We start from the raw sequence: 68,679 nt of genomic DNA, 5'->3' as shown, positions 1-68,679 counted from the left end.
GGAGTGATGAGCAAAGGGGTCAAGACTAGTTTGAAACCCACAGAAACAGCTGACCTGAACAAGGTAAAACTCTTGGTCGCCAGACTGATAGCTGGGATACCATAATGGGACTGATCCAGACCCCCTGAATGTGGGTGTCAGTAAGGAGACCTTGGAAATCTATGGGGCCTCTTGTAGTGGATCAGTACTTATAGCTATCATAGGAATGGACTTTAGGAGCCCATCCCACATGGAGGGATACTCCCTGAGCCTAGACACAAGGGGGTTGCCCTAGGCCCTATCCCAAAGACTATGACACATTTTAAGACCCCCTATGGAGGGCCTCACCCTCCCTGGGGAGCAGAAAGGATATGGGATATGTAGGGCGTTAGTTGGGGGGGGGACAGGGGAGAAGGGGAGGGAGAGGGATATGGGATTGACATGTAAAATAATTTTCTTTCTAGTAAAAAAGGAAAAAAAGAAAAAAAGAATAATTCTCAACTTTATATGGAAAAACAAAAGACCCAGGATAGCCAAAACAACCTTGTACAATAAAGGAACTTCTAGAGGCATCACCATCCCTGACTTCAAGCTCTATTATAGAGCTATAGTCCTGAAAACAGCTTGGTATTGGCACAAAAATAGACAGTTAGACCAATGGAATAGAGTTGAAAACCCTGATATTAACCCACACACCTACGAACACCTGATTTTTGACAAAGAAGCTAAAGTTATACAATGGAATAAAGAAAGCATCTTCAACAAATGGTGCTGGCATAACTGGATGCAAACATGTAGAAGACTACAGATAAGCCCAAGCCTTTCACCCTGCACAAAACTTAAGTCAAAATGGATCAAAGACCTCAACATAAACCCAGCAGCCACACTGAACCTATTAAAAGATAAAGTGGGAAATACCCTTGAATTAATTGGTGCAGGAGACCGCTTCCTGAACATAACACCAGTACCACAGACACTGAGATCAACAATTAATAAATGGGACCTCCTGAAACTGAGCTTCTGTAAGGCAAAGGACACAGTCAGCAAGACAAAACGGCAGCCCACAGACTGGGAAAAGATATTCACCAACCCTACATCTGACAGAGAGCTGATCTCCAAAATATACAAAGAACTCAAGAAGCTAGTCTCCAAAACACCAAACAATCCAATTAAAAAGTGGGGTACAGAACTAAATAGACAATTCTCAATAGAGGAATCTAAAATGGCTGAAAGGCACATAAGAAAGTGTTCAACATCCTTAACCGTCAGGGATATGCAAATCAAAACAACTCTGAGATACCATCTTACTCCTATCAGAATGGCTGAAATCAAAAACACCAATGACAGTTTATGCTGGAGAGGATGTGGAGAAAGAGAAACACTCCTCCACTGCTGGTGGGAGTGCCAACTCATGCAGCCACTTTGGAAATCAGTATGGTGATTCCTCAGGAAAATGGAAATGAGTCTACCACAAGATCCAGCAATTCCACTCTTAGGCATATACCCAAAAGAAGCTCGTTCATACAACAAGGACATCTGTTCAACTATGTAAATAGCATTATTTGTAATAGCCAGAACCTGGAAGAACCTAGATGCCCCTCAACTGAAGAATGGGTAGAGAAAATGTGGTACATTTACACAATGGAGTACTACTCAGCGGGAAAAAAAATAACAAGGGTATCTTGAAATTCGCAGGCAAATGGATGGAACTAGAAGAAACCATTCTGAGTGAGGTAACCCAGTCACAAAAAAGACAAACAGGGTATGCACTCACTCATATATGGATTTTAGACATAGAGCAAAGGAATACCAGCCCACAGTCCACACCACCAGAGAAGGTAGGATACAAGGAGGACTCTAAAAGAGACATACATGGTCCCCCAGAGAAGGGGAAAGGGACAAGATCTCCTGAGCAAATTGGGAGCATGAGGGGAGGGGAGAAGGAGCTAGGAGAATGAAGACAGGAGAAAAAGCGGGGTGAGAAGGACATCAGGGAGCAGGAAGTTTGAGTTGGGGGAAGAATAGAGGCGAGCAAGATAAGAGATACCATAATACAGGGAGCCAATATAGGTTTAAAAAGAAATCAGGCACTAGGGAAATGTCTGTAGATCTACAATGACGACACCAACTAACAATCTAAGCAACAGAGGAGAGACTACCTTAAATGCCCTCTCCTGATAATGAGATTGATGACTGACTTATATGCCATCCTATAGCCTTCTTCCAGTAGCTAAACACTGAACTGAACTGGAACCCAGTTGCAGAGGAGGAGGAGTGATGAGCAAAGGGATCAAGACCAGGCTGGTGAAACACACAGAAACAGCTGACTTGAACAAGGGGGAACTCTTGGGTCCCAGACTGATAGCTGGCAAACCAGCATGGGACTGATCCAGACACCCTGAATGTGAGTGTCAGTGAGGAGACCTCGGAAATCTATGGGGCCCCTTGTAGTAGATCAGTACTTATCCCTAGCATAGGAATAGATTTTGGCAGCCCATCCCCACATGGAGGGATACTCCCTGAGCCTAGACACAAGGGGGTGGGCCTAGGCCCTACCCCAAAGGATATGACAGACTCTAAAGACCCCCTATGGAAGGCCTCACCCTCCTTGGGGAGCAGAAAGTGTATGGGATAGGTAGGGTTTTAGTTGGGGAGGGCAGGGGAGGAGGGGAGGCAGAGGGAATTGGATTGACATGTAAAATAATCTTGTTTCTAATTTAAATAAAAAATGGGGAGAAAAATAGATAAGAAAGAAAAGAACATGACTGCTCCAAGGTGATGGAGAAAGTTTATTGTAGATTTGTGGGAGAGCATAGTCTGAGGCAGGGCATCTAAAGGAGTCCAGAATGGACAAGACCAGACTGAGCCAGGCCATGTTAGGGGTGTGGGATAGGAGAGAGGGTAACAGGGTATAGCACCCTGAGGCCCTCCCAAAAAAGGAGGGTAACCAAAATGGTTGGATTATGGAGGAGGGAAGCCCAGCCTGTGGGCTGGAGAAGTTTAGGGTAGGGAGTGGGGTATCCCAGCCAAGAAGGCCCTATAACAGGTACAGACTGAGGGATGCAGGGGGAACCTGGCAGCCAGCATCCACTTTGGTATGTTAAACAGGCATCTCAGTCATTCATCCCGGGATTGAGACATTAACATCAACCCTTAGGGGAATCAAAAGAGAAAGCACAGTGAGTGATCTCTTCACGCCTGCTAGGGTAGCATAGTCAGGGTGGGGAGTGCCGTGCAGAAGGTGGAGCCATCATACACCGCTGGTGGGAATGTAAAATGCTTTAGCCACTTGGGAAAACAGTTCCTACAAGAATAAAATGGAAACTACCACATAACCCTGCAATTCCACTCCTAGGCAGAAACGGGAGGGAATGAAGTATGTGTTCACACCAAGAAATCGGTACAGAAATATTTATAGCAGCAGCGTTCAAAATGATGAGTAAGTGGGAAAATATGACCATCAACCAATGCACAGACAAACAAATGTAGTATGCCCATATGATCATATGTTATCCAGCCATGGAAAGGTTGACACATGCTGCAACATTCATGAAGCTTGAAACTATTGAGCCAAATAAGCCAGACAGAAACAGTCATGTTGCATGATTCCATTTATGTAAAACTCAATGTCCTAGTTAGGTTTCTATTGCTGTGATTAAAGACCATGACCAAAAGTGGCTTAGGGAGGAAGGGGTATGTTTGACTTACATATCCAGAGTCACGGTTCTTTGAGAGAAACCAAGGCAAGAACTCAAAGCAGGAACCTGGGGACAGGAGCTGAAGCCATGGAGGAGGGCTGTTTACTGCCTTGCTCCTCATGACTTGCTCAGCCTGCTTTTTAAACACAATTCAGGTGTTTAAAAATTCAGGTGACAGCCCAAGGGTGTCACCACTCACAAGTGGGTGGGGGTGGGGCCCTCCCACATTGATCATTAATTGAGAAAAAGCCCTACAGACTTGTCTACAGGCATACAGGCAATATGATGGAGATATTTTTCTCAACTGAGGGTTCCCTTCCCAGATGACACTAGTCTGTATCAAACTGACAAAGAAAGAAAAGCCAGAACAGTAAGAAAATCGGAAAATCCAGAGATGTAAATTAGGTTGAATGTTAAGGGAGAACAAGAAGCTCTCGCTGTCAAGGGAGCACAGGGTTTCTTTTGGAGAGTGGTGAAACTAGTCTAAAGTCAGCTGTGGTGGTAGATGGACAGCCAGCCCTTGGAGCATAGCAAAAACCGTGGGATCAAATACTTTCAATGGGTGTGTGTAGGGCAGGAGAATTACATCTCAACACAGTTGAAACTCGTATTTCTGAGGAAAAGCTATGCTGGTGCACATTTCAACTGACAAGACAACTCTCATTGAGTACACAAGCCCAGAGCTGTCAGAAACATTGGTGCCATCATGGCTCTAAAGGGCAGCCCCAGTGGGAACGTTTGACATACACATCTTGTCATTTGCTAGAAGGATTCCTCTCTCTCTCTCTCTGTGTGTGTGTGTGTGTGTGTGTGTGTACGTGCATGCGCAGGTATTTTGCCTGCATGTATGTCTGTGTGAGGGTGTCAGAACCCCTGGAACTGGAGTTACAGATGTGAGCTGCCCTGTGGGTGCTGGAAACTGAATCTAGGTCCTCTGGAAGAGCAGCCAGTGCTCTTTGCCACAGAGACATCTCTCCAGCCCTGGCTAAAAGGATTCTTAAGAAGGCAAAGGTTTCCTGATGATTATGGTGGTGGTCATGATGATGGTGGTAATCGTAACATACTGTGATGAAGATGGTGGTGGTGGTGATGTAATAATGATGATGATTATGGTAAAATGATAGTGTGATCGTGATAATAATAAGGATAATGACCATAGCACTGAAGGTGAGACACGGGGCCTTCCACATGCTAGGCAAGTGCTCTACCACTGAGCTATATCCCCAGTACCCCCCTACTTTGGTTTCATAGATGAGCAAATTTGGGACTACAAAGGAGCTAAAAACTGCTGCCGAGGGTGGGTTTTTGGTGTAACTGAACCAGAGCCTGTTTAGATTCTCCACCCCTTCCCTGCAGGCATTTTGCAGGTATCTACACCTTTCAAGCTGTCCTTCTAGCATGGTTAGGGACTAAATACCTCTTAGCTTTGGCATCCTGGTCAGGCCACTTGGGCAGAGTACCAGCATGGGACAGGGGCAGCTGCAGTTTCTGGGAGAACAACAGAAGATGAGGTCAGGTTCTGAGAAGATGGCATAAGCCAGGGTGAGATGTGACCCTGTGGCCTGGGGTCTGCGGCTACTTGTTCCCATCACGTACGCACTTGGAGGTGTTGAGAACTAGCCCCCCCCTGCCTACTTTTACCCACCTCATAACCAGTACGATTTTGGTTTTGCCCCTAGAAGCTGCCTGTGAGTCACTCCACCCATGGAAACCTCCCCACTCTAACCTCAGGCAAGGCAGAGAGGACAACAGTCTCTCATTCCTACCCAACTCTCAACAGTACGAGCTTACTCAAACCTGGGGCAGGGCTGGGATGTAGGTATGGACAGGAAGTGGGCACCAGTTGTGAACATCTCTCCCCACTACCCAAGGGGGAGGGAACGGTCACGTGTACTTTGAATGAGTGAAGATCAAGCCTGATTTTAAACACACCTCATCTTCATGTCCCCTCTCCCGGGAACATTGTGATTATCCACAGTTTTCGATGAGGAGCTGAGACAGGAAGAGGCCAAAGCCACTCAAGCCCAGGCCGCTTTCAGCAACTGACAGTTCCTCATGTCTCATACACTCGGAGCAGAAGCGGAGAATGGTCAGCTGGCCTGCTGGTCCACACCACAGTCCCACACCCCAACACCTCTGCTTGGCAGATGAGGCCCTGGCCTTCATAGCTGACTTCCTGGAGGCTGTCACAGGCCGGATGAGGAGGTGACAACAGGGTGGGTGCTGGTGGGGACCTGTGACCACAGTCTGGGGGCAGGGCAGGAAGCAGTAGCTATGGGACGGTGACTAGGGTGGGCCTGCCTGGGGAGCGCAGCCCCATTTCAAAAGCGTCCATCGGGAGCCCAGGTGGCCCTGTACTGCAGCATCTCTGTGGGACTTCAGGTAGGGAAGAGGAAGGGTGGGAGGCAGGGAGGCTGGGATACCCTGGGAAAGAGAACTGGGAGACAGAGCCCAAAGTTTCCAGAAGTGCTGATATGGTAAACAAGAGCCCTAGGTTTCTGACAGCCTTCAGGCCCGTCACTAACTCCTTCATCAGTCTTGTGCCCACTCTGGGGCTCATTTGTAAATGAAGACTGTCCACAGTTTCAAAGGCTATTTCAAGTTCTGGCAGTTAGAGTCTTTAAAAGATGGAGATAGGCTTAGTGTGGGGTACTCCTATGGTTCCATCATTGGAAAGGCAGTGAGACCCTGTTGCAAAAGATGCAAGGAAGGGGAAGGAGAGAGAAGAGGAAAGGGAAGGAGAGAGAAGAGGAAGGGGAAAGGGAAAGAGAAGGGGAGGGAAGAAGAGGGGAGGGAAGGGGAAGGGAAGGGAAGGGAAGGGAAGGGAAGGGCGGAAGGGAAGGGAAGGGAAGGGAAGGGAAGGGAAGGGAAGGGAAGGGAAGGGAAGGGAAGGGAAGGGAAAACATGTAAATAGACTACTTGACAATACGAAGAGTTCTGAGAGACTGATGTCCATGGGTCAGTGTCAGGAGCATTCTGGTCACTTAACAGGATGACCAGAAAGCTTGACAGGATTCTCCCTTTGCCTGTTTATCTCCCAGCCCTACATGTCACCTGAATTCTGCCTCCAAGTCACTTCTTTGGGTAGAGCATGAAAGCCTACAGCTAGGTGTGAGGGACACCTCTGTACCTGGCTCACTCGCCTAAGACCCTGCTGCAAATGGCAGGCAGTGGAGGAAAATGCTCTCTGAGGACCCTGGAAGGAGATTAAGCATCGAGTCTCAACCTGTGGGTGGCAATCATTGGAAAACGTTATTTCTGATGGTCTTAGGAACTGAGATACCACTCAGTAGCAAAATTACAGTTAGGAAATAGCAACGAAAATTAATTTATGATTAGGGGTTCCTAAGAACATCGGAAATATGTTTTCTGATGGTCATGACACACAGGTTGAGAACCACTGAGGTGGAAAGGAGATGGCAGGGGATTCAAAAATAGGACTTTAAGTTGTCTCAAAGCAAGGAGAACCTTCTAGTTGACTATTGCCCGGTAGCAGACAAGTAGGCACCTGTCCCTGCCATAAGTCCAAGTCTGAAAAATTTGGTGGGGAACATCACAACAGGAAACCTGAGCAGTGGAAGGGGCTTGCAAGAGCACACTTAAAAGTCCCTCACAAGGGCATAGACACAGGACAGCCATCATTCATTGTAGAGTTAGGGCTGGTGGCTGGTGCCCTTCCAGGAGGCTCAGAGCAGCCACACGGAAGTACAGAGAGAGGAACGGAGCTCACTGCCTCTCCATATCTGTAAGGGAGATACAGAGTGAGCTCTGGAGTCAGAGACAGGGAGAGAAAGAATTAGCTAGGAGACGTGCCTGGGGCCACAGGCTTGGGATCCTAGTGCCTCTGGAAGATCATACTTGTCAAGACTAGCCTGGGCTACATAGCCGCCCTGAGCAACTTAATGATACCTTGTGTCAAAATAAATAAATAAAGAGATAGAGTGTGGCCCAATGGCAGAGCACTGGCCTGTCGTGCATAAGTCTCTGGGGTCCATCCCTGGGATAGAAGAGTGGAATCAAGTAGGGAAATGTACCCTGTTCTGGGTAGAAAGTGACACTTCTCCAAAGCTTAACCTATTATAAATGTGTTGTCCCTTCTTCATGTTCAGAGCCATCTCCCCACACCCTATCAAGTGTTGCTCAGGGTCAGAGCCATCAATCTTAGTTCCCACTAGGTCTGAGATAGTAAAATCTCAGCACAGGGCTCCTCCTGGCTGTATGACTCTGGGCTATATGCTTAAACTTTCTGGGTCTCTCTGCACAGGGGACCAAGCCTGTGAGAGCCAGGCCAGCTCTGGCATGCAATAACTAAAGAGAGTTTCGGTCTCTCTCCTTGACGATCCCCAGGGGTGAGTAAGGTCAGCATCCTTCACCCTTGTTTCCACAGCTTTCCAGAGCTCACGGCAGTTATACCCGCAGCTCCAATGGCCATACACTTGTTCCTCCTGGGCCTTTTCCTGCTGCTGCCACCACCCGTCCCTGCTCCTTGCTACACTGCCACTCGGTCAGAATGCAAGCAGAAGCACAAGTTCCTGCCAGGTACATGGCTGGCTGGGGAAGGTGTGGACGTGACCACCCTCCGCCACTCCCGAGCCTTCCCAGTGAACACACTGAATTTCCTGAGGCCTGACCGCACCTGCACCCTCTGTAAAAACTCCCTGAAGGGAGACGCTATACAACGCCTGCCCCTGGCAATTGCCCACTGGCGACCTCACGGCTCAGGCTGCCAGCGTAAAGTGGCCACAGTCAAGGTCAGCTCCACTGAGGGCGTGGCCCGGGATGCCGCTACTAACATCAATAATGACTGGCGTGTGGGGCTGGATGTGAACCCCAAGCCTGGAGCAAACGTGCATGTGTCCATGGCTGGCTCCCACTCCAAGGTAGCCAACTTTGCAGCCGAGAAGACCTCTCAGGACCAGTACAACTTTAACACTGACACCGTGGAGTGTCGCCTGTACAGGTAAGAACCAGAGCAGCAGCAGAGAGAGGAGCCCAAAGAGTAGTGGGACACCCCAAGGGTCTAGGAGCTCTGGAATAGTGGCGTGACATCTACAGACCGCTTCACAGGAGGACACCAACTCCTGATTGCTCTAGACCAGTGGTTCTCAACCTTCCTAATGCTGCCACCCTTTAATACAGTTCCTTCGTATTGTGGTGACCCCCTACCATAAAATAACTTCATTGCTACTTCTATAATTTTGCTACTGTGACAAGTCGTACTGTAAGTCTCTGATATGTGATCCACCCCCCATGGGAGTGTGACCCACAGGTTGAGAACCACTGCTCTAGATTAATTTCTGTTGCTGTGATAAAATGTCCTGACCAAAAAGCAGCTAAGGAGAGAGGGCTTGTCTTAGCCACACTTCCAGGTTGCAATCAGTTATCGAATGATGTCAAGGCAGCAGGAACTTGGAGCAGCTGATCACATCATAGCCTTAGTCATGAGACAGAAATAATTGCATTCATGCTTAGTACTCTATAGCTTTCTCTATTTGTATATGGTCCGGGACCCAAAACAGGAAATGGTGCTTTCCACTTGCAAGCTGAGTCTTCCCACATCAATTGAGGCAATCAAGACAATCCCCACAGGCATGACCACAAGTCAACCTGAACTTATAGATAGTCCCCCACTTGGGCTTAGGTGATTTTAGGTGGTGTCAAGCTGCCAAAACTAACCGTGACACCAGTCCTTAGATTACAGATCCTACAGCCCTGTCTGTCTGTCTGTCTGTCTGTCTGTCTGTCTGTCTGTCTATCTGTCTGTCCATTCATCCACCCATGATAGGCCTCCTCTATTTATGAGCACCCACATCTGGAGATAAAGGAGGTGGAAGGAAGATTGTTCCTGAGCCCTGGGCTTGGTGACAGTTAGGTACTGGCAGAGAGCACTTAAGCCCTCTCTCCCAGGCATTGCTGATCTCCCATGGGGTTCTTTGTAGGTAGGGACAGAGACGAAGACCTGGTTATGTCCTCCCTCCTCAATGCATGGGTACAAGTGACTCCATATCCTCTGCACTGGGTTCTCAGGCTTTTAAAAAGTGTGTGTGTGTGACAGTGTACAGAATGTGCAGAGATCAGGGAACAACCTGTGACAGACTTTTCTCTGCTTCTACTATGTGGGCTCTGGGGATCAAACTCAGGTGGGCAGACTTAGCAGCAAGCTTTTTTATTTTGCTTTTTTTTTTTAATTTGAGTTACAAACACGATTGAATTACATGACAATCCCAGTTCCCTTCTCCCTCCCCTCCTCCCCTACCACCACCCCCCAACTAAAGCCCTACCTATCACATACCCTTTCTTCTAATCTACACCTGACTCAGGCTTTCTGCTCCCTCATGACCTCTGCATCCCACCTCTTCCTCCCTTCTCATTCTCGTAGCTCCCTCCCCCCTCTTCCCATGCTCTCAATTTGCTCAGGGGATCGTGTCCCTTTCCCCTTCTCCAGGGGACAAAGTTTGTCTCTTTTAGGGTCCTCGTTGTTTACTAGTTTCTCTGGCATTAGCAGCAAGCTTTACCCACTGAGATACATTATCCCTTCACACCTCATGCACACACTTTGCGTTTTTAGATAGCATATATTAATTTTAAATAACAATGGACGTCACTATATGTATATGTATATGTTTTGACCACCCCTTCTTTTTCCCAACTAGCCCCATCTACTTCCATTCTACTTTCATGTCTGTGTGTATGTATGGCATAGGGGGTCTTGAATGTTGAATTGTATCAGGGAAATGCCACCCACTAGTCTCACTAATGCTCTGCTCTCCCGGCAGTTTTCGCCTGGTACAGAGACCCCCACTGCACCCCGATTTCAGAAGGGCACTCAGGAACCTTCCTCCCAACTTCAACACCTCCACAAAGGATGCTTACGACAGGCTCATCTCCTCCTATGGCACCCACTTTATTACGGCTATGGACCTAGGTGGCCGTATCTCAGCCCTAACAGCCCTGCGTACATGTCAGCTGGCTCTGGATGGGCTCACGGCTGATGAGGTAGGAGATTGCCTGAATGTGGAGGCCCAAGTCAGCATCGGTGCGCATGCCAGTGCCACAAGCGAATACAAAGCCTGTGAGGAGAAGAAGAAACAGCACAAGATGACCACCTCTTTCCACCAGACCTACCGAGAGCGTCACGTCGAAGTGGTTGGAGGCCAACTTGATTCCACGATGCATGACCTGCTCTTTGGGAACCAGGCCACACCTGAGCAGTTCTCATCTTGGATAACCTCACTGACCAGCAGTCCTGGTGTGGTGGACTACAGCCTGGAGTCCCTGCACATGCTGGTGGAAGACCAGAACCCGAGGCGGGAAGCGCTGAGACAGGCTATCAGCCATTATGTGGTAAACAAGGCTCGTTGGCGGGACTGTAGCCAGCCCTGTCGGCCAGGCCAGCATAAGAGTTCAAGAGACTCGTGCCAATGCATGTGCCACGATTCAAAGGTCACCAACCAGGACTGCTGTCCACGCCAGAGGGGCTTGGCCCAGCTGGTGGTGACAGATTTCCGGGCAGAGCATCTTTGGGGAGACATCTTTACAGCTTCTGATGCCTATGTGAAGGTCTTCTTTGGTGGCCAGGAGTTGAGGACCACTACAGTGTGGAATAATAACAACCCCAAGTGGACTGACAGGCTGGACTTTGGGAATGTGCTCCTAGCCACGAGCGGACCCCTGAGGGTACAGGTCTGGGATGCTGACTATGGCTGGGACGATGACCTTCTTGGTTCTTGTGACAAGTCTCCCAAGTCTGGTGACCATCGGACAACCTGTAACCTGAACCATGGCAGTGTGACATTCGTCTACCATGTCAAGTGTTTGCTCCACCTGACTGGAGAGACCTGCCTGGAGTATGCCCCAGTGAAGCTTCCAGGAGATCCTCCAGGAAACCGCAGTGGGGCTGTGTGGTAAGAAACAGCACACCTTTAATCCCAGCACTGGGGAGACATAGACAGGTGGATCTCTGAGTTGGACGCCAGCCTGGTCTACATAGGGAGACTTTGTCTCGAAAAAACAAACAATAAAACAGCACACCCTGAAAGCACTTTAGTGCTCGACTGAGTTCTCCCAGGGAATCCACAATGGCTTAATATGCAGTAGAGACTGAGACTTCTCACTGAAGTTTATATATCAGAGCTTCCCTGACCTTCCCTGTCCGCACTGCCTCAGCCCTCCAATGTCACCAAGCCTGACGACGTCTACTGCTACACAGCGCAAACATTGGCCAGGAGTCCAACTGAAGGCCAGGAAGCTGGGTCCCCCAAGCTTTAAGGCCCTCCTTGACATAGCAAGGTCATCTGTTAGAGAGAACCCTTGTGCCCTGATTCCTGTGTGCCTTCTGTCCCTCATTCTGCTCCTGACAAATCAAGGCCTGTGACACCAAGCACATAGCTTGATAGAAGGCCAATGGTAAGCCTGCTGGTGGCATGGTGGCAGAGAAGAGGGGACAAATAATGTCCCAGAGATAGACTTCTATGTCCAACAACCCAGTTTTGCAAAATAGACAGTCAAGTAGTGTAAGCAGACTGTTTTTTTTTTTTTTCCTACATTTGCTGGTAATGTGGAACTCCAAAGTACCTTACTTCAGTCAAGAAATGGCAGCATAAACTCAGTAATAAATGATGATGGGCATTAAATTTCAGGCTGAAGGACAATGTGGAATGGTGGGGACTGTGGTGAACTGGCAGGGGTAGCCTTAAGTGGCTGCAGCTCTATTCTGAGAATGCAAGCCCGGGACCAGAGGGTCTTCTTACTTCTTTTGTACGTGTGTGCGTGTGTGCGTGTGTGTGTGTGTGTGTGTGTGTGTGTGTGTGTGTGTGTACGTTGTGCCTATGTGTGTGTGCTTCTATGTGTGCACATCTGTGTGTGTCTGTGTGTGCACATCTGTGTGTGTGCACATCTGTGTGTGTCTGTGTGTGCACATCTCTGTGTGTGCACATCTGTGTGTGTGCACATCTGTGTGTGTCTGTGCATGTCTGTGTGTGCAGGCCATCACCAGCTCAGGGCTGCCCATCGAAAACCTCAGCTTCCAAGAGAATTCATCTGCATAAGTCTATAAGTTCTCTCCTGCTTCACAACTTGGGGGGAGCAGTGGTTCTAGCAGGGTAGTCCAAGAGTCTTCCAAGTTCAGCCTGCTCAGCCAGCACATCAGGATCTGATATCAAGCGATGCCCTCTTTGTTTCACGTGCCTGGGACACAGGTCATGGAGCTGTGGCAGGACTTGGCAATGCATGGCTGTTTGTAGTTCAAGGGGCTTGGAGGAACCACACAGACCCTGAGTGGTTTTGAAATCCCCAACAAAATAAACTGTGAGGTGCATATCAGACCCAAAGACTCAAACCCCAATCTCTGACATTGCAGTGACCCTAAATCCTCAGCAAGCAGGAGGGTCAGAAGGGTCTAGAAGCCTGTAGAAACCACTGTTCTTACATGTTCCCAGTCTCAGCCACACACAAACAAGACCACAGGAAACCTTGCCTGACAGCTTGCCACATGACACTACCTGTGGCCCTGGGTGAAAATAAAGGTGGTTGTAGCCAAACCCCATAAAGAAAACAGATCTGCAGGATTGGGGTGGAGCAGGACTCATTCAGCAGGCCCTTGACCCTGCCTCAGTTTCTCTCAAAGGATAATCTGTGTATTTTTTCCCTTCCTCAGAACTTCTTGAGTGGGTCACTAGCCTTTGTAGGATAACAGAAGGGATCCTGAAAGAGAGGCCATGAACTCTGAAAGGTCATTTGCTAGCCCTCCTGGTTTCACATATAGAGAAATTGAAGTCAGCTGGTGGGTGGTGGCACACGCCTTTAATCCCAGCACCCAGAAGCAGGTGGATCTGTGTGAGTTCCAGGCCCGCCTGGTCTACAGAGCAAGTGCCAGGACAGGCTCCAAAGCTACACAGAGAAATCCTGTCTCAAAAAACCAACCCCCCCCAAAAAAAAAAATTGAGGTCAGAGGGAAAGGAGAGTTGTTGTTTGAATAGTTTTGTGAGGATTTTTTTTCCTCTTTGTTTTGTTGTCCAACAAAGAATTTAACTGTGGTCAAAGAAGTTAATGGCAGCAATAAGACAGCCAGGTCTCTGGGTTCTAGCACTCATCCTGGATACAGTGTTGAGAGCCCAAGGGCACAGAAAAGAGTTCGTTTGTATTTTTTAAAGATTTATTATTTTTAGATTATTTGTATAAGTGTTTTGCATTCAGATATGTATAGAGGTCAGAAGAAAGTACCAGATCCCCTAGAACTGGAGTTAAGGACAGCTGTGAACCTCCATGTGCTAGGAACTGAACCTGGGTCCTCTGCAAAAGTCATAAGTGCTCTTAACCACTGAGTCATCTCTCTACTCCACAATCTATGTTTTGAGATAAGGTCTCCTGTAGTCCAGTCTGGCTTTTCAAATTTGATATGTAGCCAGGATGACCTTGAACTCTGATCCCCTTGTCTTCCAGATAACAGGCAGACACCACCACACTCAATTCTGTCCAGCCATCAGTGGCGACTGGCTGGACCAAACATGCTTCCTCCACTTTGCCCTGCCCTAGCTATCTTCCCTGGTCCTGCTGGTGTTCTCTGGAGTCACCTCCCACAAGTATTGCCTGCCCTGTTATTGGACCTGCCTCTGGGGAAACCAGCTGTGGCACACATTGGCCATGTCATTGCCATACTTAAAACCCTTCTTTCAGGCTGAGAAAGATATATCTGTTGATAAAGTGTTAACCTGGAAAGGATGAAGCCCTGAGCTCAGATCCCAGAAAACATACAAAAATGCTGACCTTGTAATTAAGCCCAGTTGGAGTGAGGCAGAGCCTGGAGAATCCCTGAGTCTCACTGGCCAGCCATTTCAGCCTAATTGGTGAACTTCAGGCCAATAAGAAACTCTGTCTCAAGGAAGTGGACCTTGTTTCTGAGGATGACACCAGACCTCAGGCCTCTACACATTCATATACACATACACACAGAGAGGTGGTCTCTACACATGCCCTCACACACAGATGGCTCTACACATGCACACACACAAACACATGAACATGTGCGTGCATACCACACACATACATACACACACAAGCACACATGCATGAATGCATACACACACATCTACACATGCACACATGTACCCTGTCATGAATATACACTATACACACACATATGCAGTTACACACACAGATGAACACATGCATGCACACACAGAGAGAGACAGCACACATCACACACAGACTCAAACACAGATACAAACACACAGGCATGCATACACACACGTATACTCATATTAATTTATGTGTATGAGTGCCTTGCCTACATATAAGTCCATGCACCACATGGATGCCTGATGCCCACAGGGGCCAGAAAAGAGTGTTAGATCCTCTGGAACTGGAGTTATAGACAGTTATAAATCACCATAGGAGTACACCAAACCAAGGTGCACCTAACCCAGAGAGGTGAGGTCACCTCCAGTTTGTTCTCGACCTCCTTCAGTCCCCAAGCTGCCTGGTAAGTTCCTTCGGGGATTGACTTCCACTTAGAGCTGTCCATCCATACCTTCCCAGGATCAAGACAGTTCTGGCACCAAGTAGTTACCAGTGATGGACTGTGTCAGAGCTGTCGGAGACCAAGGTCATGCATGGTGAGAGTCTCATGCGAGGTTAGGATTTGGGTTACTTGCACAGAGACAAGCCTCAACCACAGGAAGGACTCTGGAAAAACAATGGAGGAGTGACTTGCACAAATTAAGAGACTTCCACTCTCCGCTCTCCAGACCGGCCTGTGGTCCAACACCTAGCTCTATGGACTCTCTCTCTCTCTCTTAAACACACTGAAGACCAGTAAGACTTCTCCCCCAACCCTGGGTGTCCGCAGCTGTGATGCAAAGGGGCTGAAACAAAGATTTCTGCATAGCTTTGGGGCTCAGCTGTCTCCCCTGACATCAGTTTGCATGGTGGGAGTCATGAGGCACCACCATCCCTGGACCTGGAAGACACCTGAATCCTTCTGCATCTCTCTTCCCAGAGGCTGGTCCTTGACTCTAGCTAGCCCAGACAGGAACAGCTGCTGTTGTTCTACAGGCTATAGCCAGGCTTTGTTGCTCACTGTGGGGACTCAATGGCACATCTGGACTCACTGTTAATCTCCCAAACATCTGGTTCTTGTCTTTGTCTTAAAAGAACACTGACTGACGTCAGCTTTCTGACAGTACCTTGGGCTTTTCTCTGGGAACCCCAGCCTCCCTGTGACCATAAATAAGGCTAACCCCAAGGAGGACAGCCACATCTCCCTGTCCACACTGCTCTCAGGATTTAGTCCCTAGCTCCAGGAAGTTTTCTTGGTTTCCTGCACAGGGCAGAAGGCAGTAATTGTGCAAGCGTGGACATCATCACCGCCCATGTCCAACCCTCTCCAGGGTGGGTTCTAGGACACCATATGAATTCGTTTTGTAAAATGTTTTTCTAAGTCAGAGAATTGGGAAGAGGGCCCTCACTCCCTTCCCTGCCCCTTTCCCTCTCCCACCCCTCCCAGGCAGCCTTGCCTGAGGACTGCAGAGCTTTAGGCATGGGGTAGGTTTTAACTTCTCAGACCTTCTCTACAGCCTAGTGAGGCAGAGACATGTCTCCCCATCACAGAAATGGGGTCACCATAAAGCCACAGCTCTCCCCCTTGCTTTATAGACACCATAAGACCTCAGAAGTTCACTTACAGTTTTATGGGTTGGTTTTTTTGTTTGTTTGTTTCAAAAAACAAAAAGTCTCAAAAAAAAAAAAAAGAGTTTCTCTATGTAGCCATGGCTGACCTGAAACTCCTTCTGTAGACCAGGCAGGCTTTGAACTCAGAGTTCTGCCTGCCTCTGCCTCCTGGGTGCTGGGATGAAAGATGTGCGCCACCACCACCTGGCTTAACAGTTCTCATGCCCCGGGTTCTCCTTCGTATAATCTGTATGCTCCTAGTGTCATCACTGGCTGTAGCAAGCCCATCAAGACATGCTCTCCAAGAGCAATGTGTCCATATCACCCTGCCATTCCAATTTCCTAAAACATGATAAAGCACAAGTAAGGTAATATTTCTGGTCAGTGTACCATCCAGTGGTACCCAGTGAGTTCACAATATTGCATAACCATCACCACTGAGCAGACCCCAAAATTTTTTATCCTCCTCCAAACAGTGCTGGCCCAAGATGCTAAAATTCCTTCATTGGCGGGGGTGGGGTGGCCTCGGGGCAGGGATGCAAGCCACATCTACCCTTTCTCCTAAGGTACCATGACAAATCAAGACAAAGATTAATCTGGGAAACTGTGTTTATTGGGCTTCCTCACAGAGTGCAGATGAGGGGTTACTTACAGGGTGTGGGTTCTCTCCCCATTTATCAGGCTTCATCCAACAAAGATGAAGGCTTCTCTGTAGCTGCATAGGTGAAGCCCAGCTCTTCTAGATATTCTAACCCCTCCCCAGCCCACATGCAATTAAGGCAGAGCTGCATACCATGGACCAGGCAGCAGGGATCTGCTGGTGGTGGGGAGCTCAGATGAGGGTCTTATGACCCTCCCCGTGCATCCATGAGGGAATATAAACAGACAACAAGCCCAACTGGGATAATCAGTTTTCAAGAGGGCACTGCTCAACTCCCCAAGATTGTGGTTGTTTGCTTCAAAGGACAAAAGCCCACTGAACAACAGTAACCCCAGCTCTAGAAACTTCTATCCTCTGTCGTTCCATCATTTGCTCTGTGCTGGTACTTGGTATGCTTAAGGAATTCTGCAGTCTGATGTTCTGTGTCTGGCTTCTGCCACTGTCCAACTGGGCTGGATCAAAATGCCATCCTGTTTGTGGCTGAGTAATGATGCTATGAACATTGGTATTCAAGTGTCTGAAGCTTGCTGCTTTAGATTCATGCCTCGGAGCAGGATGGCTGCTCGTTTTGGAGTTCACTAGACAGTTTCCCTCAGCTGGGCACGAAATCCTGCCTGTCAGGTAGAGAGACACAGGTGCACTGGGGAATCCCCACAGGTGCATGGGGACTCCGGCTCCTCTGCCACATTTCCCTTATTCCCTCCCCACAGCAGTGAGGTCCAGCCTGTAAGAGGACTCTGTCTTGTATGCCACCTCTTCTATTACTGTTCCCTTAGTTCTGGTGAGGACCCCTCTGACAGGATGAGGGCAGCTTGCTCTAGCCCACATAGACTGGCCAGAGGCCCCTCCTCAACAGTCAGCCCCTCCCTTCCATCCCAGAACTCCCCAGGCTCAGAGTAACTGCTAAGAGGGTCCTCCCCACAGTAATAGTAAGAGGCAGCCCCTGAGTGGCCCTGGGACAGGTGTCCAGTCTGGGCTCCCCTCCTCCATCATGAGCAAACTGGGCAGAGCAGAGAGTCCTGGATTATGCTGTAACTGGCAGTGTAAACACACATCTGTTTATAATTTTAAAAACACAACAAAAACAATTTCTGTGGAACCAATTGAGAAGGTCATCTGGCTGGTAGGGAATTACATAACTTTCTTCTTAAAAATTGTTTTACATGTGGGGATCATAGAAGAACTGGTAGGAACTGTTTCTCTCCACTTTATAGGGTCTCAGGGATCAAATTCAGGTCATTAGGCTTCGTGACAAGGGCCTTCTTTGCCTGCTGAACCATCATATCAGCCCTACATAACTTTCTTAAGAAATCAAAATGCAGCAAGGTACAGTGGCACACACCTTTAATCCCAGCACTTGGGAGGCAGAGGCAGGCAGATCTCTGTGAGTTCCAGGCCAGCCTGGTCTACAGAGCAAGTTCCAGGATAACCTCCAAAGCAATACAGAGAAACCCTGTCTTGGAAAAACAAAAAACAACAACAACAAAAATGCATATAAGAATAAATGCTAACCCAACTATAGGAGTTCAGGAAACCATCCAGCAGCAGATTATCCATGATTATATGAATTATTTTAAACACTGAAAATATAGAAGGTATCTCACAGTTTTATAAGATTAGCACAACCCTACAATGGACTAAAAGCAACAAAAGGCGGAAAACACTTAAAGCACATATGTAAAATTTCTAAATAGAATAAAACATATTAAAAGACCAAGTAACAGAGCAGGAGAGATGGTTCAGAGGTTAAGAGCACTGACTGCTTTTCAGAGGACCCAGGTTCAATTCCCAGCACCCACATGACAGCTCACAACTGTCTATAACTCCAGTTCCAGGGTACCCAACACCCTCACACAGCCATACATGCAGGCAAAACACATAAAATAAAAAATAAAATAAAATAAAATAAAAAGACCAAGTAACATTTATCTAGGAACGCAACAATGACCAATACTGAAAACTCTGACGGTATATATTCCAGTATCACCACATTAAAAGAAGCCAGGTGTGATGGGTCATACCTGTCATCCCAGCATTTGGAAAATGGAGGCAGGAGGTTCAGGAGTTCAAAGCCAGCCTCAACTCCATAGCAAGTTCAAGGCCAGTCTGAGAAACATGAGACCTCGTCTCAAAAGAAAGAGAGGGGAGGGTGGAAAGAGGGAGAAAAGGAGAAAATGTGAGCTTGAAAAGATAACTTTCAGGGTATGCTGGTATACACCTTCATCTCAGCAGTGAGGAAGCTGAGGCAGGAAGAATGTGGGCTCAAGGACAGCCTGGGCTATCACTACCTGGACTATGCAGAAAGACTGTCTCAAAACACAAAAACAAAAGGAAAAGAAAACTAAGTGTCTGGGGAACTTAGCTCAGTGATGGAGTGCTTGCCTAGGAAGTCTGGGTTCAATACCCAGAACCTCAGAACAAAAAAAAAGGATGAATCAGGAAAAGACTAATCTGGCTATCTCCCTATCTGTCTGCCTGACAATCACCTACCTATCCAGGAAACAATGTCCAGCCTACCACTTTAACAAAAGCTGTGTTAAGTGGGTGACTCCCTGAAAGTCAGTCCAAATGGCAGATAAATTAGCCCCAAAGGGAATGTTCCAACCATGACAGTACTCAGGAAAGTTACATTAAGATAAAATAAAAGCTCTTCATTTGGGGTTTTTTTGTTTGTTTTTTGTTTTTTGTTTTTGGTTTTTGTTTTTTTTTTTTTTTGGTTGTTGTTTCCGTTATCAGACTGACAAAAAAATAAAACTATGACTTCGGTGCCCATCTGGGAAAGGGGAAACAGTGCTTCGTAAGGGGCTGTTATTCGGCAATGCCCAGAGACTGATCCACCGAGCTCAGAGCAAGCATGATGTCACTTCCAGGTAGGAGGGTGGTTAGGCCAGCCCAGATGAAGTCATTGTGGTGATGTGGGTGGAGGCAAGACTCTACGGAGAAGACACTTCAAAGGCCAGTATCATCAGTGTGGCGCCAGATGAAAGCACTTTGGGTGTAGAGGGGACCACTTGAAAATGCACAGGGCTTCAACCAGCATCAGGTCAGAACCTCAAGAGCCCGATGGAGGCTTTTCTGAGTCTGTTGTTCCCCTCAGTCGCCACCCTAAGTCACCCCAGCTTGCCACAGGTTAAGATCTCTTTTTTCCTTCTTTGGGGCAGAGTCTCACGATGTACCCGAACTCTTGATCTCCCTGTCCTACGTCAAGAGTTCAGGGATTACCAGCAAACGAAGCTTTATTTGGTGCCGGGAATTCCCACATGCTAGGCAAGCACTGTACCCACTGATCCACATCCTCAGTCCCTAGTATAAGCACTTTTTTGGGGAGAGGGGTGGTTTAAAGACAGGGTTTCTCTGTAGCTTTGTAGCCTATCCTGGCACTCGCTCTGGAGACCAGGCTGACCTCGAACTCACAGAGATCCACCTGCCTCTGCCTCTGCCTCCCGAGTGCTGGGATTAAAGGTGTGCGCCACCAACGCCCGGCCTAAGAACATTTTTAAGAGATGTAAACAGACAGTGGTAGCCAAGGCAGGGAACAGCATTCACTGCTGTTTGCCATTGGTCACAGGCCATTGCAGAAGGAGGACAACTTGAAAGTGGGTATGGAAACCCCTCAAAGTGGGCATCCCTTTCTGATAAATAGCCAGAGATTGGCACTGCCATCTTCAAACTCAGGCCTTGTCATCCTGGTTGTCAACCCAGACTGCTAAAGCCTCTCCAGTGTCCCCCTCTATAGGATAACAATCCTCTGGCCTTGGACAGTCCTCCTTTGAGATTTCAGGAACGGGGGGGGGGGGAGCACACTAGCTCCTGCTAGCAACTAGTACTGACTGCAACTGTAACAGATACCCACCAAGTGGTCCCTTTTACTAAACAGAGCCAGAGAAGGGCCACCCTCGACAGCAAGAGCACAGAGGACACTCAGAGATGCTGAAATTGAAGGATGCTCCTCAGAGCTGCACCTCAGAGAGCTTGAGTGTGCAACAAGGTCAGGGAAGGGCCCCAGGCTGAGATGCTAGTCTGACACCTTCATGGAGAGAGCAAAGAAGGAGCCACATGCTGCATTGAGGCCCAGAGCATCCTTCAAATTGTGTGATGGGAAGTCCAGTCAGGTTTTAACACAGAAGAACTGGGATGGTTTGGCTGTGTCCTGAGTGCCCAATGGCTGGTCAGAGCAGCCCATGATGGACAGTGTGGGGCTAAGAACCGGTCTGAGTGTGGACAAGGCATGAATGGAGGATGCTGAGGGTAGTCATCGCTCTGCACAGCAGGGTGTCCTCGGATTACAACAGCATCCTGGCAGGACAAGAGGAAGCTTCCAGGCTCCCTGGATTGCCTTCTAGATCATACTCCCATTGCCTCCAGGCCCTGCTGCTCAGCTCCCAGAGTCCCCCTACTGGACATGCTTTTGGTAATCCTCCGAGCCTAAGGTAGCTGGAGCCTGTCCTCCAAGATGCAATTCAACAGTTTCTAATTATTGTCTCCACAAAATCTTTTTTTAAAGATCATCTGGGAGGCGTTGTTTATAAGACTGTTGGAAAGGCTTTTGTTTGTTTTCTGATGACTCTGGAAAATTAAATCTGGATTTTCATGGGGTTAGACAAGAGCACACCATTTATAGGTTTTAATATTAAAGGATAACTTCATGTAAGCTATTTCTCTCCCTAGGCTTGTGCCCCATAGGGATATGTATCTGGAAGACATTAAACGGTCAGGTGATACCCGCCTGTCATCCTAACACTTTGGAAGGGAAGGCAAAAAAAAAAACCTGTTGTAGGCTAGTCTGGGCTAAGAGCAAAATAAATAAATAAATAAAAATAAAATAATAATAATAATAATAATAATAATAATAATAATAAAAACCTCAGCAAATGAATTGATGATGCCCACCCCAAAACCTTTGAATAAAGAAATGGATTTTGCAAGTTACTTAGTGGCTACACAATAGAATATTACAGTCACCAAGACCACAAGGAATGCTTTTACTCACATATAAATGAAGGAACTTTCTGGAGTCAGTGAGATGGCTCAGTGGGTAAGGGTGCTTATGCCAAGCCTGATGATCTGAGTTCGATCCTAGGGCCCGTACTATGGGAGGAGAGAACTAATTTCTAAACATTGTCCTCTGACTATCACATATATGCTGTGACACAGAGACGCCCACATACATACCCACACACACACAAAGAGGGGCAGAGACAGGAGGAATGAGGGACTTGCTCCCTGCCCAGCCTAACTGAAGAAGTCAAGCTCCAGGTTCCCCAAGAACACCTACTTCAGAAGAACAAAGTGTCAGGAGCTAAAGTGCCCCTCCAGCCCCCTCCCCCAGCTTCTGAGCATGTATAGGTACACGCACATACTTTCACACGTGCCCACACGCTTCATACACATCACTGTGATAAAACAATCAAAAGCCATCCAGGGGCTGGAGAGATGGCTCAGAGGTTAAGAGCACTGACTGCTCTTCCAGAGGATCTGAGTTCAATTCCCAGCAACCACATGGTGGCTCACAACCATCCGTTATGAGATCTGGTGCCCTCTTCTGGTGTGCAGATATACATGGAAGCAGAATGTTGTATACATAATAAATAATTTAAAAAAAAAAAAAGCAATCCAGGGAGGAAAGGGGGAGGTCAGAACAGGAACTCGAGGCAGGAACCTGGAGGCAGAAGGTTCAGACCCCGTGGAGACGTGCTGCTCACGGGCTTGCTCCCCATGGCTTGCTCAACCTGCTATCTTCTAGCACCGAGGACCACCAGTCCAGGGCTGGGACCACCCACAGGGAGCTGAGCCCTCCCACATTAATCATGCATCGAGAAAATGTATCACAGGGCTTGCCCTCAGGCCAGTCTAGTGGGCGAATTTCCTTATGTAAGGTTCCCTCTTCCTAAATGCCTTTAACTTGCAGCCAGCACAGCATCTACACACATACACAAAGGGTTTCAGGACTAGCCTTTTGATGAAGCAGAGTTGGGGATTTTATTACAAATTTAAGGACAGATGCTCAAGGAGAGAATAAGCACATACCGAGAGAGGCTGCGGCTCCTCTGAGACAGACTTGGAAAGTGAGAAACACCACGTGTACAGGCTCAACAAAGGAGGGTCACAACTCAGTCTCAATATCAGCCATTCAAAGCAACATTCTGATGGCTCAGGTTACACCTTAAAAGGTTGCTAAGGCCCACCCACTCTTTTCTCTGTCTTTTGTTTTAAGATATGTATGTATGTATGCATGCATGTATTTATGTAGGTGTGTATGCAAGTATGTATGAGCCAACCAATAAGTAGATAGAATATTGGTCCCTATTGTTGGCCACCAGGGAGCCTTAAACAGAAACCACCTGACTGTAACTATCCATCATTAAGGGCTGCTGACTGTTGATAGTCCCTCATAGAAGGGGGAGGGGCTAACTGGACCTTCACCTGAGGTTCCAGCTACTCTTTGCAACCATTTGTAGGCAGTTCTGCCATAATTGCATGTGTTCTTGGGGCTTGGGAGGTGCTGGAGTATACAGGTCGGGGGGGTGGGGGTCTCCATCTAAGTGGCTGAAGAAAAGCCAACAGCCATGGTATCACGAATTAATAAAAGACCCAGAGACAGATATTGAGGTTCAAGCTTCAAGCTGAAGATCAGAGAAGCAAAGCAGCTAAGCCATCAGATTTTACCTCTACCCAGCTGAAAAGACAATCCTGTCTCCATGAATCCTCAGAGGCAAAAAGACTCTCAGTTCCTGTCTTCTCCTCCTTCTATGCCTTTCTCCTCCCAGCCATATCCTCCTGTTTCTACCTCCCTAGTGCTGGGACTAAAGGCGTGTGATCCCAGGTGCTGAGATCACCTTTGTGTGAGCTGTTTCTTTTAGGACTGGATCAATTTGGTGCAGTCTGTGTGGCATTGAACTAACAGAGATCTGTCCACCTCTTAATCCAGAGTCCTGGGATTAAAGGTGTGTGCCACCACTGCCTAGCTTCTATAGCTGCCTAGTGTGGCTGCTTGGACATTTGATATTTTGATCTCCAGTGGCTTTTGTTTGTTTGTTTGTTTGTTTGTTTGTTTGTTGTTTTTTGAGACAGGGTTTCTCTGTGGCTTTGGAGGTGTCCTGGAACTAGCTCTTGTAGACCAGGCTGGTCTCGAACTCACAGAGATCCGCCTGCCCCTGCCTCCCGAGCTCCAGTGGCTTTAATAAATCATAAACCTATCACCACAACCTATGCTGGGGTGAGATTTTCCAGTGCAGCTGCTTTAGGTCACCCCTCACCTGTGCTCTGTAAGTAATCAGATATTGTTTCTATCTCCCCAGGGGAGGAGTTCTCACAACGCAGAGAAACGTCACCTAGCAGCTATGAAGATGGTGACTGTCACAGAAATGAAAGATTACCTGGTTTGCAGAGTGTGGAGAAAGGAATACACTGGTGAGAATGGGAAATTCCCACAGCCTCATGGAATCCGGAATAGGGGCTGCCTCAGAAAGCCCAAATCTAGTGATTCTACGTGTGTTATTTTTCTTGTTGTTGTGACATAAAGCAACTTAAAGAGGGTTGTTTAGGCTCACAAGGATGTGCTCCACCATGGCAACTGGAGCAGTGGGAGCCAAGAGGCTGAGTGTGCACCTCTCCCTCCAGTGGCGCATTTCCCAGTGGTGCATTTCCTGCAATGCTGCACTTCCCAGTCATACACTCCCTCCAGTGGCGCATTTCCCATTGGTGCACTCCCCAGTGGGCCACTTCCTCCAGTGGTGCACGTCCCAGTGGGACAGTTCCTGCAGTGAGGCTCCTTCTTCCAAAAGTTCTGCAAGCTTCAGACACAGTACCACCCGCTAGAGACAAAGGGTTTAAACACATGGTCCTACGGGAGATACTTGACACTCAAACCAAAATGGTATAAATGAAAAGGACATGAAAACAGTGCTTAAAGGTTCTGGGCAGGGTGTCTGCAGAGGAGGTGGGGACTGAGGTCTGTCCTCCTTAACAGGCCCTAACTCCACTTTGAGCACTTTTTCTTTCTTAAAATCTGTAATAAAATCTCCAGCTCCGCTTCATCATAAGGCTAGTCCTGAAGCCCTTTGTGTGTGTTTTTTTGTTTTTTTTTTTTGTGTGTGTGTGTGTGTGTGTGTGTTTTTGTGTGTGTGTGTGTGTGTGTGTGTGTGTGTGTGTGTGTGAGTGTGTGTGTGTGTGTGTAGATGCTGTGCTTGATCTTATGTCAACTTGGCATAAGCTAGAGTCATTGCAGGAGAGAGTAAGGGAATTCCCCCACTAGGCTGTCCTGTGGGCAAGCCTGTGGTACACTATCTTGACTGACAGTTGATGGTGTTGCTTGTTCAAGCAGGGATCAGCACAGCCATCTTGGACATCCACTACAAGACGGTAAGGTGTGACTGATCAGATGAAGGAAGTGATGTTATGTAACACCCACAGCCTCTAAGCATCAGAAGTGCTAGTAACAAGGACTTTCCATACACCCTGCAGCCACCCTTACTCTGGAGAAACAGGGGACCCACTTATCCTCACATCGTCCATGATGTCTGCCTCACACTAAAGACCAGCAACACATTGCATGTTTATACTGTTTTTAATGCTCAAAAGCTCTGTACAAAAACAAAACAAAAAAACATAAAGGATTCCTCACAACATCCCTGTGAGGTAGGTAGGCAAGTATTTTTCTCCCATTTTACAGATGGGGAAACTGAGGCAGAGAGGTAAAGTGATCCACCAGTGGTCCCAGCATATCTCCAAGTCAGTGCCAACCGTGGGAGTGTGAAGTGTCCCTCTCTGGCCTCTGATTCCTTGGCTACTTATCTGAAAAGAACTGACATGCATGAAGCAGACACCAGCAAACCTGAGAAGCTGTGAACAGACATACAGCAGCTTGCAAAAGAAGTCGGCTAAGAGGGTCACTACTTCCCCAGGCTGGAAACAACTTTGGCCTCTTCAAATATCACAGCTAACAGCTGACAGGTCCCTCCGTCATCATGCTGAAGGACAGGAGCCCAGAGACTCATCCCAAAGAGTCACACAGGCTCCCAGACTCCCAGGTGTGCGACTGCTGGATGCTCCAAAGTGCAGTCCCAGCCAAGGCTCACCAGACACAGACCTCTATGCTCACCTTCCTACTGTGTGAACAAAACTGCTCATAACTCAGCAGTGTCCCAGGGATCCTGGCAAGGGTGGGCCTGGAATCTGAAGCCTGACAAGCCACCACGGCCCTGCCTGTCTCACCCCTCACTGTTCGTGAGTCTCCTAAGAGTCACTCTTGATCCTGCCAATGGGTTTCCGACACACAGGTTCCCTCCTCACTGCCTCACTGGCCTCCACAAGCTCTTTCCCCACACTGGAAGGGTCTCGCTGATGTTCCCAACTCGCTGGGACCCTCCACTTCTGCAAGCCTAGGGAAGGGAGGAGAGAAAGGAAAGGAGGAGAGACGGAGCCATCCTCATAGTCTTCCAGGCTGGCAACATTCACGACCCAGGAGGAGCTGGGCAGAGCTGCCTTTAACATGGACCTGCCCAGCTTGCTATCCCCCTCACCTACCTCAGGCAGCTGCTTAAGCTGAACAAGTGAGAAGCAAGAGCAAGCCAGCCAGAGGAAGGACGTGAAACAATGAACATGGCCAGCCTGCTGCCCACCTAGGCAGTCTGATGACCATCAGTGAGAAAAGGACAGTGGTGGTGGCTGGCTGTGTGGGGAGCGAGCTTCCTAAAGGCTGTTCACCTGCTGGTCTGTGAGGTACACATGCTGGGTCTTGCCAGAGGCCATTACACACCCCAAGGGTTTACAGAGAATGGCTGTGCCGTCCACACATTCCACAAAATCCTCTTTCCAAAGGCTCTTAGCCCCTCGGTCTCTCCAGGAAGCTGGCAAGTGTTCGTCGGAAGCAATGAGAACCTCAGGCCTGCAGCCTGTCTGGCAAGGAGCAAGAAGGCGGCCTACAGGAAGTCCCCAGCATCACAGGGCTCTGGGTCTTGGCTCTGCTCCTGCCAGCGGTGGCGGAGCCCTGACAGGGGCTGGTCCTCCATGCTTTCCAGCTCAGGGAAGCCCAGCTGGTTGAGGATCTCGTAGATGCCAGCTTTGGTTGCCACCTGGAGAGGGCAGAGATCGGGCAGAACTTCAGAGCAGTGAAGTATCATTGGGCTTACACTCCTCATATCACACCCCACCCCTTTGCTGAGCTCTAAGACACAGGGGTGAGTCTGAGAGCTGCCCTCAGGCAGCTCAGCGGCTACCACAAGTTTGTGTGTCATCTCTAACCATCTTGTTAAGAGGGTCACTGACAGTCTCTCTCCTGGGACTGTGCAAATACACAGCATGCTTGAGAGACCTCGGCAGCACTGGCTCAGCTACTCCAGCAAAGCACATTTGGGCAAAGAGGCTACAGAAGTGGTGTGGATGCCAGAGCAGACATCCGCCCTTCTCTTTGCCTGGGAGTTCAGCCCAAGAAGCTTGGCTCTCTCTGCGCTGAACACTCAACCGAGAGCTGGTGGCCCAGTAGCCTGGCCCTTGGCCCCAGGCTCCAACCATCCCCTACACCTTCTTGGGGAGTTGTCCCCAAGAACAACTCCACCTGGAGTAAAGAGATGGTGCTGTCCCCTCTTGCTGTCCCCAGGCACCCTTGCCCTAGCCTCTGTCCCGAAGAGGGGCTGAAACTGACTGAGTTAGTCACGCTTCTGCCTAAACCAGTAGCTTTCCCTGGATATTCTTCCACATCCAGCCCTAGAAGCAGCTGGGGAACCAAACAAGGTACCCCAGCCCTTGGTTTCCCTGTTTAAGCAAAACTCAAGCAGAAAGTATCCTTGTCGCCAAGGTGGGGATGTAGCTTCTGGTAGGGTGCTTACCTGGCAAGCAGGAAGCCCTTGGGTTTGGGCCCCAGAAATCTATAAACCAACTTGGTATGGTGGTAAACCCCTGTAATCCCAGGAAGATCAGAAGGTCAATGTCATCCTCACCTACACAGTGAGTTTGAGGCCAGCCTGGGTCACATGAGACCCTCCCACCTACATTCCACTCCGGGACTCAAAGAGGGAAGCCACGCTTGGGCCTGCTCACCAAGGTGGTCTCAACATGGCTCTCAACATCTTCTGACTCAACACTCACCCTCAAGCACAAAGACTCGTTTCATATGCTTCCCCACATTGACACCTAAGAGCAGCCCCCCAAGGCACATCCCCTGCAGCCTTTACTCCACATCCCTGCCTGCTCCCTGGGGTTCTGAACATGCCTCCATCCAGGCCTGAGCCCCTGCACCTGTCCTATACCCACTCTGACAGAGTTCCTGGTTCCTGATCTCCACCCACTGGCAATCCTGGTAGTTAACCGTGGACTTGAATTCAGATCAGAATGGCTGATGGATGGTGAGGTCAACAGGGCCAGCTTCCTGGCTGAGGGGTAATTACAGGCTTCTTTCCTCTCTCTCCCTCTTGACCAGCAGGTGCCAAGTGGGATTGGAAGTCCAAGTAAAGAAAGATCATAGGGCCCCAAGAAGAGTGAAGCCAACAACCTGTTCCCATGACAACCATAAAGAAGTCCTGAACCTCTGCAAGACCCCTCTTACCTAAAGCATACTTGGATCTTGCCAGGTACACGTATGTCACAAGTCCCCACCGCCCTCCCAGACGACACCAACACTATTGCCACTATTCTAGTACTGAGGACGGCCAACTTACAAGACTGGCCAACTCATCCAAGGTCATGGGTGGGAGGAGACAGGATCAGGACAAACAACCTTGCCCTTGGCCTTCATAAAGCACAGAAGGTAGCTGAGCAGAATAATAGACCAAAGTGTCCAGGCGTCCAAGCAGTGCTGGCCATGAGACACACAGAGCAAGCTCCTAGCTGGCAGCTGCCCTTCTCACCCCCATCTCTCCCTCTTTTATCCATTCATTGACTCAGCTGTCACACTGCCCAGCTATCTGCCTGGTGAGACACTATGCAAAGGACACGAGGGCTGAATGGGGGGGACACAATCTCCCGGGAGAGTAGGCCTCTCCCCATTCCAAGGGGGAAGCCTGTCACCTGGGTCCTTACAGAGTGTACTCAGGGACCAGGGGAAAAGATACAGCCCGCCTTACCCATCACCCCCAAGCAGGCCTGTCGGTCTCACCTCCCGCATCCAGGTGCTGAAGGGCGTCTGCCAGGAGCCGGCCTTCTCCAGGCGGAGGTAGGCATTAAAGAGGACCAGGTAGATGTAGCGTTCCAGGTACTGCAAGCTTCGCAGCTGCAATCTCCGAGCCTCCTGTGCCTCTTTGGTGGCCTTTGCCTGGAGGACAAGGAGGATGGTGTCAGCAAGGAGACCTGTTGTTTAACACAACCTACACGCTCACTCAAATGCCTGAGCATCCAGCAGAGTGACTTCAGTGGCAGAGCCTGGGGTACTGCCTGGCTTGGCCACAGAGGAGACACATGGGGAACCAGTTCCTGGATGAGTCTCAAACCCATTTCCTACTAAGAAGAAAGGCCTCTACTTCCTCCCAAAATCGGGCTATCTGCTGAAAAGCTAGGGAACATCCAAAGTATAGAGGGTGAGATGTCCAGCCTGGGGTCTCCTAGCGAGGACCCTGTTGCCAGTTCCTGTCAACATGGTCCCCAGTCCTCTCCCAAGCCCTGAGCATCCCTGTGGAGACATGTGGAGCTCTGATCACAGCCTAGCAGGGGGCCAATGGCATAGAGCTCTGACTGAGGCAGCCTCTAGCCCCAGGTGGGACCTCTCACTTTAGCGAGTTCCCGCCAGGTCTTCCCTGGATGGCAAAGCTGGTGGGTGGGAAGTTCCCTAGGGAAGATGGGAGTCTGGATGGGCAGAGAGGACCTCATGGGCCTGACAGTGAGAATGTGCACCAGTGGGGACAGCGACAAGGTAAGTGACAGTGACAAGCATGTGTGGGGGCTGTGGTCTGCTAGCCTGGGAGGAAAGAGAATGCCACCAGTGTCACAGAGGACATCAATCCCACCCGTGGGGTTCACAGCCTCACTGCTCTTGAGAAGCACATGGAAACCTTAAAATGCAAACACCTGGGTTCATCCCAGATCAGCCAATGAGGGTCTCAGAGGGTTGGGGTGTGGGCACTGGGGTTACTAAGGGCCAAGGTTGGGCGCCGTGGGATTCAGTATTGGAAGTCACTGAAGGTTTGGTAGTGCCAGTAGCCTGTTGGAGGAAGACACTGTGGAAGACACGTGTGCAAGAGAAAGGGGACACTTAAAAAGGTTCCCCACGGCAGGGATACGTGCCAGGGACACTCATAAGATCTGGGATATGCAGCCAGCCTCTCTGTAGGGTGGTCTGCCTCCATATCCCAGTCTCCTCCTCTACCCACCATGGATGTGCTGCCCACACGGCTATGGGAAGGAGTCCCAGAGGGAGAAGGCCACCCAGACCTGTAGTATCTGATCTTCACACCCTCGGGCCTCCACCCAGGCCCACTGCAGCTCTCTGATCCAGAAAAAAAAAAAAAAAAAAAAAAAAAAGTGTAGCATGAGATGCCCTTGAAGTGACAGCACTGTCTGTGGGAGGGCACAGCGAGCCCCAAGGGGCCAGGGAGGGCTGCTCTCCCAACAGCTGGGCCACAGATGGAAACCCTTCCATGAACACACACAGTGCTGGCCTACATACTCTGGGAAAACTCCAGGGTCGACATGACACGGCCCAGTGCCCTAAAACTCACAACTGGAGAGGGCCAGCCCAGCACCAATTGAGCTTTGAGAGCATATGAGGGGACGTAACCGGCAAAGCTGGAGATCCTAGGGAGGGCAGCAGGGGAGAAAGCGGTACCAGGAAGGGCTCGAGGACAGGGGCAGTGCCTGGATTCCTAAGAGAAAGAGAGAGAGAGAGAGAGGGTCGCAAGATGGCTGCCGTTAGCCTCCAGCCTCCACATCTCAGTGAGAAGTCATGTGTAACCCACACTGCCACAAGTACTGACTAAACAGGCCTGAAGCCACAAAGGTGAGTCCCACCTGCCCTGCCCTCTTGGAGGCTCCAGAGGCTACAAAGCAGCCAGGTGGCTGTGTCAAGAGAGGAGGGGGAAGGGCAATAAGAGGAAAATGACGAGCAAGGTGGGTGAGGAAGAAGAGTTAGCAGGCACCAGGGAGGTGGGCTGGGGTCAGGAAGGAAGTGTGTCCTCAGGGTAGAAAAGGGGGCAGCTTGGACAGTTGGGTTAGCAACAGGGGGAAGGTAGGCTGGTTAGTTTTGATTGTTGTGGGCTCAACACAACATAGAATCACCTGAAAGGGGGCCTCAGGAAGGAAGATTGTCTAGATTAGGTTGGCCCGTGGCCATCCACGTGAGGAAATTTATTTATTTATTTCTCTCCCTCTTTCTTTTTAAAGCTTTATTATGGATACAGTATTCTGCCTGCATGCATGACTGCAGACCAGAAGAGGGCACCAGATCTCATCACAGATGGTTGTGAGCCACCAAGTGGTTGCTGGGAATTGAACTCAGGACCTTTGGAAAAGCAGTCAGTGTCCTTAAGCGATGAGCCACCTCTCCAGCCTGAGAAAATTTCTTCACTGAGCTTTAACTGAGGTGGGGAAACCCACTCTGAATGTTGGTGGCGCCATATCACGGGCTAGGCCCTGGAATGAATGAAGGGGAGCAAGAACGGGCAGAGCACTGGCATGTATTAATTCGATGCTCTCTTGGTCTTGACTGTGGGTGTGATGGTACTGGCTGCTTGACTCCCCACAGTGGAGGACTGTATCCTGGAACTGGGAGCCAATCAGAGCCTTTCTCCCTTAAGTCCCTTTGTCAGGGTGTCTCATCACAGAGACAAGATGATAAGCCAAGGCAAGGGTTCAGAGCTTCAGCGAAAACGAGACATTGAGGGACGGTCCTACAGACCAAGGGCCAGAACAGCTGCCTCTAGAAGAGCACACAGGGCAGGGGAAGTAGGCTGCATACTATTTTAAATATTAACATCGTATGCTCCCAAAAATCAATTTTGCTTATAGGCAGCGAATGTTAGGGAAAAGAAAATACAGTTTACGTAAATGTAAAGCATATGGTCAACACAGTGACACCCTGATTGTCTCACAGGATGGTGAGCTGGTAGCCCCCATCCCTCAGTCTGCCTCTCCTCTCTCAGTCACCTGGACCTGTAAGTGTTTTCCAGGTGACCCACAGTGCTCCTTGCAAAAGCCATTTTAAATTGCTTCCAACCAAGGCTCAGGAGAAATGCCTGCTCTCACCTGGCCACAGCCATACCATACCAGCACTGTCCCAAGACACCAGCAAGAATGAGGTCTGAGGTACATCCGGCAAAGGGCAGAGGGAGTCTTTCTCTTTACCACTAAGGGTAGAATTATCTCTAAATTCAGACACTGTGTGAAGATGTTGCCTGACACCCCCAGAGGTTCCTATGGATACATCCTGCCTCTGGCCACAGGGCTGTGATTTGAGACAATAGCCCATCTGCCTGTCACAGCCCAGTTTCCTTAAAAGCACTCCATGCTGGCACAGTTCCGGGAAGGGGCACCCAGCCACCTCCAGTGCATAAAAATAGCCAAGCTGTTTTTAAATGGTCCAGCAGGCCAGGCTGTCATTAGTTGCCATGAAGCTGGACAAAGGCTTCTTGGACCCTTGGGAATGAAACCTAAAATAAAAGGGAGCCCAGGAGAGATGTCAGGCCTGCAGGGACCACAGGCTTCACCTCTGGCCTGTCTAGCATGGATGTAGGTCTAGCTCTGTCTGGGAGATCTTTGCGGGGCCACCAAGAGTAAACATGAGGCTGACCATCTACTCTATTCCTTCTGCCATCCCCTAACCAACTGCTCCCAGCCACCCCATCCCAACGACAGTCCCTGCCTGGGTTACATCCATGCCCCAAGGTCCTTTCCATCATTGGAGAAAAATGGTTTGTCCCAGTAGACTAAGAACCAGAAGGGACGCAGACAGGTTTTCCTATTTATGCAAGTATTTATTCCACCTGCCATCTACTGCCCACTCACTAAATAGATTCTGCAGAACCTGCTGTGTCCGACAGGGTCCTGGGAGCTGGGCTGTGGAAGTGGGCCTATGAAATGAACCAAGCACTCCCCTGAGAGTGAGAGCTCCAAGCAGAGGCTGGTCTCTGTGAGATGATACCAGGGCCAGGAAATGCTGGAATTGACCCTGGGACCCCGCTAAGCCCAGTGGTACACACAGACCACGCCAGGCACAGCATGAAAGTCCCTTGTAAAGCCAAAAGGTTTCCAGCCCAGCCAGCAGCCATGGGAAAGAAGGGAGATGAGGATCAGCTGCTGACAGGGGCCCTACATACACAACGAAAACATACTCATGGAACACGTGCTCACACTCACAAGCACGCGCACACACACACTACTCACCAGCTGCACCAATTCACTGGCTCTATTCTGAGCTGGCCGTGAAGAGCCTGAGGAAGTGGCCCTTCCTCCTGTCACATCTTATATGACAGCTTATGACATTGTGAGGCTACTCTAATTACAGGGATGGGCCCTGGAGACTCATTACCTACTGGAATGAGGTCTCCAGGGACAGTGTGGCCTGACTCTTAGAGAGGCCAAGATCCACCAGGGCTTAGTGCCTGAGCCTGAACTGTTTCACTTTCTGTCTTTCTTAAGGAATTACCTTAGACCTTGGGGCACTGACTTGATCTCTCTGCCTCCTGGCAGCTCCTGTTCCTATTCCGCATAACCAAGACAATGCGCACGGTAGCAGCCATAAGCTTCCTCCATAACCCTTCCTCTTTCTGATACCATGAAATTGTCCCCTGGGTCCTGAGTACCACCACAGAGAGGAAGGAAGATAGGACAAAGTAGGAGATAAAGTTCTGGTCCTATTTCCAGCCAGGTACCAATCTTCCTCGGGCCTCAGTTTCTTCCTCAGTAAAATGGGTCTAATAAAACCTGCCCTAAGCCAGGCGTTGGTGGCGCACGCTTTTAATCCCAGCACTCGGGAGGCAGAGGCAGCTGGACCTCTGTGAGTTCAAGGCCAGCCTGGTCTCCAGAGCGAGTGCCAGGATAGGCTCCAAAGCTACACAGAGAAACCCTGTCTCGAAAGAAAAAAAAAAAAAAAAAAAAAAACCTGCCCTGACTTCCTTACCTCTCGGAGGACGGAATGGACAAGTTCTACATTCTCGGGAAACTCAGTCAAATTAGTGTGGTCTCTGTAAAGTATCCTGTGGAGAGAGCAAAGGGCAGCTTCAGCCACCCCTGCCTCAGCTTTTTCTCAAACTCTTGCTGGATGGAAGACAGAAGGCACAGTAGACTGTTTCAAATACAGAACATAAGAACGGCAGCTGTGCCAGGTGGTGGTGGCTCATGCCTTTAGTCCCGGTACTGAGTAGGCAGAGGCAGGCGGATCTCTGTGAGTTCGAAACCAGCTGGGTCTACTGAGTAAGTTCCAGGACGCCAGGGCTACACAAAGAAACCCTGTCTCAAAAAACCAAAAAAAAAAAAAAAAAAAAAAACTTGTCGTCAGCCAAGGCCAGGGAAAATGCCTGCTGGAATTAATGCTTCTAGCAGAGCTTCCTCTAGAGCCTGACCTTGGTTTCTGTCAGAAATAGTTTTCCTTCTCCAAGTCCAAAAGGAAACAATTGATTCACGAATGGGTCAACCTGTGGGCTGGTGGCCATATTGGAATACCTCAGTAGGGCCTGGACTTTTCATCCCAGCCCCAGCCACCTCATCTCCACCCTAACCTCGTCAAGTGGTTCATCTCAAGAGACTTTCTGTCCTTTTGTTTTTCCATGTGAGGCAGTTTATTTTTCTTAATGTTTGTGTGTGTGTGTGTGTGTGTGTGTGTGTGTGTGTGTGTGTGTACTGAAGTCAGAGGACAACTGGAGGGAGTCTGTCACCCCCTTCCTCGATGCAGATCTAGAGGCTCACTCTCAGGCTATCAGATGAGTTGGCAAGTCCCTTTATCACTGAGCCATCTCACCAGCCCTTGAGGCTGTTTTTAAAACTCCCTGAGCACTCTGCCAGCCCCCCCCCACACACACACACACACAGCACCAAGGCTTAGACACAGCCTCATAGTTGTCCTGAAACTATGGAACTATGGTGCTGTTGTGAGCTGTGCCTGCAAGCCCAGGCAAATGAGACAGGTGGAGGCAGAGAAAGGCAAGACTGTCCCAGAAGGCCTTGGGTGCTCCCACTTAGCATGTACCATACAACATCAGCCACAAAGGTATGAAGGACCCTCAGCCATCACCATGAACTGCCCAGGGCCAGAGACAGGCATGTGTGTGCCTCTTTTCACCTTGCCAGAACACAGGCTGGCACAGCCTTCTCCTTGGTCTGACTTGGTGTCAGCAAAGGACAGGTAAGGAGTGAGCATATGGGTTGGAGAGATAGCTCAGGGTTAAGAGCAGTGGCTGCTCTTTCAGAGGTCCTGAATTCAATTCCCAGCAACCACATGGTGGCTCACAACCAATGACATCTGGTGCCTTCTTCTGGCATGCAGACATACATGCAGGCAGAACACTGTATACATAATAAATAAATTTTTTTTTAAAGTGAGCATATGTCAGGTGAGCCTAATCTCTGTCAGACATACAAACACAATCCCAATGAGTACTCAAAACCTAATACTCCCACCTGTGAGGAAAGGTTAGCTCGAGTGTACAAAGACCAGAATGAAGGAGCTAGAAAAATGGTTCAGAGGTTAAGAGCACTGGCTGCTCTTCCAGAGGACCCGGATTCAATTCCCAGCACCCACATGGCAGCTCACAACTGTCTGTAACTACAATTCCAGGGGAATCCTGCACCCTCACACTGACAGACATGCACACAAACACCAGTGTGCATAAAATAAAAATAAATTATTAAAAAAAAAGACCAGAATGAAAAAGTTGAAACTGAAGTCTCTGCATCTCAGTAAACAATGGGAGCCCCTCTGCATCCCCAGACTGTTTTGGGTATGTCGTAATATATCATGCCACCCACCTCTAACAAGGCAGCTGCACACAGTCTTCCTTGCTGTTCACGCTCATATCACACATGGGGGGTTCACACACAGAATGCTCCTTCCTGCTCCACAGGAGAACAGGGACCTCCCATTTCCCTACTTCTCTGGAGCACCAATGCCAAATACCAGCCATGTGTTCCTAACGGCTTCTGATTAACCCGTAAGTCAACCGCTGAAGGAGTAGGGGGTTGGGGGGGTAAAGACGGGTTCTGGAGGGTGAGGGGCAGAAGCCAAGTTGCCACATGCTGTTGGGAGCATCTTCTCAAGGCTGTGTTCTTCTGGGAGAACTTGAGACGGAGAAAAAATGCCAAGGGACAACTGGAAATGGATAGAATGTTGACATTCCCAGGCAGTGAGGCTGATGGAGGGGGCACATCCCAGATGGAGCCTGGGCCTATTTCCATCCAGAGCTGAGCTGCATCCGCCACAGCCACCACACATGGCCCACTGGCCTGCTCTATGCCGAGCTTGCCAGGCTCCAGCAGAGACCAGCTGAGGACCTCCAGTTTGAAACCAGACGGCAGGGGCTTAGATGAACCCCCAAATACTGAAGGTAAGACCCAACTGTCAGTTTCTAGGAGTCAGTCCATGGGGTGAGTTGGGGGCTACAGCCTCAGCAAGCCTCCCCCACAGGCACCTACAGACCCTGGGCTTAAATGCAGCATAGACTAGGAAGGGGCATGAGACTGGAGTGGAGACCTTTGCCTCTCACCCCTGTTCTGCCACTTACTCACACGGGACCTTGTGTGGCCTGGCCTCCTATAACATGTACCATGGCTTCATCTGTGAACACACACTGGAATCTGAGGGCGTTTTGAAGCGGGGAGGAACATTACAGGACACCAGCCAGAAATGCATCCTCGTTTACTAGGGTCTTACTTACTAGGATCTGGCCCAGCCCTATGTGTATAAAGCCCCTGAGGACTTCCAAACACTGCCCCTTGAGAGGAGCGTGGCTGTGGCTCCAGCCTGGCAGGTGGGGACATAAGCAGTGAGAAGCTAAAAATCCTCTCCCTCAGTGGAACTCAGAACCTTCCAACATCTACATCCCCGTCTTCCACCTGTCAGTCCAGATGATCTATTCTGGCTCCTTGTACATGGAACTGGAGCTATATGTGTCCACTGAGCAGGGCGCTGTCCACTCTAAGCACTGGTGTTTTCGCAGTGCAGAGAAAACGGGACTTTTCACACACAGCACAGAGAAACTACACAGAAACCCTCCTCCATTGCAAGTGTGTAGAACTGGCCGGAGCCCCTCTAAGTCTGTGTAGATCTGGTCTTCTGTGCTAAACATCTGGAACGGCTCAGGGGACAGCTCAGCCCACCATGATCTCAGACAGAACACAAGCCCGGGCCTTTCCAGGACGAGACACACAAAGGACTTGGAGGAAGGACTGCCTTCTTGCTAATGGAGGGAACATCCAAGTATCTAAAAGCTGCCATCCTTAAACCTCAGGGCCATAAGAAATCAGGAATGCATATCTTCCAAACATTGACCTCCATGGAGAGCTGACTTCTACTTCCTGGTCACTAAATAGCCCTTCTGTTATGAAATGCCAACAGTTCGGATGACAGTTGAGGTTTAAAATTTGTTTCTTCCTTTCTTTAAAGATTTATTTTTACACGTGTGTGTGTGTGTGTGTGTGTGTGTGTGTGTGTGTGTGTGTGTGTGTCTGTGTCTGTGTGTGTCTGTGTGTCTGTGTGTCTGTGTGTGTCTATGTGTCTGGCTATGCTGTGTGAGTACCACAGAGGACAGAAGGAGACATCAGATTCCCTGGCTCTCCTTACACCTTCTGAGGTGACAAAGGTCTCTGTGAATGGTTATCATAGGAGAGCAGAGTCAAAAACAGACTGGGTTTGGGTCCCACACTCACACAAAATCATAAACACATACACACACATACACACACCAAGTCATAAATACACACACACATACATGCACACACACATACACAAAGTCATAAGCACACACACCAAGTCATAAACACACACACGAAGGCATACTGTCAAGATAAACGAGAGCTCACGCCAGGGCTTGTGCACGTGGCTTTGAATGGAAATACCTGCACAGCAAGCGCCAAGCCCTGGGTTCCACCTCCAGCACCTCCAGCGTAAAGCAGCTGGACCCGTGTACACCTGCAACCCCAATACTAGCACAGCAGAGAAAGGAGCGGCAGAACTTCAAGGTCATTCTCAGACACATTTGGGATTCGAAGCCAGCCCAGGATACAGAAAACTTTAATCTCAGCACACAGGAGGCAAAGGCAGGTGAATGTCTGAGTTCAAGGCCAAGCTGGTCTACATAATGAGTTCCAATCCAGCCACAGCTTCATACTTCATAATGTCTAAAAAAAAAATCTATAAACAAAAAAGTACAATGCATCATTCCATTATTATGAGATGTGTTTGACATGCCAATGCCTGTGTAAAAATAGACAAGTAAATCCAGAAAGACACAACAGGAAACACAGAGCTGTCGGTGGCTGGCGACAGGCTGCCAAGGCTGTGAATTTTGGTTTCTTTCTGTGGCCCTGAGCATGCTCTAGCTTCCCTGCTGCAAGGGCAACCATGGACCCGACTACTCTAAATGCATGCCCGGGGTGGTATGTGAACTGCATCTCCATTGCTTGGTCAGAACAAAGCAAGGCCCTGGTGTGGTCCAGGCCCGTGTCATTGTAATTCCAAGCCGTAAGAACTGTCATTTCAGAGGTATGGAACATCCAGAAAATCTGGGACAGCCCCAGCAACCTGCATTTTGGCAAGCCTGCAGGTACTGAGGTAAGAGACCCCGGCTCACCATAAGTGGCTGTCAGCCTTAGCTGTACCCTGGATTCACCCAGGCAAATTTTAAAAGCTAGACTCACACACTAGCCACAAAGCAAACCAAGTGGGACTCCAGGAGGAAGCCCAACCACAAGATGCTAAAAGTTCCCATTTGCCTCCTGCACAGGCAGAGTGAAAGCCCCTCTGAGAGTCGCACCTCTACACACACACACACACACACACACACACACACACACACACACACACACACACACACATACACTCGCTCTATGGTACCTTTAAGAATGTGTCCTAGGGGCTGGGAAAGGTGTCTCAGATGGGAAGGTACTTGCACACAAGTCCTGAGTTCAAATCCCCAGAACCCAAAGAAAGCCAAATATAATAGGTCTTGCCTATAACCCCAGCATTTTTACAGCAAGATGAAGGGTAGGGACAGGAGATTCCTTGAAAGCTCAGGGCCATCTAGCAAACAAAAGACCCCACCTCAACATAAGGTGGAAGGAGCCAGAAAGGTGGCTTGGCCAGGAAAAGCATTTGCTGTTTAAGCCTGATGACACAAGCTCAATCCCCAGATACCACATACAGGTGGAAGGGGAGAACTTCTGAGACTAGCATGCTCACTGTGACATAAACCCCTTCCCATCATACACACACTAACAGTTAATAAAATTACTTAAAAAATAAATAACAGGGTCTGGGCAAGACGTCTCAGCAGGTAAAGGCACTTGTCACCAAACCCAACAACTTGTATTCAATCCCCATGAAATGTACTAGTGGGAGAGAATAATCCTAGAAAAGTAGTCCTCTGTCCTCCACTTGTACCATGGCATGTATGTATACACACACACAACACACACACACACACACACACACACACACACACACACACACACACACACACGGGGGGGGGGGACGGAGGGGGGAGGGGGGGGGGAGAAGCTGCAATGAGGCTTTGGGTTCAATGGGAGGTGATGGAGAGGGATTTACCCTAATTTAACAACTTAGCTCACCGGGGCCATCTGGTGGCCACACTTGTGAATAACTGCATCTAGCTCCTGGCCTCTGCAGGGACACTGGGATGGGAGATTCCATCTCCTGCAGAAACTTGGCCTTGGGAATATGAGGGGTATCCTGGTGGGGAGGTGGGAAGGGGCCCTATTTGTTTGGCGTCCTCCATTAACATTCCACTGTGAAGGCAGCCAAGCTACTGTCCCTAAAATACAGCTCTGTCCCCCACCTCCATCCCTGCTACCTCACTCCCCAGGAGTAAAGCCAATCTCACGTCTGGTGACTGCTGACAACACTGTGCTACCAAATGGTCTTCGGTGCCTCCAAACCCACTAGGAACCCTTAGGCCTCCTGGCCTTTGCCCATGTGGCCCTGGAGGCCTGCAGTGACTCCTCTTGGGCTATTTGAGGCCAACTCCTAGCTTCTTCTTGCAGCCCAGGCCCCCTATGCTGCCTGCTCTCTCTCTGTCCTTACAGTGGACACACGGGTACAGAGTCCCAAGGAAGCGAGGGCCTGTGAGCTTTGGAGTTGGGATGGAGAGAAGGGGGCTCCAACAGGGCCTGGCCCACATCCTCTGAAGCAGGCCTAAGCACCCCCTTTCCACTGCCATAACCTAGAGGCCTCGACTCTCGGGCTCTGGAGGGAGACTCTGAATAGTGGCAGTGAGTGTGTGCTGGCTAGTTTTCTGCTAACCTGATACAAGCTGGTGCCATTTAAGAAGAGGGAACCTCAAGTGAGAAAATGTTCCCACCAGATTGGCCTGTGGGCAAGCCTGTGGTACATTTTCTTGATTGATGATTGATGGGGGAGGACCCAGCTTATTGAGTGTGGTTCCACCCCTGAGCAGGTAGTCCTGAATTGTATAAGCGAACAGGCTGAGCAAGCCATGAGGAGCAAGTCAGTAAACAGCGTTCTTCCATGGTGTCTGCATCAGTTCCTGCCTCTAGAGTCCTGCCCTGGCTTTCCTGGATGATGGGCTAGAAACTGTAATATAAGACAAACCCCATCCTCCTCAAGTTGTTTTCAGTCATCCTGAAAGCCCTAAGGCACTACCAGACACAAGGATAACCAACTCCTAGGAACCTGGAGACGGGTGCCTAATCACAGGTACAGTGTGCCAACTCCATTTTGGAAGCTCCAGATGCACCATCTCCTCCCCATAATGTGTCAACTTCTTAGTCTGAACTTTTCCCTAGGCTTACCCCACACACCTTGCCTGCCTCCACACAGGGGCCAACATGCCGACCCAGTCAGGATCTAACCCCTTGGCCACAAGCCAAGGCTGTTCTGGATCATTCTGGTCATGTGTCCCCAGCTTGAGGCTGAACAAGTGGCCTGACAAAGCCTCCTCTTACAAGACACAGGCAGAAGCTGCCCTGGAAATCACCCCGCCATGGCATATACTGCCACCTCTCGGTACCATGCAGCACTGCGCCTACCCACCTGCTACCAGGCTGAGAAGCAAGTTCCCACACTCCAGAGTCCCGAAGCTGCAAACTCCATCACCTGCCTAGCCCTCAAGTGCTATGACAGTCAGAGAAGGGGGACCAGAGCAGATCCGGGGGCGTACTCTTTATAAACATCTGAAAGCCCCAGATTCATACATTTATCTGAAACACTCTGAAGACCTTATCTTTATAATTTAGTGGGTTATTAAAAAATAATTTGGGAGGACTGGCAATATGGCTCTGGTAAAGGCGACTTCCACCAAGGCTAGCCGCCTAAAACCATTCCCCAGGTTCTACATGGTGGCAGGAGGGAACCAGCTCCTACAAGTTGTCCCTGACCCCCACACTTGTGTTGTGTGCACAAAAATAAGTAAAATATGTAAGATAAAATAATATTTAAGTGAGCAGATCAAAAATAAAAACACTAAACAGGGACCAGATCCAGACCCCAAATGGTGTAGACAAACCTGTCCAGGGGTATAGCAGCGGCACCATGCAGTACTCAGCTTTGTCCCCGCTGACTGTCAGTCACACGGCCACCCCCAGGGTCACATACCAGAATCCTGCTCCACCCCACTGGGGTCTCAGGTGTTCCTCTTGGTCCCTCCCACAGCAGGTTATCCCAGATCAGGTGACAGTGGCTTGGGGCTGCTGACATTTCTGTTTCTAGGTCCACATTCCCTTCTAAGAGGTGGGAAAGTGTCCAAAAAAAAGAAGGGCCTAGTCGGGCGTTGGTGGTGCATTAATCCCAGCACTCAGGAGGCAGAGGCAGGTGGATCTCTGTGAGTTCGAGACCAGCCTGGTCTCCTGAGCGAGTGCCGGGACAGCCTCCAAAGCCACAGAGAAAGCCTGTCTCGAAAAACCAAAAAAAAAAAAAGAGGAACAAAAAGGACCCACTAGACCTGCTGCCACCTCAAACCTGCACCACCGATCTCCACACCCTCAGCCCCACCACGTGAGCCACAGCCCATCCTGCAGAGCCAGGAGCCCAGGCGGGCGGGACTCACCTGCCGGTACGTGCAAATAATGATTTCCCGGAGATGGTAGTGCATGGGCGTCATGGTCTCGCTGACAGTGTCCAGGGCCGCATCCACCTCCTTCTTCACATGGTGGCCGTCCGGCAGCAGCTGTACCACCTTCATCACCACCTGGGGCCAGAGCAGGGGTGAGTGGATGGAAAGCCAAGGGGGATCCTCAGCCCTGAGCCCTCCTGCTCGCTCTCTTCTCAGGCTTAGGGCAGTAAGGGGATGTGGTATTGCTCAGGTCACACACCCACGCTTTTTTCATTCACAGGTAAGATTGTGTGAGTTGTTCGGAAGACCTGTACATGTACATTTCGATGCATATATCGCCTGCTGTGTATGTGTTAAGTGTGCACGTATGTGTGACGTGTGTGAATGCATATGATGTATCAGAGTGCATGTGTGTACGGTTGCATTGACCTGTGCACACGTGGAGGCCACCGGAAGAAGTTGAGTGTCCCGCTCTCTCTCCACCTTATTGCTTTGAGACAGGGTCTCTCACTGAACCTGGGCCTAGGCTGGCCTCCAGCAAGCCCCATGATCCTCTTCTTCTCTCTGCTCCGCACAGTGCTGGGGTTACACATGCACATAGCCATGCCTGGCTTTATATAGGTCCGACTATTGCAACTCAGGTCCTCATGCTTGAACAATGAGCCCTGAACCCACCATTCTTAATGTGCATATCAAAAATTCTAAGAAGCCTAATGTGTTCATCTCTTTAGGTCATTTCATCGACTTTCTAGCCTTAAGAGAATAGCAAGGGCCTGGGGAGACAATTCACTTGCTGCTCAAGGTTGAAGAGCGGCGCTCTATTCCAAGAACCTATGTAAAAGGCCAGGCAGAGTGGCACATGTCTGTACCTCTAGCAATGGCAGAGGGCAGGGAGCAGAGACAGGTAGATCCCTAAGGTTTGTCAGTCAACCAGTTTAGCTGAATCGGAGAGTTCCAGGCCAGGAGACCCTGTCTCAAATAATAATAATAATAACAATAATGATGACGATATTATTATTATTACTATTATTATTATTATTAAATCCAGATCCTGAGGCATCACACCCAAAGTTAACAAAAATAATTCTTTAAGAGGATATGAGGGTAAACAGATGGCTCAGCTGTTAAGAGCATGGATTGTTCTTACAGAGGACCCAAGTTCAGCGCATCAGGTGCCTCACAACAGCCTGTAACTCCAGTTCCAGAGAATCCAGCGCCCTCTTCTGGCCTCCACAAGCACCTGCACTCATGTGGACATACCCTCAGAGACACACAGGTACACAAAATTAAAAATAAAATCTTAGCCGGGCATTGGTGGTGCACGCCTTTAATCCCAGCACTCAGGAAGCAGAGGCAGGTGAGTCTCTGCGAGTTCAAGGCCAGCCTGGTCTCCAGAGCAAGTGCCAGGATAGGCTCCAAAGCTATACAGAGAAACCCTGTCTCGAAAAGCCAAAAAAAAAAAAACTTTTGCTGAGCGTAGTAGTGGACAACATTAGTCCCTGAAATCAGAAGGCAGAGGCAGGCAGATCTCTGAATTCAAGACCAACCTGGTCTACAGAATGAATTCAGGACAGACAGAGCTACATAGTGAGATCCTGTCAAAAAAAAAAAATCTTTTAAAAAGTGGGTATTGCCAGGCAATGGTGGCGCATGCCTTTAATCCCAGCACTAGGGAGGTAGAGGCAGGCAGATCTCTAGATCAGCTTGGTCTACAAGAGCTAGTTCAGGGCAGCCTCCAAAGCTACACAGAGAAACTCTGTCTCAAAAAAACTTAAAAAAAAAAGTGGGTATCAAGTACTAACTTCCAAACTTTTATGTCACCTCTGCCTGTCCTGTCACAGTTACAGTTTTGTGAAACAGACATATTAACTGCAGAACTGGGAAAGCCAGGCTCCTATAACGTAAAGCGCATATAGTGCTGACAGGGAGTCAGAGAGATGATAGGAGAGTTGGGGAGATGGTGAGAGAGACAGGGAGATGAGAGGAGAGCCAGGGAGATGATGGGAGAGCCAGGGAGGTAATGGGAGAGCCAGGGAGATGATGGGAGAGCTGGGGAGACAATGCCAGCAAACCACAGGAAGGACTAATGGTTTGAAATGCTCAGAGTATATCAAAAGCCCAGGTAAAGTTCCTTACAAAGATTCATCTTATTCTTTATGTTTTAATTGTTGGACAAGCATTTTACCCACTGACACCACCACCCCTATCCCCCACCCCACGCCCGTGTAAAGAGACGGGATCTTTACATGTTCCGGGCAGTTCTCAGACTCACTCTACAGCAGAGAATGATCTCGAACTCCTGATCCTCCTGCCTCTACCACCCAAAAGCTGGATTCCAGGCATGAGCTACCACTCCCACTCAGGATCTGTGGTGCTGGGCTTAAACCCAGGACTCCGCACGTGCTCAACAAGCACTCTAACTTATTTTTTGCAGTGACAGGGATCCAGTCCAGGGTCTTGAACATGCTAGGCAAACACTCCACCACTGAGCTACACTTATTTATTCGAAACAAGATTTCACTGTGTAGCCCCAGCTGGCCTGAAAATTGCTATGTAGACCAGACTGGCTTCGGATTTGATTTCTGTTGGTATATTTTGTCACACTAAGAAAAGAAAAAGAATCTGAGCATTTACCACAAAAGAAAGACATTGTCTAAAGAGCAGCACACCCAAAGGCCTAGAGGCACATGTGACTGGCAGTCTTGACCTCTCAAAGAGGGCAGGGCAGTAGGACTGCCAGCAGAGCACGTGGCACAGTTACCAGGTTAGACAGGAATTAATGGTAATTCCAGCCACTGGTCAGCTATAGGCCAAGTGTTCAAAGAGATGTCACACGTCTGATACGCCACATGGCATGTAGTAGGTGCATGCTATATGATGACTGGATCTGAAATGTTAATGGCTGCCCATCCAGGGTCCCTAGCCTGAAGTAAGGGGAGGGACAGAGTGGGTTGCAGTCCTGCACTGGGTACCAACCACAGCTGAATCTCAAGAAACTGTGAGGTAGTTATCAACAATACTATGAAGAACCCAGCACCCCGGCCAGGTAGGGAAGGATCCAGCTCCTATTACTATGGCCATTTGCAGAGGCTTAAGAGTTAAACTGTTCTGAGCCATAGTCTGTCCATCTTGGAAGCAGAAAGCCAGCCCCATTCTCACTAATCTGCCAGCAAGACCCAAGATTCCAGGCTGCATAGCACTCCCAGGGACCCAGGGGACATACCCACCTGAAACTCGCCCTTGGTGAACTTGGCATCAGGCACGCTCACTAGTTCCTCCTCACCCACCTCGGGGCAGCCCTGAAGGATGACAGAGATAGATGGAGCATCTCCCTCTTCTATACCATCCCTACACCCTGAAGCCCTGCTGGAGGTCTGCCAGGACTGATGGAAGGGGTCCAAGGATGACATCAGGCATGACCTCTGTCCCTCCACACTAGCCACAGCCAGTCCCCACCCTTGCCTGGGATAATCTCTGACCTCACTCAGAAGGCCACACCTACCCCGATGTGCCAGCAGGCCAGCACAGCCACCACCATGGCAGTTGTAGTCCGGCCCTGTCCGCTAAGGCAGCTGAAGACAAAGCCTGTGCCTGGGTCCTTGGTGAGAGCAGCCCGCAGGGCCTCAAACAGCCGGTCAAAGTCCTGAGTGGCAAGACCACAGTCTGAGTCCAGGGGTGACACTGGCTGCCCAGACTCACACTGGTGACCCCCATCCAAATGGCAACCCCATTTTCTGTTTCCATGTGCCCCATCATACACACAACCTTGTCCATGTGCACACACAGAGCTCACTAGGTTTATACACAAGCCCACATGTGTGTGAAAAGGACCGGGCACATGAGCAGACACAGCACACTTCTGGGACTCAGTACGCCACCTGGCAGGTAAGGCACAGATGTTTTCTAGCCTGGTGCCCTGCCTGAGAACCAGGTCCTGTCTGAGTGCATCCAAACAATTGGAGAGCAGCCACTAGGGGGCAGCACTCCATAGGCTGTGAGCGCACAGACAGTGGGCAAAAGCAAACAACACTGACACTATCCACAGGCACACACAGCCCACAGAGGTACCGGTTCCTGAAAGACGAACCACACAGATGGCTGCAAACATACATCTGTCAGCTACCACAAGTTACCACATGAATCCCACTCAGTCACACAGCCCAATTCCACAGGGTTTTCTCCATGAGCACCCGCCCCCATGGATGCACCATCTACACACAGCCCAAACACAAGACAGATGCCATGAACTCCATGAGAACCTACACCCCACACCACCAGGGCACTATGTATCATATCCCTCCAACAGACATGTGAGCACACTCTCTTCTCTGCAACACATGCCTTCAACACATCACACACACACACACACACACACACACACACACACACACACACACACGTGCGCGTACGTGCACACGCACGTGCGCACACAGAAAAGATGGGAACATGCTTCTGAGGCCACATATGGACCCCATTAGACAATCCCTGGCTCCATTATGGAATTGAGCTGCTTTTCTCAGGCCTAAGAAGAGGAAGAGAGATCTGGTCCCCAGAGGCCTGGCCCCTCACCTCCTCCCGGGGGGCGCAGAAGTCTGGCACAGGAATACGGTGGTAGGTAAGGCCAAGGCAGGACCCCTGGTGCTGGCTGAAGACCTCCTGTGTGGTCAGACACTTCTGGAACCTGGGGGTGGTAGGGTTCTTCTTTGTGTCGGGGGCAGGAGCACTCAGGTGGGTCTTTAGCTGGGCCTCCAGGGCCTGTACAGGAGCAGGACAGAGGGCAGAGGCCACTGAGACAGGCCTGAGAGGCAGGAGCCTGATGGAGCCATGACTAGTGCCGGCTTCCCAGCCACAGCCTCAGGTCAGAACCACCCCAGAGGCGGAAAAGCCACAGAAGTATGGGGACATGGGAACAAAGGAACAGAAGGCCTGAAACAGCAGCTGCCTGAAACATCCCTTCCTGAGCCCCAGCTGCTCCATTCACACAGAGGAACGCAGGGCCCTCTGGCTCTCTCCCTCACCCACCCCCCTTTTCTCCCGAGTGCTTCCCATGCAAACCGTGCAAAAAGCCAGAAACCTTACTTCCAGCTGCTCAGGGGCCAGGGTTGGTCCGGGTGGCCATAGGCTGTGTATGTGCCCATCACACTCCAGTACAATCTCCTCCCTCAGGTTGATCCAGACCACCTGTCGTAGCTTCCTCTTGGCATCAGACAGGTAGGCCAGGATGCTGCCTAGGGCCTGGGGGACGAGGGGCTGTCAGGGCCGGGGCTAGCCTTTCCCCTGTCCCCATGTTTGGACCTGGACCTGGGATCGGCAGGCACCTTGGCACTGGGCTGGGCGGTGCCATAGATAGGCATGCGAGGTACACGCCGGAAGTTGGCTACATCCATCTCTCTGACGGTGCTGAGCTCGTCCGGGGAAACAAGATCATCTGCTTCCTGTGGGGAGGACACCACGCCTGAAGTCCATAGTCACCAACCATATCCAGCCTCAGTGGGGCAAGTGTGGGGTGGAAACAGTGCCCTGCAGGGTGCAGGGCATACATGGCTGGACACCGGCAGCCTTACTGGTATCCTGGCAGGCATGCAATGGCACACACCCTCCAGAGAGCTCCAGCTCAGATGTCCTACAGGCTCTGGGCTTTGAGACTAAGCAGAAGGTGCTAGAACAGTAGCCAGAACATGGTACATTCTATTCACGGAGAAGCCTAGGAGGCCCCTGGCAGTACTTCCCCAGCCCGATAGGAATCTAGAATCCCTCAGCCCAGCCCACTCCACAGATGGAGTAGGTAGCTACTCACCAGGGAGCCCTTGGCGATGAGGTCCCCAGGGGTCATGGGCCCCACTGGACTCAGCATCACAGGCAGACGGTACAGCTCAGGGTGGGTACACAGCCAACGACTGAAACTGAGGGCAAAGGCCAGGGGGTACTGCAGCCCGAGGCCAAGAGACGGGGCAATGAGGGGTGTGGGGACATCTAGAGCCCTCCTTGCCTAGCCACAGAAAGGGAACCCCAAAAAGTACCATTGTGCTCCATGGAGGAAAACAAGTAGGTGAGGGAGGACCAAGATGTTTGCTGCCCAAACCAAGACAGAGTCTAGGCCTAGCTTGGGAAGGAAAAGGGGACACGGGGTGGAGGCAGAAACAACACTCATCTGGATCCCTTCTTACCCCTCCCAACCTTCCTCAGGGACCAACACACACAATACCACTCTATTCCCCATCCCGTGGGGTCCCTGGTTGCTGGGGTGGGAGGACCGGTGCGCCCTCAGCCCCACCTGCTCATGCAGATAGTAGTTAAATAGGACCAGGTAGAAGTACAGCTCCAGGCTCCACAGCGCCCTCTGCTGGACAGCATGCTGGCTATCCCTTTCCTAAGGACGGGAAGGGAGAAATGAGGTGTTAAACATGGGGCTGCACCTAGCTGTGTGTAGAAGAGGAGAAACTCCCAGCAGACACTCGCTAGCTCCATGACAGTTTTCATCCCTGGGACAGGGGACAAAGGTGAGGAGTAGACAACAGGACGATGACTCCCCATGTCATGTTCCATTTTCCCTGTGTCACAGAAGCCGCCACAAACATCCTTTCCCTTTCTTGAGGGAGGCCCTCCTTTAAGAACCAGGAACACGGGCTGGAGAGATGGCTCAGAGGTTAAGAGCACCGACTGATCTTCCAGAGGTCCTGAGTTCAATTCCCAACAACCACACGGTGGCTCACAACCATCCGTTATGAGATCTGGTGCCCTCTTCTGGTGTGCAGATATATATGGAAGCAGAATGTTGTATACATAATAAATAAATAAAATCTTTAAAAAAAAAAAAAAAGGGCAGAGGCAGGGGGATCTCTGTAAGTTCAAGGCCAGCCTGGTCTACAGAGTGAGTTCCAGGACAGCCAGAGGCACGCCTTTAATCCCAGCACTCAAGAGGCAGAGGCAGGTGGATCTCTGTGAGTTCGAGACCAGCCTGGTCTACAAGAGCTAGTTCCAGGACAGCCTCCAAAGCCACAGAGAAACCCTGTCTCGAAAAACCAAAGAAAGAAAGAAATGAACTAGGAACTCCTCTCTCTCTCTCTCTCTCTCTCTCTCTCTCTGTCTCTCTCTCTCTGTCTCTCTCTCTCTCTCTCTCAATTCAGCTGACAAGGCCCCTCTCCCCTAACCCCAGCCCCACCTCCTCCAGGCATTGGGGTATCCAAGAGAGCCCATGAGTCCCACCCCTTGACCTCCAAATGTCATGGTTCTCCAGCCAGGTCAGTAACCTAAAAAGCAAGTGACATCTGAATTGAATTGGCCTGAGAGAAGAGTCAGAGCCTATGGTAAAGCTGGGCCCCACCCCACCCAACCCCCACTTTTGGGAATCTGCACCTCCAGGGACTATGCAGCCTTTTCTATAGAAAACTGGAGAGTGAGTATACTAGATGTTGGGGGGGGGGTGCACAGTCTCAGTCACACCTCTATGTTGCCATGGAAGCATGATAACTCTGCCAGTGACCTGAGTCAGCCATGAGAGGACACCAGCAAAACGAAGATGGAGCATGAGCCCTGGGCCCTGAGCCCAGCTCTGATGGCCCCTGCCTCCTGGTCCAGACTAGAGGATAACACTGGGCTCTGATAACACCCTCCCACTGCAGATGCAAGAGGGGAACCCAGATAATGTTAACACAAGATGAAGCCACTCCAGACAAAAGCAATTACAGGATGGGGTCCTGAAGCAGCTCAAGTGTCAACAACTGGGGCCTGTCTGGTGACAGTAGCAGGTGACATTCAGCCCTCTTCTAAGTGTTCCAAGCATCTTTGCTCACAGGACCCCAACAGTCCTACCAGCTGCTTATCATCACTTGCCCTACTCCACAAACGGGGCAATGAAGGCACAGCACATGCCCAAGTCCCCACCCCTGTAAGTGACACTAGAACTATGAGCAGGTAGCTGGACCGGGAGCCCCCCATTCTGACTCATTAGGCTAATACAGGTTGACCTGGCCATGAGTTTAAGAGACAGAGTCATTAAAAATCTTCTCAATGACAAAATCCATGGATTCACATTAAAGCTAGAAGCATGGAAGGTTACATATAGAATCACAAACAAACAAACAAAAAACCACACAATTAAAAAGCATGCCTGGAGCCGGGAGTTGGTGGTGCACGCCTTTAATCCCAGCACTCGGGAGGCAGAGGCAGGAGGATCTCTGTGAGTTCGAGGCCAGCCTAGTCTCCAGAGCAAGTGCCAGGATAGCTCCAAAGCTAGACAGAGAAACCCTGTCTCGAAAAAACCAAAAAAAAAAAAAAAAAAAAAAAAGAGCATGCCTGGGCAGCTGCCCAAGTGAGGTGCCATTGCTTTTCCTGGTTCTGATTTCTCAGTTTTCCCATCATAGAATGCTGCTCTCAAGGACTCTGTGTGTGTGTGTGTGTGTGTGTGTGTGTGTGTGTGTGTGTGTGTGTTAAAGAAAGAAAAGGTTGTAAGGGCTTAGATTCTTTCCGTACGCCGTACACACTGTCAGCCCCCTCTTCTCCCTGGAGCTAGGGACCAGAACTGCCAGCCAGCTTAGTACTCCTCCTGAAGCCGTGGGATGAACACAGCCTGCTCTTCCCAGGGAAGCCCTAGATGGCACCTTTGTAGGAAGAGCTCCTGTATGAATTCCCCAGAGTGCCCTAAAAGCCCCTGAATTAAAGGTGGGTCCTGGGGTGACACTGAGAGAAGGGCAGAGCCTAGCAGGAGTGCTTTAGGTCATTAGAGATGTGCTCTAAAAGGAAACTGCAGGATGCTGACTGCTTCTTCTTATCTTTTTTGTCCCCTGTCCCCTGATGAGAGAGAAGTGCTGTCCCACCATACGTGCCGGCCAAAGAACAGAGCTAATGAGCTATGGGCGTGCTCTCCCCTCTCCTCCCCTCCCCTTCTCCCTACCCCTTCTCTCTTTGCTGACCTGAAACACACCCAGGCTGCCCTTGAACTCAGTCCCTACCCCACCCCTGCCTCAGCAGCAGTGTGGGGATGACCAGCCTGCACCAGCCCTGGCTAGCCTTTCCTTTTTATGAGCTGACTGTCTCAGCTTCAAGGTTTTCATCGCCCTAACGTGAAGCTGACTAATGTGATGAACTGGGAATCGTCTGTGTCCAGAGGTCTCAGCAGGCCCCTCTGTCCGTGCTGTTTATTCTGCAGCCAAGAGACCTGCTCAGAAAAAATAAACTTCCTCTTCCTCATCCTTCCCCGCTGAGCCAGCTGCCCACACCACCCCCTCCAGAAACTAACGGAGAAGCAGCAGCCAGGAACAATCAGGCTGAAAAATCCCAGTCCCAGGCAGAGTCCAGCATGCTACTCCTGGCCTCACCTGCACTGGGCTCTCTGGCCTGATGCCTTCCAGCTTCCTCTGGTTCTTCAGGACCTCTTCCTTCAGGTCATGTAACTCTGCACAGGCAGTGACTGCTCGATCCACCTAGGGCCAGAACAGGGGACAGAGAATGGGAGAGGACTGTCAGAGAGAAAGAGTATGAGGGATGAAAAGACCCACCCACCCCACCCCACACACACACCAGTGACAGGAGCAACTACGCACCCCCCCAATCCTGGCCCAGCCCCTCACTCACCTCCTCCACCATCTTCTTCCCCTGGGGCACCATGCGGATGAAGCCTTGGATGACCTGAAACTGCTCCATGGGCAGGGGTTTGGTCAGCAAGGAGGCAGCCCTGACAAGGTGAGAGTCAGGAGTATGATGAGGGACAGCCATGCAGCCCTCTGCCACCACTGGGAAGCATCAGATTGCAGGCTCCTTCTGAATTTCATTGGGGGAATGAAGGCCCAGAAGGGCCCAGTGCCTCTCCAGGGCACCAAGCAAATCTGTGGCAAATGAGGCAATGATGCCCAGCCTTCTGGATGTGGCCCCATCATCCTGGAGGTGGCTTTACCCTCTCCTCTCCTGTCCATCCAACCCCTTGCCTGGCTGGACCCCTGCCACTCACTCTGGCTGGGAGGAGGTTCTACGGTAGTGAAACAGCACGAGGGTACCGAGGACCATGCCCACATTGGTCCTGCCCACACCTGACTGGCAGCTGAACAGGAGGGCAGGGGGAAGCCCGTGGTTATCTCGGAGCCGCAGAAGGCCGGGGGTCTCCTGCAGGAGGGAACATGAATGACGATCAGGCAAGAACGTGATGGAAAACCTTGAGGCTGAAGCCCCAGTCAAGCTCATGACATCTGCAACAAGCTGGGGTCAGACAAGTAGCACAGCCTCTGATGTCAAGCCCACAGCCAGATCTGATCCATCTGATCCCAGGGCCTCAGCTCCTGCCCCTGCCCAGCCTCAGGGGAACTCAGAGAACAGGCCAGGAAGCTCGTGGGGTCTGAAATAGGAGCTACTCACAGGGTCCCAGGCCCTATACTGACCTGATGCCCCTCCCCATGTAATACAAATTAAGGCACTATCCCAAAATGGGTTGGGACAGAAGCCCCCACCCCCACCCCCAGTAAATATCAGCAAACAAGCCTGTGGGGCAAGCTTGACTGAAGGGAGGAAGGAGAGGTCTAGAGAGGAAGAACAGCCTCCAACACCACACAAGTGAGAGTGCAGCCAAGCCACGGCTAGAACCGGGTCCTTCAGGCATTAGTGCTACACTCTGGCATCGGAGAATTGTAGCATGTGTACTCGAGTGCACCTGAGCACACACAGATACGGGTACACTGCAGAAGGGTACATACATGCACACATAAGGATGTAGACACCACCCCATGCCCCAACATATTGGACTCTATATACATCATAGATCGAACCTCCCATAGAAATAATCTGAGGTCAAACCACCCTGGGCATCTCCATGGAAACCAGTGGGTGGCATCTTTTCCTACCTGCCAGTCCCAAAACTCCCCTCAGCCCCACTTACCCGGAGGACACTGACAAAGGCATCAAACTGGGCTTCCAGGGGGGCCCCTTGCTCTGGCAGGGGGAGGCGGTGATACCTGCCAGGAGAAGAGAACAGCCCATGAGCCGGGCAACGACTCCGAGTAGCAGCATCTCAAGCCCTCATCCCCAAGCACAGGCCTGATGTGCAGACGGGGGAACTGAGGTGGCAGCTGGAGAGCCAGCCCAGAGAGGACATCAGCTCCAGGTACCTGTAGGTGGGCTGAAGGAAGAGCGGTCGTTTATACACCTCCTCGGTCACGTGCACATCATCCTCACCTCGGATGGCCACGGTATGTGGCTCCCCACGCAGGTCCTCTGTGTTGTGGTACACGTGGTACGTGTTCTCTCTCAGCTGGGCAAAGTCGTGGATCTAGAGTGAGATCCAAGAGTCAGAGGGATATGGCCTGAGCTTCCTCCCTGATTGTCCCTGCCCAGCTCTGGAGACCGGGCCACACAGAGGCTTTACAGAAGCTTCTTTTCCTTCAAAGGGGGGGCCACATGGCAAGAGGCACTCTGCCCTGCCTACAGGGATCAAGCCTGAGGGCAGCCAGGACTGACCATGACCTCCATGCAGGTCAGTTGGAGGGCTCTGCCCAGAGGGCAGCAGAAATACACGAGGCCACCTGAATCCCAGGTTGGGTGAGGCTCAGCCAGCTGAAGCAGATGTAAGAAAGGCAGGGAGAGGCCGGTCCCAAGCGGGGCCTGGACTTCTCCACATACATCTGAAACACTGTGACCCCAAGCAGGGAGAGGCTGGTCCCCAGTGGGGCCTGGACTTCTCCACATACATCTGAAACACTGTGACCCCCACATCCCACTCATATACCTCTGTGGTGTGTCATCTGTCTCAGAGCCCCCCACCAAGCCTCTGTGCCATGGGAGAGAAGCGGACACCCCAGAATCTGAGACAGGCCCAGCAAATGACTCCTTAGGGCCCCATGCGACCAGTGAGTAGCCAAACTTCAGCCTCGGGCATCCTAACCTAGGTCTCTTCTTAGCAGACCAGACCCCTCCCTAAACCAGGACTGGGGGGTGAAGGAGGAGCATGGTGAGAAAGGGACAGAAATAGGCCAGCTGGGAACAAGAGGTCAACTGCACAGCCAACCACTCACCCAAGCAGGGCAGGGGAGTGTGGGCCAGTGAAGGCTGAGCGTCTCCCACACCCAGAACGGCTTCAGGGGCATGTCTGGAAAGCAGGCTAGAGTCTCGGCTCAGACATCTAGGGAGACCAGCTAGGGAGAAGTTCTCCCATCACATCACCCCACAGGCCCGCACCTCTTTCCGGATGGCCAGCTCCAGGCTCTCAGCCTTGACCCCCAGCCCAGGGCTCCTGAGGTTCTCATGAAGGCTCTCCCTGTCTCGAGGTGTGTAGGAGACGAAGTCCTCCTCAGCACGCAAGAACAACACAGGCTCCTCCCGCACACAGAAGATGATACACTCCTGTCAAACAGAAGACATTGCGCCGGGCGTTAGTGGCACATGCCTTTAATCCCAGCACTCGGAAGGCAGAGGCAGGCGGATCTCTCTGAGTTTGAGGCCAGCCTGGTCTCCAGAGCTAGTGCCAGGATAGGGTCCAAAGCTACACAGAGAAACCCTGTCTCGAAAAACCAAAAAAAGAGACATTGTCCCTGTGCTACACGGACACCCGTCCCCTGTCCAACCTCTAGGCCTTTGTTCAGATAGTTCCCCCCTCATCCGGGGTGAAGCACTGGACCAGTCCCTTCAACAGGAATCCTAAAGAAAATGAAGTTCCATCTAACTGCTACCTGCCCCAAAACTCTCCTCAGTCAGCAAGAATCCAATCTCTTCTCGGGGTGACTGTCTTTTCAGTCTTTGAGGCAAGTTCTGTTGCATTTTAACCTGTTAACATGTCAGTAGGTCTGTCTTTTTCTCTCTGGGTGGACTGCACATCACCCAGGCAGAATCACACTCTAGTCCTTTCCATGGCCCACAATACCTAGGGCAGAGTCCTGGGTAAATCAATTGCCTGATAAAGACCAGCTAAAGAAAGGCTAAACTGGCCTCTCCACCAAGCAGTCAGCCATTGGCTGAGCTACAGCAGAACCATCTTCAGGGAGCTAGGGTCAAGCTGGGAAGACAGGACCTGCACACAGCCCCCACTCCATTCTTGTTCACTCTGCCACTCGAACTCATCTCAGGCCAATACAGTCACTGCCACGGCTGAGGAACCTGGAATCCCGGCAACACCTTGGCCTTATCGCACCTCCTTCAGGCAAGTGAGAGAAAGTGTTTGAAAGCAGGTACTTAGGGTCTAATTGCCTGTGTCTGAGCCTTCAGACACCACCCGGGAGCAGTCTGACCTTGAACAAGTCACTTTCCTTTTAAGGCCCTTAGTTTCCTGTTCTGTAAAATAGGGCCCTTCATCACAGAGTTGACAGATTTAGGTGTCAGCCAAGACCATCATGTGGCAGTCTCTAGAGTTGGAAAGTGGCTCTCTTGTCACCTCTCACTTCCTCCAAGACTCAAGAGTGGGGTGTACAAGAGGCTTCTGACCTTTGGCACCCTTTCCCAAAAGGACAATGCAATAAATACTCTCCAGTTTCTGCCAAGGCCACACACCCTTCCCCAGCCCCAGGTGAGCCACTCCAGAGCCATCGAGGGCCACCCTGGGACATAGCAAGCTTACCTTGTGCCCGTCCTTCTGGAGTTTCTGCAGGACCTTCCGGAATCCCAAGAGGCTGGGTTGTCCCATGCCAAACACAGGGAGCCCACCCGGCACCTGCCGGAAGTTGGGAGCCCCACAACTCCCCAAGGTGCCCAGCATGTCCATCTTCTTGGTGACATCACGCACCAGGAAATAGCGGCCCTGGCAGAGAGAATCACAGCAGATCAATCCAGGATGCAAGGGTTTCTCCTCAGGTAGAACTCTGTCCTGGGCTCTAGGGAGCAGGGAGGGAGGAACTGGGGTGGGGGTGGAAACATGGTCCTGCAGGTTCATGGGACAGCAGTGGTGTTTGGTTCAGGAAAAAAAAAGAAGACTCCACATAGAAGGTGGCCTTGGGGCCAGCCAGGCCTTGAAGAGAACAGAGATTGGAACTGCAAGCCACAACCAGCTCCAAAGAGGGACTGTAGCTCCCCTGGAGGATGACAGGACACCCCAAGCTCTTAACAAGGCTTGTAGAAAGAGGGTCATGTCTGGATTGAGCCAGAAGATAACTAGGCCGGCTCCTCCCTAAAATCCCACCAGCTCCAAAACTCCAGACTTAAGTGAACTGACACAGAGTGACCACAGAGAAAAGACCAGAATAGTGGCTGGTCAAGAGTTCATTCCTGGGCAAACCAGAACCCTGAGTGATCTCCTATGAGCCCTGCCTGACTGACGAGGAGTGAGACCTGTACTCGCAGACAAGCCAGAAACTCCCACAATGATTATCTCACAGACAGACAGTCACCCAGTGTCTAGTCAATCCTACACTGTTCTTACCACTGTTCATGGGACAACAGTACCAAACAGTACTCAAAGGTAGGATGCTTGCCTAGAACCACCAGTGAAGGACTGAGGCATGGCTCAGTTGTAGAATGCCCTGAGTTCCAAAGAAGGACTCAGAGACAGAGAAGGTTGACACTGAGGAGCATAGAATGGGGTAAGGAGGTAGGGTGGGGTGGGTAGGGCTGCCCTCACCTGCACTAAGTAGTGCTCAGGGGTGGCATCTGAGAGCCTGCCCATCCTGTAATGGGCCTTGAGCAGCTCATCGTGAATCTGGAACTCCTCCTTGCAGTTGTACCTGCCAGAGGCACAGTGAAAACTGAGTCAGACAACCTTTGTTGGCCCCTTACAGTCACCAGAACCCAGAGCAAAGCCATCTCACCCCTACCCATGCAGCTGCCCCTTCACCCTCACACACAGAACACCAGAACTGACCAAGACAACCTGGGGCTACCCCCATTGCAGACTACATTTCTCAGCCTCCCTTACAGCTAGCCGTGGCTCTGTGATTAAGCTCTGGCCAATGTGATGCCAGGGACTGAGGCAGGGCAAATTCTAGACCACTCCCAAAGGGAATTCCTTCTAGTATGTCTTTTGCTTTTTTTCCCCTGGCAGAAGAGGAACAGCTGTCTCAAAAGACAGAGGCCTATGCTGATGGAATTATGGTAAGACACTGGGGGAGCCTGGATAGTCAGGGTCTGCCATACCAGCCCAGACAGCCAAATGAGAGGTGAGTATCCATCTTGATTCAAGCATCCTGTATAGGCAATATTTTGTTATGGCAGTTTAGTCTGGAGACTTAAGACGTTGACACTGGATGGCCCACCCCTCAGACTGTGACTGGAACAGTCCCCACTCTTCCAATCCTAGAGTCGAGGGCAGTTCAGCCCTGGCCGTTTTCAGGTGTTCCGATTCCTAGGACCTAATTATCACCCACAACTGACCACACACCAGCAATTTAAAGAAGCCCATGATGATTTCTGCAGACAGTAAGCCAGGTAAAGGCACAATGACTGAAGCAGGATGACTGTGTGCTCAAGACACGCAGCCACGCTGCCACTGTACCAGTGCAGAGACCTGACTGCCAGAGTTCAGGCTCTTGTGCCAGGGGCACCAGACAAAACAGCAGCCTACAGGAAAGTAGTGGGCGAACGGGTGGGGTGGAAGACAGCTGCACAAGCAGGGGGCCTGGCTGCTGCTCAGCCTCTACCTTGGTAACACTTCATAGTGGCCTGCCCTCTGGCTCCCTGAAATCCACATTTCTATCTCAGTTTTCACATCTATCTGCCATGATCAGGGCTCTGCAAACCTTTCCTGCAAAGGACCAAAAACAAACATTTCTAGCTTTGTGGGTCTTGCAGGTTCTGCTACAATTCTGCCACTGAAACACTAGGTATCAACATGTGATGTACAGGAAGATGGGCCTAACGGTGGACCAATAAAACTTTATTAACATCAGCAGGTGGTGGGCCAGATTTGGCCTGCAGGATGTAGCAAGCTGGTGCCTCTACTGGATGATCTGTAAGGTCCCTTCCACCTCAAAAATTCTGCAACCTAAGGAGGGCTGCAAGCACGGCCCATTCCTGCTGGACATTTTCAGGTAGCCAGTAATTGTCTGAGCCACACCACCTAGTTCCTAGAGAAAGAACAGGGAGGCAGAGCCCAGGCTCCAGACCTGCTTTTCCCAAGGCTACCTTCAACATCCAAACTACCTGCCTGCCTTTCTTCCTTCATTCCTTTCTTTTTTCTTTCTTTCTCTTTCTTTCTTTCTTTCTTTCTTTCTTTCTTTCTTTCTTTCTTTCTCTCTGTCTGCCTGTCTTCCTTCCTTTCTCTTCCTTTCCCTCCCTCCCTCCCTTCCTTCCTCCCTTCCTCCGAGACAAAAGTCTCACAATGTAGCCCCGGCTGTACTGGAATTAACAATGTTGACCAGTCCGGCCTTGAACTTACAGAGATCCACTTGCCTCTGCCTCCAAATTCTGGAATTAAAGGCCTATGCCACTATACCACCCAGCAATCCAAACTAACTTTCACTTGTCTGTCAAGTCACTTTTGCATGACATTTCTTCATCCCGAGCACAGTAATTTATGGTAATTACTGCCTTCCTGCCAAGCCCCAGGGCTAGCAGCCTGATCACTCCACCTACCGGCTTCCCTATCTCTCAGGTATCTGCCATTTCTGTGTGTAGAACATGTTTAATTCTTAGAGCCCCATGTCGTTCTTCCTGCATTCCGGAAAGATCCAGAGATGAGGAAGCATGGTGTTCAGGTGATGAGAAGAACAATGCTTCCTGCTCCCCAGGAGACAGCCCCAGAGTCCCTGAACTCTCCGGTCTCTACCTCCCAGAAGCACCCACTCCTTCATCCACACACAGATGTCCACCCTCCCCGCCCTCCTGAATTGCTTCTGTGTCCAGGTTGCTGAAAGTACACTAACAAGAGCAAACCTCTGTCTCCCCAGTCAGTGTTCCTGAAGGCCCCAGCTGGAGCATGGAGAACAAGCTTCCAGCTTTCCAGCCCAAGGCCCTGAAAAATGGAACAGCTACTTCGGGGCATCATGATACACGCCTTTAATCCCAGAACTCAGGAGGCAGAGGCAGGTGGATCTCTACAATCCACCTAGGACAGCCTGGTCTACACAACAAGTCCTAGGCCAGCTCAGGCTACATAGTGAGACCCTGTCTTTAAATGGGAGGCGCTGGGGGGGGGGGGAGTATAAAAAGGATGTTCCTTTGGCCAGTCTTCCTTCTCTAGGCTTCCAGAACCATGCACTTGGGTAAGCAACACAGACCTAGACACTCCACCCTAATACCTGTTTGCTATGTGGTTCCAGAAATACTGCTTAACCTCTCTGGGTGAGACTTGGTGTTTTTAATCTACAAAACTGGAAGCAGTCTGTAAGCATTAAGTGTACGAAGGTCTGTCCCCCCACCCCGAGGCCATGTCTTCCAGGAACATGATCACATGTCCCCTGATACTCACGTGATCACAACAGGGGCAACCTTATTGGGGATGATGGACTTGGCCTTGCTGTTGTGCAAGCTTGTGGTGTGGAAGGGCTGCACACTGAGTGAATGCCTGCCATCCATGGTACTGCTGCCTTGCAGGCCCTCCAAGGAGGTGCCAGCCGAGACTGTCTGCTGTGCTGTGCTTGCCGTTGTACCCATAGTCTGCCAGTGGCCTCAGGACCCCAGACCTACAGGTAAGAGGGCACACAATTCAGAGGGGCAGGAAACCCAGGAAGAAACAACTCTTACTGTGGCTGCAGACACGGACTCTCAGGGGCACCTGCCTTCACGCCTTGCTCTGCTGAAGTTGTGGGAGAGTTCTACACAGAGAAACGTAAGGACCAGCTCCAGCTACTTAGAGAGAGAGAGAGACTTCTCCCAGGGCCTCCTGGGCACTTCTCTGTTCCCTTGTGTGCTCGAAGGAGGAAACTGAAGCCAAGCTGAGGAAAGGGGCCTGGGAAACCAAGTCAGCACCCCGGAGGGTGGTGGGGAGAGCAGGCTGAGCTGACCACTAAGAAGGGCTGGAGAGATGGCTCAGAGGTTAAGAGCACTTGCTGCCCTTCCAGAGGACTCGGGTTCAATTCCTGAACCCACATGGAAGTTCACAATTGTCTGACTACAGTCCCAGGGGACTTGACACCCTCTTCTGGCCTCTATAAGCACCATACACACACGTAGTGCACAGACACATACATGCAGGCAAAGTACCCATATACGTAAAAATAAATAAAAATTTAAAAAGAAAATGAGCATGTTCAGGAAAACAATTTAAAAAAAAAAAAGAAGAAGAAGGGCTGAGAGGCTGAGATGCAGCTCAGCTATAGAGCACCTATCATGGGGTAACATGGGGTACCGTCAGGAAAGGAGAGCTGCCCACAGAGGTGATGGTGGTTCAGGACTTCTAGGCTCAGAGAGTAGGAGATGAAGCTCGGTAGAGAGGGCTTGGATGGGAATGGGCCCGCATGTGCCCCTTGCACTGAGTCCATGCTCATCACTTCTGGGTCATTCTGCTAAGGCAGACACAGGAAGACATTCTACACACGAGTTTCCTAGAACAAGGCCAGAGACATCCCAGCTAGGAGAGCTTCCATCAGATGAAGTGTCCAAAGAGAACAGCAGCCACAGAACCCAACACCATCATCTGATCAGCATCGTCAGCCTTCGGGAGAGGGAGCGTTGCTTCCTCAGCCACAGAAAGCTAGGCATCCTGGATTAGAAGGCAACGGGTCTTGCCAGCCTGAGGTTAAAGTTCAAGGGATATGGTTGAAGAGCTGGAGGATGCCGTAAGGCTTGGGGTCTTCTAGGAAGAATGAGGTTGGGCATCCCACAGAGAGTGACAGACATGGCAGAGGGGAATCATGGGAATTTCTAGAAACCCTGTGGCCACAGGCACCACATATGGCACAGATATTACCATGGGTTGTGGGGGGGGGGATCCTGGTAGCTCCCCACACCCTTTCACACTTGTAGATAGCCCACTATGCAGCCTAAAACATGGCAACTCTTCCAGATGCAAATCATGGGTACCGTCTGCTCCTGAGCACACACTCCTGTCCCTCAGCCCCACGCCACCCTCTAATTGCTTCAGTGACACCCAGAGATCTGAACAGTGGAGTGATGGGGTCAGCACAAAGGCAGGTAAGTCAGTCCACGGACCCTAGACCTGACTTGGAACTCACAGCACCCAGAGACTGTCCCTGTGCCTTCCAACACTGTAAACAGGGGGTCCTTCCCCAGAGCTATCTCTTGTCCTAGGGACGCAAGAAAAACTGACCATCTCCTCTGCCCTTCTAGAATCTTCTCCAACTGCTGACAGTTCCTCCCATACAGAAAAGGCCCCCTCTTTTCTTTTGCCTCAGCATCCTTGAAAACTCCCAGGAGCCTCATGACAGTCCTGGTGAGTGCCCCACACCTGTGTATAAGAGCCCATCTCCCTGACTCTCGATACACTGCTCCATCCCCCACCCCTCAAAGATACACAGAATGAACCTTTATATTCCCCAATAGGAAAGTAGGTAGCTCACAAAGCAGGGCTTCTCGGTGGACCCCAAATGATGGGCCACAGAGAGAGAACTCTCTCTTCTTCACCAGCCCCTCCAGCTGCCAGGCTCCATGCTAAAGTTTCCCAGGCCTCCTCCCAGCAGCCTGGGCCAAAGGAATGTGAGTGGAAACAGCTCCGAGAAAGGAACACATAGGAAAAGAGGGAAACGGGCATGAATCCACTGCCGGCCACAGCTGCCACAGGCCAAGCCCAGGCCCATTCCCACAGGACAGGCTCTACCCCTCCCACCCTTTGCCTCTACGCCTGCTTGCCTAGGGCTCGTAGACAATGACAGGCCCCAGCTGGTAACCTGCAAGGACAGCCAGCAGACAATGCAGATGTGCACAGCTGGCAGAACAAGCAGCTAGGGTGGGCAGCATCCTTTGAAAACTGAGCGGGCCTTTAAAATGTGTAGACATCCTATTACTCAGTGACATGGAGGATCTGAAAGTTGCTAAGGTCAGTGGCACTGATAATTATAGCACTGCTGACGACCATGGTCAGCATGGCAGTGCTGTGAGTGGGGTTCCGAGGCCCTTAGGCTCTTGTGGGACGTCCTGAAGGTGGAGGATTGGACGGTGGACATGAAACAAGGCTGTTTGGGGAATTCACTGGCATAGGTCTGTAAAGAACCTGCTGTTAGGATAACAAAATACCTGATGTAATCAACTGACATAAGGGACAGGTTCATTCTGTTCTACAGGTCCAGTAGTTTCAGTCACTGGTGGCTTGACACCATTGTTTCTGGGCCAGTGGAGCGACAGAGGCCCACAGTGGAGGGGTGCCAATAGGGGGATCTCCTGACAGGCAGGAATTTGTCATGTATTATCCTGTTTAATCCTGACCTACCAAGCTGGGCATTGGTGGCTCACGCCTTTAATCCCAGCACTCGAGAGGCAGAGGCAGTTGGATCTCTGTGAGTTCAAGACCAGCCTTGTCTACAAGAGCTAGTTCCAGGACAGCCTCCAAAGCCACAGAGAAACCCTGTTTCGAAAAACCAAAAAAAAAAAAAAAAAAAAAAATCCTGACCTACCAGAGAGGTACTAAATCCCATGGCTCAATATGAAGTTTTCACACACAAAAGAACTGCTTAAAGATGAGCAGGAGACAGACATGAGGCCGTGTATGCATCCAAACAAGGATACAAGATGACAGGGCTCACTCATCTTCAGTGACAGATTTTCAAAGACTGAATAATCAAGGCCCTGGAATTCCCAGGCTCTCACACAGCTGGCCAAGTGAAGTCCTGTGGCGACTTCAAAAAACAGTCCCATCATTTTGTTTGTTTGATTGACATTTATGTATTTATTGAGACAAGGTCTTGCTATGTTGTGCTGGCTGGCCAGGAACTCAGTATGTAGTCCAAGAGAACTCATAGTTCTACTTCAGCTTTGCCTGTCAAGCACTGGGATGAAAACCATGACCCACCACAAGCCCAGAGGTCCTGAAGTTTCTAACCAATGTAAGCAGATGGCCATGTGACTCAGCATGTCCCCTTAAAAGACTCTACCAGAGAACAAGCCTGAAGGACGCCCCCTCCATAGCCCCAGGACTCACATGGCCAGCGTCTGAAACCACTACTAATGCCCATCAACTGAGTACAGAGGAGCAAAACGCTGTAGATCTGTGCCATGGGAATGCATTTAGCAACAGTGCCATAGAGGAAGACACATTGCCACAAAAGAGTCACAAACATCATACGAAGAAGAAAAATAATCCAGGCACCGAAGACCAACTTTTGTTACCTCACGACAGGCAGCACATGGCAATCTAGAAAAGGCAAGAACAGAATCTTAACAGAAGCGGGGTGCAGGGGCTGGGAACTGCACAGGGGCTCAACGGCATCTAGGCTTGTCCAGAACAGCACCTGGGCCAGCAGACATGAACAAAGCTCATGAACATGAGCTCTCAGGATCAGTGAAGTGAGCCCTGCACCAGGGACCAAGGAGTCATCTCACCCTCCCACAACACACTCCCCCACATGCTACCCAACAGATGCCCAACTCCTGCAGGAAGCCTCCCTGATGACACCCCACACATTCCTCTGTTTCACCTACCACAGCCTTTGTAGAGCATCACAAAAGCTGCTTCTCTCCGTTCCCATCCTGCATCCTCCCTGACTCAGGACCAGCTGCCTGCCTCAGAGAAGGAGCAGAAGACCAAACTGCTCCCAAAAGGAATCAGCTCAGAGTAGGCATCTATCACTGCCTATCCTGCCAACCTAGCCACAGTCATGGAGCCAAGGGTAGCATTTGGCAACAAGCACACACAAAACACTGGCTTCAACATCAAAAGTGCAAGCCAGGGCTCAGATTTTCGTGTCCACTTGTCCATTTCTCTTAAATTTCCCACACCTAACATGGTTCCCTCGGGATTTTTTTTTTTTTAAACGTAATTACAGTAAGGGTTTCAAGGCTGGGTACAGGTCATGGCGCCTCCCTACTCTGTGTCCGGCCAGAATCATCCCCCTGTGGAAGGCCACTGCTACGGCCCAGTGAACTTTCCATTGGCCACGAAGGGAGCCTAGGAAGTGCTTTAGAGAGCAACAATGGAGCAGGCAAAGAGGGGCTCCCCAGATGACTCAGTTTAGTACTGGGAGTGTCCTGTCTGTCCCACACCTGGAGTCCCCCACTCCTGCCCATGGATGCTCTCCCCCCACCCTCTTCCTCTTTAAAACTAGGATGGAAGCTGGGCGGTGGTAGAGCACGCCTTTAATCCCAGCACTCAGGAGGCAGAGACAGGAGGATGTCTGTGAGTTCAAGGCCTGGAACTCAGGTCCACAGACTGAGTTCCAGGACAGCCAAGGCTGTTACACAAAGAAACCCTGTCTCAAAAACAAAACAAAACAACAACAACAAAAAACCCTAGGATGGTATCTACTGGAAACTAGAACTAAATGAAATCTTCTAAGGGTTGGGAAGGAAAGAGCCAATTTACTACCTCCTAACTTGTCTTTTTTGTTTTGTGCTTTTATGGTACTTGGGATTGAACCTAGAGCTTTGTGAAAGCTCAGGTTCCATCCCAAGCCCTGCATGAACCAGGCATGGTGGGACACACCTGTAATCCCAACACTTGGTCGGTGGAGCCAGAAGGATCAAAAGTTCACAGGCAGGGGCTAGAGAGCCCAGTGGTTAAGAACACTTGCTGTTCTTGCAGAGGGCCCAGGTTCAGCTCTTAGCATCCACAGGGTGACTCACAACTCTCTGTAACTCTAGCTCCAAAGGATTCAACATCCTCTTTTGATCTCTGGGGACACCAGGCATAAATACAAGCAAAACACACACATAAAATGAAATAAATCTAAGAACAAACTAAATTCATGGTCAGCTAGCAGTCCTTCTTTGTCTGGGCCATGAGGGAATGTGGCTTTCTAGTCCTCAAAAGCAAGACTGACCTTCCTAGGAAATTGTGGGAGACCCTGCACACCCTGAGGCTCCCACCCAGGTTCTCAGTCTAAAATCATTCTTAAGTTTGACCAAATGTCTACAGTCAGAGCCAATGAGATAGCCCAATGGATAAAGGCACCTGCTGCCAAGCCAGACAACCAGAGTTTAGGCCCTGGGATCCATAATTCCTAGTTGTCCTTTGACCTCCAAAGTATGTTGTCTGTGTGTTGTGGTCTCTGCTCTCTCTCTTACTCTCTCACACTCTTGCTCATCTCTCTCTGATAAATAATATTTTCAAATAATTTTTGAATACCCAGAATGCCTTCCTCCCCCACGAAGGGCAGGGATGACTACCTAAGTACAATGCTATCTAGGACCAAGATCTTCAGATACTTGTGCCATGTGATTAAATCCTAACTAACAGGACATAAGGGACAACGTCACATGAGGAGGTCCAGAATTCTTCCATATGAGAGCTTTTCCTCCTTTCTTCCATCCTGTGGCCTGGGACCAATGTGACAGCAGACATTTCGCAGCCATGCTGAACATAGAGCTTGTAAAACTGCAACCTAGGAAAGGTGGCCGTCCAAGGTCCTGAGGGAAACCATGGAGTAGAGCCACCAAGTGACCAGCATGATCTACAAAGCCCTGAGCTTGGATAGGGACAGAGAAATAAACTTCCATCTTGTATAAACTCCTGATATTTGGCTTTCCTATGACTTAGAGACAAATCTAATCCTGACTAATGTACCCTGTTATTTTTAGGCTGGACCCTCAGTGACCACAGACCAGATGGTCACTGGAATGAAAGCTTTCCCCTCTTGCAAGAGAATGTCAACCTTCCCTGCTGGTGGACAGGCTGCGCTGTAGACTGTGAGTCTGTTCTCGGGGTTTGAGGTGGAGGGAGTCACAGCCATGGGTGACCACAGAACACATAACCCACCCACCCCCACCAGGGTCTTAGGGGCATATGAAAAGACATAGCCATAAACCTACCATCAGTTAATCTCCACCACCAGCTGCAGGGTCTAGAAAGTTCTGAGCAAGTATCATGTTCCCTGCTGCAGACAAAAACCTGGCCTCTGCTACTCCCAAAAGGCAAAGGAGCCCAGAGTGCCTTTTTGGCCCTCCAGGAGCCCTTGTAAGCCATGAGAGTCCCCACAAGGCAAGAAACAGTCCCCAGGAAGAAAGAGAAGTCCCCACCCCTCTAAGTACTGGAATGAACCAACATGTTAGAGACCTCAGACGGCAGGGTGGAGACAGTCTAGGTTCTTTAGGGTCAGCGGAAACCTCGACTTTCTTAGGGACTCATGAGGGCACCACCTGCCCACTTTCCTGATGGCCACCTGGGCCTCAGAAGACCAGAAGCAACTTACACTCAAGCCCACTTGTGACTCCAGCAACCCTACAGGGCCCCCAGGGTCTGTTCTCATTCCTCCCAACCCTTGTCTAGCATTGAAAACACCCCTTCCGGGGCTAGGGCAGTGACTCAGGGAGCAGAGTACTCAGTTAGCATGCACTAGGCCCTGGGTTCCAGCCCTGAGCACCACATAAACGGAGTGTGGCAGTGAACATCTATGATCCCAGCACTTAGGAGATGGAGGCCAGAGGATCAGGAGTTCAGGGTGATCCTCAGCTACCTACCAAGTTCAGAGCTAGCTTAGGCTACCTAAGACCCTGTCCCATAAAAAAAATCAAATAATAAAATAAAATACACCCCCTTCTCACTCCCATACCCAACACTCTAGGCAAAACCAGACTACAGCTGCCTCAGGATAACTGGGAAAGCCCCATAGAAGTTTCTCTCAGCCTTGACTTGCTTTTATGCCTTTCTTATATTTATATATTCATTTGTTTGTTTCTTTGTTTTATTCAGTTAGGGTCTCACTATGTAGCCTTAGTTGGCCTGGAAATTTTATGTAAATCAGGTTGGCCTTGAAATCACAGAGCTCCGCCTGCCTCTGCCTGGGATTAAAAGTGTCCGATGAAACTTTTCTTTTTTTTAAGATTTTATTTATTTATTATGTATACAACATTCTGCTTCCATGTATATCTGCACACCAGAAGACGGCACCAGATCTCATAAGGGATGGTTGTGAGCCACCATGTGGTTGCTGGGAATTGAACTCAGGACCTCTGGAAGAGCAGTCGGTGTTCTTAACTTCTGAGCCATCTCTCCAGCACACCCCCCCCCACGAAACTTCTAAAATTTATTTTATTTGGTATGGGGGTATGAGGGGGGAGGGCTTTCATGCCATGGTGCTCCCATGGAGGTCGGAAGACAACTTGTGTGAGCTGGTTCTCTCCTACCAGTGGGTCCTGGTGTCATTAGCTGCTTTTACCCACTGACCCACCCTCGACCCTAACCTCCTGACAGGCCTTAGGGGGTTAGCCTAGCCTTCTCTGTGGGTCACCTTTGTTTCCACATGGACAGTGAGGGGACAGACCAGATGGGTGGCTTTCAGTCATCCACTGAGTCATTCATGCAAAATCAACACTTCCCGGACAGTGCAGTGTGCTGCCAACCACATGCAGAGACATTGAACTGGCTTCTGGCTCAAGGTGGAACTGTAGATAGAGCCCCTGGTCCCCAGACCTGCTCCAGAGACCCTCCTGGGAAGAAACGCTAGCAGGGATGGCCATCTGTTTTGGCTTCCCTGGGTCACAATTGGTGAAGAATTCTCATCATGGGCTACATGAGGGTGTCCATTGTGAAGCTTGCAGGGTGACATACAGACATCAGATATTTAATGTATGTGACACTGGGACATAAGGCTGCCATCTACAAAGGGCGCTTTCTAAAACTATGCAATTTAGTTAGAAAAAAAAAATCTCAAAATTTGGTGTTGGCCAGGTAGTGGTGGTGGTGGTGGTGGTAGTAGTGCACACCTTTAATCCCAGCACTCGTCTCTGAGTTCCAGGACAGCCAGGGCTACACAGAGAAACCCTGGATAGATAGATAGATAGATAGATAGATAGATAGATAGATAGATAGATAGATAGATAAATGAGTTTGGTGTTAGACCACACTCGTGTTATCCTACACAGATCACAGCTCCCAGGACACAGACTCTTCCTTGCTTCTGTATTATGGTATTCTTGGGCTCCACACAAGGAGTGCCACCTTGCTCCCACCCCTTCCACCCCATCCACCCATAGCCACCAGAAAAAGCCCCAAGCCTTGCTACTCTCAGCCCATGTTCTAGGACCTTTGATAAGCCCCCCAGTCCACACCCCCACCTAATACACAGTCCAACACACAGTCACCCTGGTGTTTCTAAGCACAGACTTCAACTCCTGATATGTGTAGCTTCAAAATGTCTCTTGCTGGGTGACTTGCATGTCTTAGTGTTACAGAGCAGTGGTATGAGGAACAGAGGGCTGCGGTCCCCACTCAGCGGGTAGAACAAACTGATGTACAGAGTTCACTGTCTGAGAAGCCACTTCACTTCTCAAGGGACACAGAGAGACCTAAAACAGGGACTGCCAAGAGACAGAGCTTGATGGGGTGTGGGGGGCAGGCATGGCCTTTCCAGGGCCACAGCCTCCCACATGCTCCTGGAAGCAGATGCCCAGGCCTTAACAATAGAGCTAAAAATAGGCTGATCCATCTTGAGGACAGTGGCTGAGTGAGTGACCAGCTGCAGGAAACACCTGCCCCAGCTTCAGAACAAATACAGGGAAGTTACCAAGCTACAGGGTTCCACTGTTGGAGAACCAAAGGGCTGGAATGGAATCATAAAACTTTCAG

General features: G+C 50.3%; 2 protein-coding genes across 2 annotated transcripts; one reads left to right on the top strand and one right to left on the bottom strand.

Moving 5' to 3' along the window:
- Positions 1-8,101: 8,101 nt before the first annotated feature.
- Prf1 (perforin 1) lies at positions 8,102-11,585 on the top strand. Its single transcript, XM_035452279.1, has 2 exons — positions 8,102-8,637; positions 10,454-11,585. The coding sequence occupies exons 1-2, from the start codon at positions 8,102-8,104 to the stop codon at positions 11,583-11,585; spliced, it is 1,668 nt and encodes a 555-aa protein (XP_035308170.1).
- A 15,114-nt stretch (positions 11,586-26,699) lies between these two features.
- Pald1 (phosphatase domain containing paladin 1) lies at positions 26,700-59,660 on the bottom strand. The gene is made up of 19 exons (XM_035453334.1): positions 59,476-59,660; positions 56,692-56,794; positions 55,696-55,875; positions 54,324-54,488; positions 53,258-53,418; positions 53,029-53,104; positions 52,111-52,262; positions 51,738-51,837; positions 51,482-51,586; positions 48,439-48,534; positions 47,962-48,090; positions 47,483-47,599; positions 47,244-47,399; positions 46,734-46,919; positions 45,667-45,807; positions 45,392-45,463; positions 42,159-42,299; positions 29,096-29,251; positions 26,700-27,077 (listed from the first exon to the last, which is right to left on the bottom strand). Exons 1-19 carry the CDS (start codon positions 59,658-59,660, stop codon positions 26,925-26,927), a joined length of 2,574 nt encoding a protein of 857 aa, XP_035309225.1. The 3' UTR covers positions 26,700-26,924.
- Positions 59,661-68,679: the final 9,019 nt, after the last annotated feature.

Source organism: Cricetulus griseus, assembly GCF_003668045.3.
Source record: "Cricetulus griseus strain 17A/GY chromosome 1 unlocalized genomic scaffold, alternate assembly CriGri-PICRH-1.0 chr1_1, whole genome shotgun sequence".
Classification (NCBI taxonomy): Eukaryota; Metazoa; Chordata; class Mammalia; order Rodentia; family Cricetidae; genus Cricetulus; species Cricetulus griseus.
This window is presented reverse-complemented; position numbering and strand designations above follow the sequence as displayed.

What these genes read in the sequence shown, in the direction of transcription:
- Prf1 (XM_035452279.1), top strand. Translation starts at nt 8,102, where the DNA reads ATGGCCATACACTTGTTCCTCCTGGGCCTTTTCCTGCTGCTGCCACCA. An exon ending in GTGGAGTGTCGCCTGTACAG is followed by an intron (nt 8,638 to 10,453) that starts GTAAGAACCAGA and finishes CTCTCCCGGCAG; the next exon opens with TTTTCGCCTGGTACAGAGAC.
- Pald1 (XM_035453334.1), bottom strand. Translation starts at nt 59,660, where the DNA reads ATGGGTACAACGGCAAGCACAGCACAGCAGACAGTCTCGGCTGGCACC. An exon ending in TCTGCGCCCCCCGGGAGGAG is followed by an intron (nt 45,808 to 46,733) that starts GTGAGGGGCCAG and finishes CTTGCCACTCAG; the next exon opens with GACTTTGACCGGCTGTTTGA. An exon ending in TTATTTGCACGTACCGGCAG is followed by an intron (nt 29,252 to 42,158) that starts GTGAGTCCCGCC and finishes CTTGTCCTCCAG; the next exon opens with GCAAAGGCCACCAAAGAGGC.